This window comes from Lottia gigantea (genome assembly GCF_000327385.1).
Source record: "Lottia gigantea unplaced genomic scaffold LOTGIsca_12, whole genome shotgun sequence".
Classification (NCBI taxonomy): Eukaryota; Metazoa; Mollusca; class Gastropoda; family Lottiidae; genus Lottia; species Lottia gigantea.
Window position 1 is genome coordinate 1,282,993 of NW_008707225.1, and position 72,089 is coordinate 1,355,081.

The window sequence follows — 72,089 nt, forward strand, 5'->3', positions numbered from 1 at the left end:
TTATGGTTTTTGAAAGAAAAATTCCACATCAAGTCGAACGGCAGTTCCAAGCTCACATATCTTAAGAATGATCTGAATAGAAGCCATTTTTATATTTCAGATCTCGAATGTTAAAAAGATGTCTCCTACAGAATTTACAGTAACATTAACTACAAACCACATAGCACCATTTGTATGGATTAATTCACGTGGTATATCTGGTCGTTTTTCTGATAATGGTTTTATAATGAAAGATCCTCAGCTACAGTTGATTTTTACATCCTGGCAACCAGTGGACTTAAAAACTTTTACTAATTCATTATCTGTACAATCATTAATGGATATTTACCATTAAAATATCATTTAGATTTGTATTTAATTTTAAAAATTACCATTAAAAAATCAGTTGGCAATATTATATAACACAACGACCATTAAATTACTACATATCATTATAATTGGGGTGCTGTTGGCCTTCGTGGCTCTTAAAGGGGTAAAATATTCACCAAAATCCTTAACGAAATTTTCATTTTTGAAAACGCACAGACGACTAGAGGATACAGATAAAAGTTCCAAAAAGAAATAATATTATAGATGTTGATATATATGACGTCAAACAATTAAAATACAGTTAATAATGCAATGACGTCACAAGTCAAGAAAGATTACTTTCTATAAGACGTGTTTACGAGTTTCTCTACAAAATTTGCAGAATTTTTGGGATTATTGATAGAATGTAAAGGTATTGTATGGATTACGTATGTCCGTTATATTTATTTGTGATAAATATCAACTTTCCGTATAAATTTTTACACCAGAGCAATGAAATGCATTTATTTTTTTAGAATTTCGAAAAAAATGCTACCTATGTCATGAATAGGGAAATGGATTATATGGGTTACCTTTCATCTGCGTTAATTGTCTCTCACAACCAACTTCTTGCATATCGTATTAATGTTTCTGATGATTAAATAACATTTGTGTTGGTCCAATTATTGACGGTATAAGGTGAGAAGACACTGTAACTCCAGTTCTGTCCATTGTAACTTACTGCTTTATCAGGGCCTCGTTGGTTTTACTTTGCCAGAAGCAAGCGACAACAGATCACCAGGCGTTAGTTTCGGAACAAAAAAAAAATATTGAAAGAATCAAGTGGTACATCATAGAATATTTTGTAGATATAGTTCATAATCCATTCATTCATTCATTCATTGCATTGTCCCCGTGGGCTGAATGTTAGACAGGGCCATGTCCTTATGTATTGGGCCTATTTCTGGCCCGTGTAAAATAAAGAGTTTATTATTATTATTTCTATAGATCCAGACATGCTAAGGCAAATGGCATACAATTGAAAATTAAATGTGGTCAACATGTTTAAGAAGGACATACCTTTTCTGTATTGAAGTTTCGCCCATTATAGGTAGCAAGTCTAGAGGTATTATAGTCAAGGACCTCTGCTTCCAAATAGACTGTTATATTTCCTTTTAACCTAACGGCGGACCACAAACTGTGCGTATTAACCCCTGATTTCATCTCATACCCAAGTCAACTAATCAATGGTTTAACTTCGAGGTTCAATATCTTAACAGTCTATACACTGAGTACAATTCGTTCCTGAATAAAACTCTTTACAATAGACCGTCGTCTCTTTTCTTGTTTAGCATGCTTGATTACTGTCCACGAACACAGTTCTCAGAATCGTGTTTTGGCAATAATTTTGTACAATTTGAAAATTTCATCTCCAAAATACTAATCACCGAAAAAAATGTCAACCATTGACAGAAATATTATTTTACTGGTTACTTACTTGTAAAACTTGAATTAAATTAGCCGGATGGACACGTTGCATCTTAAATTTTTAGACTTGGCTACCATTGACATAATTATAAGTCTTAAACTTTCATCATTTCAGAATTACTCGATCATTGACAATTTTATGATTTTGTGCACAGTTTTCAACAGATGTTTACACCTTTTAAGTTACATTGGCCTACGTTTAGAGCAAAAAATGTTAGAAATCAGATATTTCCCTGAATTTGAGTAATGTTCAGTTCGATAAGTTTTATTTTATTTCTGAATAAAAAAGCAACGTCATAATTTTAGGTTTAATTCCGAAAGATATACGGGAGGACAGCCTGGATCACTAATGCCTGTCGTAAAGAATAACATTTATTGCCAGTGACAGCAGACTTTTCTTCTTATTTTTCATTGACAAATACAACTCACTTGTTTAATCGTAACAAAACATCTAAATATAGAAATAGAAGTGAAATGAGTAGTTTATGATAAATTTGAAAGGATTATGCAATTTTCGCACATTTCTTGTACTCTTTTCATATTCAAGTCCCAAATCAACCCCCGAAAATGGCGAACAGTGGCTTTTAATAGACCTAATAATCTTCTGATATAGAATTTCAGGATCTACCATTAGAAATGTTTAGCCTAAATGTTTTTAACTTTCCAAACTGTTTCGTGATTCTAACCAACTATTTAATGGGAAAATATGTGGATAATGAAATTTATATCAATTTGGACTCTCTACGTACAGGCCTTGATAATGTACTTGCAAATAATCGTAATCAATTTGAAACAAAAAGATTTAGCATAATTTCAATAATGTTTAATTCAAAAATTTCATTCTTACTATTATTATGACGTCAAACAATTAAAATACCTAGAATAATAGCATGACGTCACAAGTCTAAGAAATTTACATTCTATAAGACGTGTTCACGAGTTTCTCTATATTTTTGGGGATTTTTCTAGAATCATTCGAAGGTAAATTGTTATTTTCATGTCTAGTGACAAAATAAGTAATAGTGGACATAACCTGTGTGGAATTGTGTTTTTCCTGTTTCTGCTGTGCTACCTCTGATGCTGAATTTCTGCTGTCGTCCATTGCGCCTTCAATTGAATCTGTTTTAAACTAATTTTAGCACAAATTGGCAGAACATATAAATGCATAGACTTGGGTTTCCAAAAGAGGAAACAATGCGATCGTCTTGGCATAAGAGTAGGCGCTTGATTGTGAATGGATTATCACCACCTTATTATTAGAAATGAAGAAATTCGAAGAGTTGGTAAAACGTTGTATAATTGCGGTTTACTTGTTTTAGAACAGTAGAGATGAAAATGATATCAACAACACTGTCCAATTTAATTTTGTCAAGATCTTTTGCTTTCCCTACATAGAATCTCTACGTACACTCTGTATCTGTCCAAATTTCTAGTTTGACAAGATCTTGGTTTACTTTGGTTTCTAGCTAGAGGACAACTGATTTCGGTAATATGTAATCCACTAAACAGGAACTATAATAAGTCTATAATGAACGCATTCATCAATATGAGATCCAGACCTATTTTTAATCATCTTGAATTTGGTTCTTTTTGACCACAAATAGACCAAAAATACAATATGCTATCTTGCAATGTTTAGTCCCAATCTGTTCGCTAGTTGAACACAATTATTTCGTAAATTATTAAGTTCAACGTGGTTATGTCTCCTACTTAAAGAAAATAAAACATATATTTTTTTTATTTTCCAGGATGTTTCCAATACAATATGTGAAAGGACCCAGTCCACTTGATGTCTACTTAAACCAAATAGCAAGACAAATGGTGGACCATGCCTTTTCTAGTGCAGAGACCCATCGTTCCATGTTGACAATGGAAACAGACATTGAGACAGAAAATGCTGCTTTGAATTTGAAAGTACTCAATAAAGGTAACTTAGTATACAAACTTTTAGATCGTTCTGACTAATAGCGATAAGAAAGTTACTGGGTTTTCTAAGCGTCGGTCGGGAAATTATAACGAAGCAAGACTGAAAACACACTGGAAAGATTGTTAAAGTCAGTAAATTCACTATCCACTGCAATTTTTTTCTTTTCCCTTTAAGCATTTGTACCAAAATATACTGGCGTTGTTTAAATTGTTTTGTCCATTTCAGACGAGGAAGACTCAATACAGAGTACAGCCACCAAGTCTAGTGTTTTAGCAGTTTATACAGCTAATATAAATCAGGCTGATGGTAACATTGACAGTGGTAAAACCAAAAAAGGTATGTAGAATATGTATTCATGTCAAAATGACTATTGCATAGAGATCAAATAGCTTGGAATGAAGACTTGAATATTTATTTTTTTGTTAATATATAATAATTGACTTAAAGCCTACATCAAAAACTTAAAGTTACCCCAAAATCTGGAAATTATCCAAAATGAAATGTAAAATAATTTTTAAAAAATACATTTATAGAACAACTGATAAATTGAGCCATTAAACTATTGTAGGTAAAAAAGTTGAACTAAAACCAGATTGTGGTAAATTAACTGATGGTATAACTGATGCTATTACTGATGATGAAGCCAGTGATATGTATGATGATCTGATAAAACAACTTGGATTGGAACAAGAGAAATCTAAAGACGTTCCAGATCATCTGAACCCATTTAAATTAGGATACTTAAATGGTACGATATTTTTTTCATTCGTGACATACAGGGCATCTGTTTCGAGTAATTTTGATGTCTTGTAGATGATACCAGTTATATTGAGTGATTATGTGATGATGACTTTCGTATTAGCTTTCATTGACACATGACAGACCTAATATGTTCTCTTGGTGATCACAAATCAATCAAAACATTTGTCAAATCAGAATTAAAGGCATTAACAAATCTTAATGGAAAGTGGATATTTCTTGATTGAATGTTTCGCATGGATGTGTTACTGCTCTTATAGTTTTATGTACAGCATATGTACAAATTATTCTTCAAGTACTACAATACATTTGTTAAAATCATTCCTGGTAAGATCAGCCATCTACATGATATTTAATAAGCTATATTTCTATTGTAGCCACACCACCACCACCTGTACCAGTATCTCGATTCAGGAGGATATTAAGATCTATTAGAAAGGCTATAACAAGGCCATTCAGTATGTGTCGAAGAAGCAGCAGATACACAGAAGACGATGATGAAGACTAAGTTAGAATCTAGAAATATCATTCAACCTCATCAAAGATCTTATTCCAAGTGCAATAACTGTGATGAAATTTTTTACTTATAAAATACATAACTTGCTTTATTGGCTTGTATATTATACAATTGTTAAGTTTGATTTTGATATAAATTTATTTGTATTTTAATTGTGTTTTTCTTTCTATATTTATTTTATGCCCTGTGTCTTGACGACCACAGTCATTATCCCTGTCTAGTTTCAATCTATGAAAATTGATCCTCCACAGATGACATGTATGAAACCAATGTAATTTGACGAGAGCTAGGGTATAGGCTACACAATCGTTTGCAAATACCAAAACAATACCATCTACTTTACCATAGACTCAATAAAGGGAGATCAATCGCAAAAACCAATAAAGAAAGCTTGCTAGGCAAGGTAATATACGCCCACTGTCAACTTCGATTTTGAATAAAAATATTTGGCAGTACAGTAACAATCACCAGTATGAAATATTCAACATTCAGTCATACACTTCTTTTGAACCCTTTAGGGCCATACTGAATAATATTGAGTATGAATATTTTTGATAGAGTCCATCCTTGGGTGATAACAACAACCAAGTTTCGTCAAAATTCGTTAGAAATTTTTGCCTTCTAGAGTGTTTACGAGTTAAAAATTGAACACGTTCTCAAGAACAGGGGCAGTAACTCTTATTAAATATTTTTCGGTTCTTCTGATTTTCAATAGGTTTCATCCTTGGTGATAACGAACACTCAAACCAAGTTTCATCAAAATTCATCAATAATTGTGCCTTTCAGAGTGTTTACGAGCTAAAAATGGAATGCATTTTCAAGAAGAAGGGAAATACCCCATACTAATTATTTTTCGATCTTTTCTGATTTTAAATAGCGTTCATCCTTGGGTGATTACAAACACTCACACCAAGTTTCATCAACATCCGTCATGAATTGCACCTTCTAGAGTGTTTACGAGCGTTTCAAGAACAAGGGCAATAACTCATACTAAATATTTTTCGATTTTTCTGATTTTCAATAGGATTCATCCTTGGGTGATTACAAACAACCATACCAAGTTTCGTCGAAATCAGTCAAGAATTGTGCCTTGTAGAATGTTTACGAGCAATTGTGGACCGACTGACAGACATGGGTGACGGCAATATACGCCCCCCATTTCATGTGGGCGTATAAAAATCATATTGTTTTGCAAAAAGAATATTTTAAACAGTAATATAGATCTATTTTGATAAGAATACTGTACAAAATAAAACAATTCCCTTCCCCATCAATTATAACATAATAAATTAAATAGTATTAATATCTCCCATAATATTGACCTTTCTCTCTTTATATTTCTTAGATATCTCTCCCTCTAACTGAAATATATATATAAAAAAAATACACGACAAATACACATATGAATATACTTTAACATTGATTCTCAACATCAGTGATGTCATTTCTCCCTGGAAGAGTTCTTTCGAATCTATTCCTCCCTAAATTAACCATTAACCTCTCTCAGTTATCTTCAACAAATAACATTTCTTTGTGAGTACATCATTAACCATGCTGAACCATGAATAAATACTAAACAATATTCAGATTACGTTACCTTTGGTTCCCTAGTTGTTCAATTCAGGGCAGTTACACTGTAATTTCAATTGAATAATGAATAGGAAAGTCAACACTTTTTATAAACAAATTATTTACCTGTTTTTGTAATTGTTTGGTCCTTTTTATTAAAGTGTCTAATTTAGGTTCCACCTCTTGCTGTTCTTCCAAAGCTTCATTCCTTCTAATTACTGCTTGTTTTTCTAAATAGGTCATTTTGTCAGCCAGTAATAAAATCTGTTTTAAATTATCATGAACACGATTTACATATCTGAAATAATAAAATGTACAATATAGACAGACAGTTTACATAATCTATAACTATAATATGGACAGTTTTTCAGACAGTTTACATAATCTGTAACTATAATATGGACAGTTTTTCAGACAGTTTACATAATCTGTAACTATAATATGGACAGACAGTGTATCATGTATATTATCCTTTAACAAAAATTCAGTCAGTTTATATTACTAACATTCACATTATCTTAACTATAATATGGACAGGTTATATACATGTTACCTGAAGTATTAATTTAGAAAGTTATTTCTTACCTTGGTGAATTACGTATTAATAATAATTGTTGTATTCTCATATTAGTTAATTGTGTTAAAATATTATTAACATTAGACAATAAAGTTGAAACTTGTGAGGCGTCTAACTGTATGGATTCTGGTGATGATTGAAATTGATTATCAGATAATACAGAAGAATCACCCTGTAATTCTTCTAGTCTTTGACATAAAAATGCTTCCAACTGAAAGACAAGAAGAGGAATTTAAAGATATTATGCAGAAAAATGCCTATATCAAAACTTTTCAGCTCAGATGAAATCTTCATTTTAACGTACAAGTACATCAGCTTTGATTTTAAATAAAAATATTTTGCAGTATAATCACTAGTATGAAATATTCAACCTTCAGACATACACTTCTTTTGAACTTTTTGAGACGATACTGAATAATATTACCAAGTTTCATCAAAATCTGTCAAGAATTGGGCCTTCTAAACGCGTTTTGAAGAACAAGGGCAACAATATTTTTCGATTTTTCTGATTTTCGTAAGGGTGATTACATACACTCACACCAAGTTTCGTCAAAATCCATCAAGAATTGTGCCTTGTAGAATATTTGCGTGCTACAAATTGAACGCATTTTCAAGAACAAGGGCAATAACTCATACTAAATATTTTCAATTTTTTTGATTTTCGATAGGGTTTATCCATGGGTGATTACAAACACTCATACCAAGTTTCATCAAAATCCATCAAGAATTGCGCCTTCTTTTTACGAGTGTTTTAAGAACAAGGGCAATAACTCATACTAAATATTTTTCCATTTTTCTGATTTTCAATACGGTTCATCCTTGGGTGATTACAAACAACCATACCAAGTTTTGTCGAAATCAATCAAGAATTGTACCTTGTAAAGTGTTTACGAGCAAATGTGGACAGACGGACATGTGGATGACAATATATGCCCCCCATTCCATGTGGACGTATAAAAATTCCCTTCTACATGGACCAATAGTGAAAATAGTGGAAAAAAACTACTTAAACTAAATACATTATTTCTCAATAAATCTTCTCATAGTTTAAAAATTTACCTCAAATAAATCATCTAAAAAGAGATTTCTAGTAGCAGGATTCTCTAATATACTTAAAGCATTTTCACCACTTGCTACTCCATCTGTAATACAATCACTTCATTGATATTATCAAGTTATATAAAATCTCACACATACATGTATAAGGATAAGAGCTAAAGTTTGATGAACAAAAACTTGAAAAGGCATTTATATTATAAACTGCAAAAAATGTAACTTATATCACCTTATAACTGAATTTCAATGTAAATTAGTGAAAGCAAAATTTCAATTGTTTTTACTAAACAGTGTATAGTAGTGTAGTTTAATTAAGATATATATGGTTGAGCAATATAACAAGTCTCATTTTTCTAACATATTACTTGATACAATGTAAACGATAGCTAGAACATATATCTACCTGATGAAGAATCATTAGATGTTATATCTGTAGTAGTATCTATATCCCAATTAATATCACCTCCTTCATCTTGATTATTACTAGTTTCATCACCACCACTCTCAACAGTTATATCTATATCACCAAAATCTATCTGATCACTAAAATCTATATCTACTGTAGATACTTCCACATCACCTCCCCAATCAATCTAACAACAGATATTGATAGGCATGTGTTAAACAAAGTAAATATTTGCCAGACAAGAGCAAACACTTTCCTAATAAATTATATCAAGGGCTGGGAAGATTTGTTACATCAAACCAAGACCTTGTGGATATAATATAACACACAAATTTCATAACAATCTGACAAAAACTATGACTTCTATGTAGTTCACTAGTTAATTGTGGACAGACGGTGAGGTGCTGTTACCTTTTCTTTTATTGTGTGGTGTTATATAGCATATATTATTAGTAGCAAGAGGTCATCAACTAACACTAATTTTGTTTTCTAAATTGAAGAGTGCTGACCTTGAGATTCATTTTCAGAAGCAAACGGCTCGACATAAATATAATATGAATAAACATGACAATATTTTGCACATTGTAATTCCAAAATGAAAAGCTTGATTTACATTGTAAACATTTTTAATTACATATTAATAGTAAGCCTACTTACATCTTCTGTATTATCAGCTGTATCATTTTCATCTGAGGTATCAATCAGTATAGATGTTTCATCTATATGTACAGGTTTTTTACCCATCTTCCATTCATATGTAGTGGTATTACCTTTCTTTATTACATGTTTTAAAGCTTGGAGAGAGTCTTTACTTAAATCATCCCTAGTAAATACAATAAAAATATTTACAATGCTTGTAAACTATGTAATGAGTCTAAAATGGATTATTTTGTGATTTTACAAGAATCACGAATGCAGAAAACATTAAATTAAACATATCACAAGTATTTATTTTATTAGAAAATACTGTATGTACCTGCTCATAATATGACTAATAAAATCATCATAATATGATATAGTAGAATCTAACTTCTGACATTCTTTAGCTATGATATTTAATTCACTTGGTAAATCACGAACAAGAGCAGCTAACTCTGTTTTTATCTTCTTTCCCTAAAACAGAATCAGCAAGACCATTCAACTTTGGATTTTCATTAAATTTTGTATCTTATCTCATTATTCAATTCCTACCAGCAGTAAAGGGGTATGACTAAACCAGGAAACACAGCCAAGAGGATTGACCCATGACCAGCTGGACATTCAGGAAAAAATCTGATTCCTCATAAATACAGAAAAGTGGAAGACCATTACCTCAATTCCCATCTTCTTACAGGAGGCTTCATAGTTCTTCTTCTGATTAACTGAATTGTTAAAGTAATCTCTTTCTTTACGCTTACTCTCCTGAATAGTAAAAAAATAATCAATCCAATCCAAAAAGCTCTGTGACAAATCAGCGCAAAATTTTTATTAAATGTGAAAAATTCAATAGACTTTTCTGGATTAGAGCTTGATGGAATTGTTTTTCTTGCTTTCAAGAATTTGAAAATCCCCTCATTTGGCAAAGCAATCTGCACTTTACACACAAATATACAGTATATAAAATAGAAAACATACAGCTTGACTCAATCTAAGATCTATATGGTAATTACCTCTTGTATTTGATGACATTTACCTATCTGTTTCTTTAAAGCAGGAATTTCATAATTGACATTTCTAGACAGTATCTGTGCACATTCAGCTAAAATGAAACAAAAAAGTCATATGAAGCCAGCAACAGCTGGAAAGAGCTGCCATCAATTCCTTATATTTACCATATCAAGTATAATTTCATATTATTGATATTTTTGTTTTACTTCTATTCAGTTCATACATACCTAAATATATACCATCTTTCTCATACATCTTTATAATACTTGCCCAGTCCTATAACATAAATTAACGTCATTAATCAACAATATCAAGAACTGTGTTACCTGCTCTTGATTCATCATCGTTGATTGTGAATAAACATCTCTGATAACTATAATGATCTAATTTACAAGATGAAAACACATTTTTGCTCTTTGGTCTATTCATATAGTAGATGCTTGACTTTTTTTTACAGAAATAAAAGGTGTTTGACACTGTTTATTACAATAAAGAAATTGAAAACAACAAGTGCATTATCAGAATATTGATGTAAATATAATACAAACTTTGATAAAAAAAAGTAACTGATGATATCCAGATAAAATATTAGTAACTGTATGAGAACATTCAACTTAAAAAGTCAACTGTTGAATGATATACCATAATATATTCCTTAATGATAATAACTTGATCTGACAAAGACCATAAATACCATTTTCACAAATGAAAAAACCAAGACTCACCTGCATTTTCTTAGATGAATATTGACCCAAAAAATTGGTTTTACCAGAGTCAGTTGACTTCAACTTCTCAACAATTTTTAAACAATGAAAGTAATTCATATCTACATTAGGTAAATAAAACAAATTTTAAAAGTTGAAAAGATGAAAAATTATGAAAGAAAGGCCAATTATTTGTCAGTTATTTTAAATCCTCAATTTTGATAATTTTTTTGGGGTTTGAATCAATAGTGTTTTTAAGATGACATTCCAGCTATCTGCATTGGTAGTTATCTGGTTAATCTGGGAAAGAAGATGTTTAGTGAGAGGAGACACTCATTACTTCAAATTTATTTTTGTTAATGTAGAAATTATTACTAATCTACTAACTCTGGTCAGTTATTAAATCTGATATTTCAGCATCATCATCTGGTATATCTTTTACTGTTTTATTAAGTTTCTCTTTAATCTTCATAGCTTCACCTTGCCATTTATTATTACAATGTCTTCTATTGATCAACCAATCTGTAATTTTAACAAAACAAAATTCCATTTCAAAGGTTGATTTTGGCCATATGTAAGTAGTCTACACAAAGTAGCAGTCGCATCATCCCATTAAATATACCTCAAAATCGAAATCTTACTGCTGAAAAACTTTAAATTTTACTTTTACCATTCATGAAATAAATTTAAGTCATAGAAATTCAGAATGATTGTTAGTTTGTAGACGAATAGACTAGTTGACATGTAGACAAGTTGACTAAACATTAGTGGTAAGCAGGATAGGTGTAGACAATTAAACAGAAACATTTATGAAAAAGTAAATGAAATGAATGGAGTTTTACGCCAGAGTTTTCCATGTCAGCCCTTCCGACATGCATCACTGACAAGAGGAACCTGGGTTGAAAAATCCGAAGGTATTATCAAAAGCATTTATAAAACATGTATTACCTAAAAGTTTGTTATAATGAATATCAATTGGTAAATCTTCTACTCTTTGATCAGCCATGGTCTTACTTCTGACGTCTTCAAACGTCTCCAAAATTAAAGTGATATGGTGCTGAAGTAGAGTAGACGTTCGTTTCTACCTGGGGAAAAAAAGACCTGGTAATAAATTGTTCAGAATTGATAACGGTAAGTCAACAAGCAGGTCTTTTATTGGGTAGCTACAAATTATTTGTAATCTAAAAAAAATATTCTTAATTGATACAAAAGGTCAAAAAATCATTGACAACTTTATTGCCATATGTTTGTTTACCTTTTCCTGTTAACTTCCGCACGTGGCCGGAAGTTGTTAGTCGCTTATATCCAAATGGCGGGTCGCTTATAGCCTTGTACACTTGTGAGCATTTTTGTTTCATTTTCTCGAAACAGCAGCCTATCTATTGCAGTAGTTCTACAGTTTTGATACGCTTTGTCGAGATAGGGTATAGGCTAGCCTACTATTGTGTTACGTTGACAGTAAAACCCGTAATGCCCTCATTTCCTGCAGCTAAACATCAAATTGCCCCTGCAGATATATCTTTTGCAACCCCCCCCCCCCCACTCCCCTCCAACAAAAAACAATTCTAGCCTTTAAACAGTGTCTATTTATTGTACAGTTTTGATAACCTGTATACTTTTGTTGAAACAGTGTTTATGACTACATGTTTGTTACGAGTGGTTTGTATAGGGCCTCTTAACCAACTTTTTTTTACGAGCGGTTAGGAATATCTTTGTTACTGTACTGTATTGTATTGATTTGGTTTCTTATTCAGAAATTCTTTATCACGGTACAGTTTGTTATCTCCCATTTGACCACATCGATAAATATGATGTGAACTAACTAACCAAGATTAAGATTAGATAAGTTTTAATTCATTTCAAATTTATAAACTTCACTATAGTATTGATATTGTCGCTGTGTAAGCTATGGCTTAATAATATATAATGGATTTATATGTGACATGAATTTAACAAATATCATCATCATCCATGGCCTCTTTTCAAACAGGTAATCTCTTCTTACATTTTTCAGCTCTAAATGTATCAGAATTTGCAAAGTCTCACGATTCTTGTAATCATATATATGCTGGATAAAAACAACAACTGAAATAACACGAGGAGACCATCGAGCGCTTTTGATGGCATTTTCTTTAGACTTCTTATAACCTGTTCAATTTACTTTCTTTTGGACAGCATGAGTAAGTAAATTGACCGCTTGCGTAGGTGCTTCTGCAACATGCCAAAATATCACAACGATTATCGTTATCACCATATCGTTTATAGAACATTGCAATTTACAGATTATATGGCGGATTCCTCAAGTGTTTCTAAAAACGAAGATTTATCTATCATAAATCAGTATAAATTATTAGCTTTCTGTCCACTTTCTTATCATTTATCTTCTGTTATCACTAAAATAGTTATATTATCACTGCATTGTCGGGTGGTATACCACACTACATAGTAATGTGACCATGACAATAAAATTGATTATATTGGACAGAATAGACTAAAATACTAAGATTTCGTCTTGTTTGATTCCACGTTATTCCCCGATAATCTCTAAAAGCATCAACTGGTCTTAATGTTGTCAGCACATTTCAGACTATTCAGCTGGCGAATATTTAGAGCGTTAAATTCTGATCAGAAGATCGCTCTAATTCACGAAAACATGTCATCTTTTCTAGAGACACTCGCCCATGCTGAACCAATCAATTTAAATGCATCAAGAGATTTAGGTGAATCATCTGCGTCTATTTATAAACCAAGACGGAATAGGAGACCACATCCAATAAAAAATACCACACCACCACCATTAAGTTCCAATGTTGAAGTACCTCACTCTATTGGACATTATGGTTATGGTAAATATGATCCAGACGAGGAAATGGAATTGGTAAGGGAATATATTTAAACCCCTTGTTCAAAAATCGAATGCCGGGGGAATCAAACTTACTGTATAAAAAAAGCAGACAATTGCTTATTGAACGGAATATCCGTGTTGCTGTACAGCACTGTGATTCAATCACAATAAAACCACCCCTCCCCCCACCCCCCCCCCCCCCCTTCATAGTTATATAACTCCGAAATTAATAATTAAAAATGATTCAAAATAAGTATGGAAGACTTCTATTTACCATTTTTCGATTTCCAATATAATGATGTATGAGAAATGTAAAATGTAATAGTAATAGTAATTTTTCTATAGCAAACCATAGCGTATAAACAGTAAAGTGACTTATATCTTGCTCCAGGAAGAAGAGGAATTGGAAATGAAAGATGCTGTACCAGACTACATGAGTCTCGCCTTATTTTCCTCTATATTTTGTTTCTGGCCATTGGGAATCTTAGCAATCCTCAGAAATAATAAGGTATAAAAAAGTAACTTTTTTAACGTGCCAGATATTGAGACGGTTCAATCGGAAAAATCTATATTGATATCAATGTTTTGAGGGGCTCTCACACCATAACGATCATAAGTTGCGCATGGTTGCGAGTAAGTAGTGCGGTCTTTAGTTTCGAACGCAAGTTATGAGCTGCGTTCGGTACTCATGACTCATTTCATTATTTGTAACCATACGCAACTAATATTACAATTTTAGAAGCTAAATTAATCCAACTTTATGTCCAAAGGTCTGAATGATGTAGAAGTCTCAGTAAGCTATGTCGTTGCAGATCATTACAATTCTTGAACTATACAAATTGACGTTGTTTTTTTATGAAACAAATTGAATACTTTCAGGCTAGAAGACTAAAGTCGGCTGGTGATATATATAACGCCAAGAAATTAGCTAGATCTGCTAAATTATTTGTTATATGGGCTATTGTAGTTGGTATATTTGTATATGGTGTAGCTATTGGCGTCGGAGTTGGGGTTATTGTCGATGTCAGGCATAGATATTTTGGGTGAACTTATTCAAAGTGCATATTGTATTCATCCAATAATCAACTGACATTAGTGTTATATTGTGTAAAATAACTAACTTTTTGCCAATGTAGTGAATTTGTATGTGAATTAATAACCGACTGCTAACCGATATATTTTAGTTTCAGTCAGGTCGTAGCTACACTGGACACCCGACCAATTTCATTACTTCAACTAAACACCATACACCATTGCCCATCCGGATATATTACTTGCCCCTAAAACAATCAAGCCTGGCTACGGGTCTGGTTTCAGTTTTAGCCTAACGAAGAACACGAACAAAAATGATTCTCTGACGTTATTGTATGTCGTTTGCTTATTGATCATATTCATCTAGATGCTTCTAGTACTAGTCGTTCAAGAGATGTTCTAGGTATAGCTGTTCGTCAAATGTTAAATCGGAATCGCTCCCTGTCTCTTGATCAAATGCGGATCTAGAAATTTCTTGCGGTTATTTCTGGACGAACTGAACATGTCATCTATAATCTGAGAACAAATTGTGTTTCATTGATTTTTATGTAGATTGCGAGTGTAGTAAACCACAGAAAGTTTGCATTTAAACAGATTTAGTCAGGATACTTGTCTTTTGAAATTTTTAATGCGATAATACGATATCTGGAACTCCTCGTTAATGTGGACCAGTAGCCAGTAATAGAATAAATGGACGGAGACTCAATAACTCATTAAGACACCTTTTATTAGGCAATGCGAAGCCGAACTCGATATGTTTTTGATCAAAAATAAAATCAAGTACTACGCTTTAAAAAATTGTTAAACTTCGTTGACACTTAACATACGAAGTACATGTATAGTACTAACTACTGCTACAACTTCAAGATACATTTTTGTGAGATAGTGGAATAATTATATAATTTTAAAGTATTCAAAAGTTTTTGCGTTAAACTGTACTTGAGCTATGAGCTCACCTAAGCTTTAATATGTTGCAAAAAATAAATGCTGGACAACGATGTAACAAATTAAAAAAAACAAATTATAACCTTTGATGATATAAATATGTTACATGGGCGTATTGAACTTTTTCTTAAACTGAAAATCTTTGATTTAATTACTTTTTCGGACAAAGAAAGTTTTTTTAATCAATGATGTACTCATTCGATGACCATATTTCGTCGTAAGATCAATTGATTCAATTGATTATTGATAATAGTTAATCTGAATTAATGTTTTAAAAAATGTTAAAAGGATGATTCCACCATTTTTATCAAATGTTAAAGGAAAATACATAATATCGTATATTCAGATGACCTTTTAAATGTGAATGCCCAGTGTTTGCACCTTTATCGATAATGCACAATGTTACAGTGAATTTCTTTTCTCAAAAAGTTTTAAAGTCGACATCATGACATTATTGGCAAATATGATAAATGGGTGTCGTTCGGCATTTCAGACAGGTTGAGTTAAAAGGAGTTAACTCAAAACAGATATTCCAGCAACAATTCTATAGTTCTATGTTTTTATTTAACGTATTAACCATCTTTCGAAATAAATGCATTTTTATTACGAATTATTAGCAATTTGAGATGTGAAATATTTTCATTTTAAGTGGGTCATTCCTTATTACAATATTTTAGCTTTGTGTTTTATTCTTTAAGAACATTTGGACAACGTTGCCCTTTCAGTGTAGACGCGGTGGCTCGCTAACCTGAAGGTCCAGGGTTCAATCCCGGCATAGGTCGAGATAATACCTTCGGATTTTTCAACGCAGTTTCCCCCTGTCAGTGATGCAGGTAAGAGGAGCTGACATGGAAAAAGCGTCAAGTCGTTCGGATGGGACAATAAACCGAGACCCCGTGTACTACAGGCTGTACGCGTTAAAGATCCCTCGACAGTTGGAAAGCGAAAAAGAGCAGACTAATGCCGCTGTCCTGGCGAAATTTCCCTCATTGCACCCTGCATGGCGTTGCCCTTATTCATTAGCCCACATGGTGCAGAAGAGTAGGACGTTTCATTTCATTTCATTTGTTGCCCTTTCAGGACCACTAACCACAGTTTCATATCATTAGCCAGTTACATCCGATGTGAATTTTAATTTATGACTAGAATTCGTGTATTGGTTTTCATTCACTAGTCTAGATCACAATCACATAACATAACACAACATAAATTACATACAAATTGAAAAAAATGGTATTATTCTTTTAAAATCACCATCTTGAGCTTCTATTGAACCAAAATCAGTAGTAAGTGCGCGAGAGTTTTTCACATTCTTGTAAGTTTATAGTGGTCATTATGTGGCTGGCTTTTTATTTCCTCCTCTTTAGATCCGCAGCTGGATATGCAGAGAATATGTTTTATGTATCACCATGTAATGCTAAAGTGATGGAATTGGGTTATGCTTACGAGACCTTTATAAATGATACCCTAAACACTTGTGCTCAAAGATGTTCTCGCGATAACAACTGCAAATCTTTTGATTTTACTTTTCAAACTTGTACATTAAATAATGACAAAGATCCAGGAGACTGTTCTAAGATGACAATGGCTGACATACCAACTCTTCATTACGATAAGGTAAGTTTCGAAACAGGTAAAATATTGGTTACTCGTTATCTTGTTTTCTGTTTAAATATTTTACATTTTTCTTGCTTGCTAGGTATCTTGTTTACTGTTTTAATATATTTCAGTTTGCTTACTTGGTTTCATGTTTCACGTCTTTCATTTCGCTTGCTTACTTGAGATCTATTTTACTTTATATGTTTATATCTTACCGCTCGCTTTTTTTACTTGAGATCTATTTTACTATGTTTTTATCTTACAGTTCGCTTTCTTACTTGAGATCTAGTTTACTGTGTTAATATCTTGTGATATAGTTTACTGTTATAGTATCTTACAGTTCGTTTACTTACTTGAGATCTAGTTTACTGTTTTAATAGCTTACAGTTCTCTTGGTTACTTGAGATCTAGTTTACTGTTATAATATCTTACAGTTCTCTTGCTTACTTGAGATCTAGTATACTGTTATAATATCTTACAGTTCGTTTGCTTACTTGAGATCTAGTTTACGGTATAAATATCTTACAGTTCTCTTGGTTACTTGAGATCTAGTTAACTGTTATAATATCTTACAGTTTGTTTGCTTACTTGAGATTTAGTTTACGGTATAAATATCTTACAGTTCTCTTGGTTACTTGAGATCTAGTATACTGTTATAATATCTTACAGTTCGTTTGCTTACTTGAGATTTAGTTTACGGTATAAATATCTTACAGTTCTCTTGGTTACTTGAGATCTAGTTTACTGATATAATATCTTACAGTTCGTTTGCTTACTTGAGATCTAGTTTGCTGTTTTAATATCTTGAGATCTAGTTTGCTTTTTTAATATCTTACAGTTCGTTTGCTTACTTGAGATCTAGTTTACTGTTTTAATATCTTACAGTTCTCTTGGTTACTTGAGATCTAGTATACTGTTATAGTATCATACAGTTCTCTTGGTTACTTGAGATCTAGTTTTATGTTTTAATAGCTTACAGTTCGTTTGCTTACTTGAGATCTAGTTTACTGTTTTAATATCTTGGGATATTGTTTACTGTTATAATATCTTATAGTTCGTTTGCTTACCTGAGATTTAGTTTACTGTTTTAATATCTTACAGTTCTCTTGGTTACTTGAGATCTAGTTTACTGTTTTAATATCTTACAGTTCTCTTGGTTACTTGAGATCTAGTTTACTGTTATAATATCTTACAGTTCGCTTGCTTACTTGAGATTTAGTTTACGGTATAAATATCTTACAGTTCTCGTGTTTACTTGAGATCTAGTTTACTGTTTCAATATCTTACAGTTCGTTTGCTTACTAGGTATCTTGTTTACTGTTTTAGTAACCGACAGTTCTTCCTTGTTTACAAAGTATATTGTTTACTGTTTTAATAACCTAATTCACTTGCTTACTGAGTATCTTGTTTACTGTTTTAGTTACCAGCAGTTCTCTTGCTTACTAGATATATCTTGTTTACTGTTTTAGTAACTGGCAGTTCTTGCTTGCTTACTAGGTATCTTGTTTACAATTTAAGTAACCTGCAGTTCTCTTGCTTACTGAGTATATTTTGATTACTGTTTTAGTAACCGACATTTCTTCCTTGTCTACTAGTTATCTTGTTTACAATTTAAGTAACCTGCAGTTCTCTTGCTTACTGAGTATATTTTGATTACTGTTTTAGTAACCGACAGTTCTTCCTTGTCTACTAGGTATCTTGTTAAGTGTTTTAGTAACCTGCGGTTCTCTTGCTTACTAGGTATATTTTGATTACTGTTTTAGTAACCGACAGTTCTTCCTTGTCTACTAGGTATCTTGTTAGGTGTTTTAGTAACCTGCGGTTCTCTTGCTTACTAGGTATATTTTGATTACTGTTTTAGTAACCGACAGTTCTTCCTTGTCTACTAGGTATCTTGTTAAGTGTTTTAGTAACCTGCGGTTCTCTTGCTTACTAGGTATATTTTGATTACTGTTTTAGTAACCGACAGTTCTTCCTTGTCTACTAGGTATCTTGTTAAGTGTTTTAGTAACCTGCGGTTCTCTTGCTTACTAGGTATATTTTGATTACTGTTTTAGTAACCGACAGTTCTTGCTGGCGCGCTTTAGATATTATATATATTTCCGAACATCTAAAAGTTTTATTGCTCACTTGAGAACTCTAACAAAGAAATTGACTTTTCGGATATGTTGTTCTACTTTTTTCGTTTTACTTATTTTTTTTTTTCAATTCAATATACGGATTCTAACATTCCTAACGATTTTATTGGTAGATTATCATACTACCAGATATTACACTGAACTTTGTGAACTAAACACCACTCCTTATTTACTTAACCTTTTTGTGAATAGAATCGAATTTAACTATACAAATGTAATTCCTTTCTTACAGCATTCAAATGTAATTCAGTGTCAGAATGGTGGAGTTATTATTTCAAATGTATGTGCATGCCCAGATGGCTATGCTGGAGAACATTGTCAACGACTTATAAGAGGTAACAACGTTTCTGCGAAACATGTCTGGTTTATCAGGGTTGTCATTTCCACTTTAACCGCATGATAGATTTCCGTAACACTTTTCAAAATGAAAATTAAATACAATGTATATACTAATTCTTACACGGGCATAATGATAACAGGATTTACTGTAGAACATTATTTTTTAGACAATTATAATATTATAATAGTGAATGTATTTAATCAGACTATATTCTCAGACATAATAAAGATTGTAAGAAAAACCTAAGATAAAATCACGACAAAGTAAGCATTCCTATGTCGAAGGGGGGTAATGCAATCAATCAAGTATCTTGAAACGGGTAAAACAAAGGAAAAGGTTGAAAAATAGGTAGAAGAGTAAAGAAACATCCCTTATATCACATTTAAAGAAGTGGGTCAATATTTGTCTTTGTTTCAGATTGTATGGAAGGCTACCAAACTGGTGTACCAAACGGTGTTCAGTTTCTTCAACCTCTTGCAGCACCTACGAGTTTTCAAGCGTTTTGTAGAAACGAAGAAACTGTTATCATGTCTAGGTCGGATTCAAGTCTAAGTTTTTTTCGTGATTGGGTTGGTTATAAGGGTTTCTTCGGCACTCCGTCTGGTGATTATTGGCTTGGGCTAGAAAATATACACCATCTTACCGTGGATAGAGAAAGTACATTGAAATTATCGTGGAGATTAGCAAATGACACTAGATATACCCAATACTACAAAAACTTTACTGTGCATGATGAATCATGGTTTTACGTGATGACATTCACAAGTACCTATGGCGGTTCCTCCAAAATTATGGGCGACAGTTTTTCAGGCTCCAATGGCAAAATGTTTTCGACATTCGATAAGGAAAATGATGAAAATCCAGATCATTGTGCTTATACGATGGGTGCTGGTTGGTGGTTTGGTGCAATTTGTGACGATTCTTGTTTGACATGTCGTATTCTCCAACCTGTTGACCAATTGAGAGTTCACACTGACGAGATTGTATGGCATGCTAACATGGAGTCACTTGTTCCTGAAATAATTAAAATGTCATTAATACGATAATAATCTGTCGACCGCTCAATATACAATCATATAACAGTGCCATCCATCAGCTACGAAAGGATCTCACGATCAAAATAATGAATGTAAAATGTATCAAAATATCCCGTTTAAATCTTAAAACGTTGTTTTGTTGACATGACTCCATTTACTCAAATTATCATTTTCATACAGGGCTGGTTTCAGTCAAAAACATTTTGGTGTAAAATTTATATAAGAGAAGTGAATATTTATTGGTTTTTTTTTATATCTATATCACTTAAATGCAAATAAAATTAGAATAAAATATATACTAAACTTTTTGGTCATTATTAACTATCTTCGTCTACTGTATATGTATATGTAGACTGAGATCAAGTATTCCCGTAACACCGGAAAGTCGTCCTCACTACGCTGCTAAAATATGAATCTTCATAAGCGTAGTATGAGCGTGTTCGAAACGCAAGATGTCACATTCAAATTGCTTTCATACCACGCTTCTGGTTACACTATTTTTCGTCGCCTTTTTGCTGTATGGGCTATAACGGGATCTCGAATTTGAATCATTCCTTTTGATGAATTCAAAACTTTCCCTCCATGGTTTGTGAAGCCGAGTATGTAAGTCAATGAGATCAGTACGGCAATGAGTTTCGTGAAATCTCAAAATTGGATTGTAGGCATCTTAATTCAATGAAACCGTTTTAAGATTTCAGATAATATTGATTAGAAGAAAAGAAAGAAAGCTATATACAGAGGAAGTGTGGCCTCGCTAAGAATATTTAATTACAATAGTTATAGTCAACTAAGTTCCTGCCTTCCGCTTAGTCTGTTGTTATTTTAACTTTATCAAGGCAGGGAATGACTCGGGGTTCATGCGCAACTTTACTGCCTCATACTTTTTTTTCTTTTTTCTCATATATTTTTATCAGAACGAAATATTTTTGAGCGGCTGGAAAATATACTCGGTCACCGAAAAACGTGAAGAAATGTAGCCTTTTTTGCAGCGTCTTTGCCACCGTGTAGAATGGTATTCACGAACAGATTGCCAAACACAGGATCTGGGGTGTATCGAGAAAATGCCCTAACTAGGGGGGCAAAAATGAGAGGTGCATTTCAGATGGCCTGATATGGATTTTGAGCATTAAAAGCGGTTAGTTTTCACTTGCCCTCAGTCTGAGGAGAGGAACATGGCCCCTAAATACGACGCTGGCCGTGTAAATGTGACTCGGCGATCATTAACGGATGTTTGGCATTTCTTACACACTTATATAACACACTCTGTCTTATGTATAGCAGCATAGTAAGGGTGCCCTTCTGTGGCTTATACCAATATGATCAGAAGGTCAATAGGTCATAATGGAAGGAATTAATATTTTCAAATGTTGAGTCAGACTATTCCTTTAAACTATAAAATCTTTTACTGGAATTAAGGAAATCGGCTCCAACCGGACTTTCTTTCTAAAGTTTTGAAATTTCCACTAACTAACTTTCAGAAATACTGCTGTCTGAAACATACTATTAAATTACTATCATTACGTTAAACAGGATATTAGATTATATTCACCAATCAAAGTTTAAGAACAGTTCAATCCGGACAGAAGGCAGGATAGTCTAATTGCATTCTATTTAAAGTGTAGTTTACAGCTGATTAAATGTATATCATTCTACAGATGATAATACTTTATTTTAATAGTGAGACTTGATTTGAATGTTCCCGGTCTGGATATAGGTTCGTATTTATACAAATTATATAGTATGATTACGAATATCGGCTGCTATTTAACCCAATAGCTATATACTTGTCTATTGACATCTGAAAAATTTGCTTTGCTGATGATCCCCTTATGCCCCTAGCCGAGTTAAAATCTGACTTTCCTTTTCCTTGAAGGTTGGGAGGGGGTAGGGGGGGGGGGGGGGTGAGCTCATAAAAACAGGCATTGTGACGGAACGCGTCAAATGGCATAGTATGACTTCATGTTGATACAATATCCGAGCGGATTACGCAATATGCACAATTTCATGTAATGAAGTAGACTTGTAATAGCACTGTAAGGGTTATGTTTGTAATATTCAGAATAATAAGAAAAGGTAATATTGATATTCATGAGAAGATATATGACGTCTTAGTTTATACAGTCCTTCTTATTTAAGAGTATTCATAATGTAATTCTTTTGTTGTCCAAGTCACTGATAAAAAATCAAATAGTTCTATATATTAAATAAAACGTTGATTCCATCTATATCGAAATACCGATATCGGGTTGAACTGATTTACAGATATCATATAAAGAGATGGTAAAGAGGTTTTGATTTGATGTTCACTCAAATTCCCATATTTGACGCTTATGGTACCAATGGAAATAGAACATCATGTATTTTTTGTAACACTGAATTTACCAAAAAGTTCTAGAGCCAATTAGGACCAACAAAATTGGTATCTCGGACTTGGTTAACGTAGGAAGATACTTGAAAGATTATATGAAAGACTAGACATGTATAAAACTTCGAGAAGTACAAAGATTGTGTGTTTTATAACATGTTATTAACTATACCGTGTGGACGTGTGGATATCATCACACATTACATGTTAAATTGTATTCAGTCTGATAGCAGAATGGAATAAATGTGTTAAGAATATTGGTATTTATAACTTGATGGAATAATGTGTCTTAAGGATGTAGACAATATGGACGCCTAGATAAAATGAACTAGATATCTAGATCTATAAGTAAGAGCTTTATAATCAAACAGTTGATTAACTTGAAAAAGGATTTCTATTATTTTGGAAATTCTTTTTTTGGCGATAATTTATTGTTTTTGATCGTGCATTCGAAAGGCTTCAAGTTGTATTTATGAGTTCACTTACGACAATTAAGACACAAATCTCACGAATTCAAGTAATTTTCTAATACTTATAAGTCATAGAGTTAATTAAATTTGTGTTGGAAACTATATATATTTTCAAGTCAAATCGAAAAAGGTAGCTTTCCAGACAAGGTAACGTACATACGTGACATCGATCAGAAATTATAATATTTTCTTGTCAATAACAACCCAGTTTTTTTGCCATATCGATAGGCTTTATGATTATGTTAGTAATTTTGTCTGCTTCAGTGCTAAAAGCTCGAAACTACTAATTGAAATTATTTAATTCAAATCTTCATCGATGTATACTCAATTTTAATAAAATAATACAAACCAATTTTGTCAATAGTTTTTTAAGTCAATGTCAATGACATAAAACGGTCAATCGTAATACAAAATTCGAAAATTTGGAAAATTATGATATATATTAAGTGACTGTGATTACTACGTTTCATCCAAGTCTAAAATTATGTGAACCGGCAGACGAACGACCACATGTTTATGTGTATGTATGCAATTATAAGATTTTTGAACCTTCATGATATGTTTTCATCTAATCTGTAATTCCTCTTATAGATGTTGGGAATGACGACGCTCTATCGGTAAAGTTGTGCTTTTTAAGAATAGTTATATAATAAAAAAAATTATAGCGTGGGTGTATGTTTTGTACCTAAGTATATATTTGGCATAGATAATCTTACACAATCTAATATACGATTGAACATAAATATCTTCACGTGACTGTCGTATCAAAAGCATTTCATAAACTCGTAACATTGGCATATTAAGATATGATACATTTTATTTATTTCAGATGTAACTATGAATGTGACGGAGGTAAATAATTTGACAGTATTGTTTGATGATATTAATCAAGAGTTTAGATTACAACAATTACCAGTAGTCATATATTTAATATTAATATTATTAGTAGGTATACCTGGTAATAGTGCTGTTTGTTATATATTCAAATCTCAATTAACTGAGCGAAATACCAAATTTTTCCTCGTATATCTGGCTTGTTTGGATTTGATATCGTGTTGTGTGTGCGTTCCATTCGAATTGACGGACGTGTTACTGGCTTATACGTTTGATTCCGTCGCAGCCTGTAAATTCTTCAGATTCTTGACGACATGGTTGCAGGGACTATCTGGTTTGACGTTAATATGTGTAGCGTATGTCAGATATCGGAAAATATTCAAACCATTTAAAGATCTTGAGAGGCGTATCAGGCCTCTGTGTATTGCAAGTGCTATTGCAGCGTTGGTAATGGCAGCACCAGCGTTAGTGATATTTGGCAGTAGAACAGTAAAAACACATATTCCAGATGTAACAGGTAAAGAATGTTCTACCAATGATAATCTGTTACACAGTCCCGTTAGGATTGTTTATTACACCTTCTTATTATTTACCTTTCTATTCAGTTTGATTTGTTTTCTAGTATTCTATATTTTAATTGGAGTTTATCTTAACAGAAGGAGTAAAGTCCCACTCGGCGATGGAATGCGTAAATACTGTGGAAATTTACGATTAATCACATCAAGTCAAGACAGGAAAGGAAATGGAATTGGAAATCAGCCAATATCTCCTATTGCTAGTAATTGTATGTGTATGTCAATGCGATCTCGGACATCTCAGAACAAGGAGACCCAACACTTGGGTCAACTAAAAGTAAAAACTGGACGAATGACTGTGATATTTTTGGCTGTGACTGTATCATTTGTTCTTTCATTTCTACCTTTTCTCATCGTCAATATATTAAGAGCGTCCGAAATATATTTCGTATCAAGCGAAAACGTGCATGAAACACTGATCTATAATTTATGTGTGAGATCATCGTATGTGAACAGCGCCATCAACCCAGTCATATATAGTCTATTGAACAGGGGATTCAGGAAGGACTTGGCTGTTAAAATATTCCGTATGAATTTAAAGTAATTTTGTACACTTAAACCATGATGGCAACGTTTTACATTACTCTTACGTCTGGTCGGATGTGCCAGTCGTTACTCTCAGCCATCATGTAGGCTTCTAGTAACTTTGTGCTCAGTCCAACCAACTTAGACAGAAAACCATGAGGAACTTTCTAAGTTATTGTTATCTGATGATTATAAATTGGCGCTTGCCAAACGAACTGTTCTGCTATCGTGACGACTTACATTGTAGTCATTCATGAGCATTATTTTATGTCAAACGTTTCAGGACATTGTTGTTACCCGATTGTACTAGTATTAGTAAATTTATTCTTATTTTATACAATTGTGGGTTGATTTCAGCTTTTAATAGTAATCAATGTTCAATTTTGTAATTATACATGTAACAAGTAATCGTGGTTTTGGCGATGTCACATATCTTGAATTAAAAGTTATATTTAAACGGTTTATAAGCTTGATGTTTCTACAAGTATCGTAATAGGATTCCAAGAATCATCCTATTTTTATTTCACTGTGAATGAATCATTGATTGAGGATGAACCGGAATAGACCGAACCAGGGTCTTTAATGTGGTGTAGTGGTTTCTTCCCGTCCTAAAATAAAGTATATTATGAAATATTCTAATTCAATTTATAAACTTACTTTTGGGAATGGTCAATAAATCCGTTTTAGTAATATTTTATGCTATGAGTATTAACCCATTGATCTTTTGAAACGTTGTAAGTCTATTTTGTATGTCGATGTTAAGGAAAAAGTAGAATCCTGAGAAAACTGATAACGAAAGACCCATCTAATTGGCATCTGCTAGAAAACTTAGCAACCAACACTCTGATTGGCTAATGTAAATAGTTCGCAATTTACTTTTGCATCCACCGAACTAGCTGTTTGTGACCTGGTATGACTCTCAGTTGTGTAATTATAGACTTTGTGAGCAACAGCAAATGGAATGGGGTTGTATTTAGACTTATTCTGTCTCCCTTTACGTCGATCTGAAATTAATCAGTTCATTTCAAAACATTACCTCTCGAACTTATTCTTTCACTTTGTTACAGAATCTTATTGAAACTTTTCTGTGGGTCTGTTTGTTTTTTTATCTATGAACTTTATAGGCGGAGAACAGTAGTTTTTTCTTGTGATTTTGGTGAAACTTTCGTAAGCATATTTATATGATCTTTGTCAGTTTATTTCTTTCAGAATTATGTAAAACCGATACCACAGATCATCCCATTCAAGATGTTTTCGAGAAGCTGTCGGAAGATTTCAGGCGAAACTGTTTCATTTTTTAATAACCATTCAACAAGATCATGGTTTCTTACACTCTCTATACATCTCATAAAAACGCTGGGTTCTTACGACTGATGTCTGGGACTAATATTGGTCTGTTAAGATTCTTGACTTATAAATTTCTAGGAAATACTCAAGTTGGACTAATTGATTGAGTTCTAAACATTACCTCCGGTATCTCTACATCCCAACTGTTAATTGCTAACAGGATGTGCCGATTTATTTCTGAATAAAGAAAGGAAGGCTACTGGGGGTGAAATAGACAATTACACCAATATGCCAGTCCAATATCCGTTAATGAAATAAAAACCGGATGTAACTTGGCGAATTCTGTTTAAATAGACGAACAACCGTGTCAGCTTCCCCGAGACATCATATCTCGGCCCATTGGAGAAGAACTATTCAGAATCTGAAATATTTTTCTGATTCTATATTGATATTATCTGAAGGTTCTTATTGGTGATTGCAGTTCGCTGTACAGAGTACACTTACTCCTTTTATAGATCCTAGCTTATCCATTCTTTTCCATCTTGAATGATAGAGCTATTCATGCCATTTTTCAAAACGAAAATCCGTCGCCGGTACATCTGTAATTAAAGGAATGGTACGCCTTAGTTTTGTGAATTTGAGATCACTGATGAAGCATATTAAAGGTTTTTGTTCTTGTTATAAAAACAAAACTAATTTATCCAATTGAAGTCGCCATTTTCCAGTGGCCCAATTCAGTTTTGCAACATAATATCTACCATTTTGTTTGATTCTGTGCCAGTCTGTGGAAACCTTGAATTTATCATAATGTTTACTATGATGCTTTCAGTGCCGCACAGACATCGCACAGAATCTCTTATGGTACCGTTCTAGTACGAATGAAACCTATTTACATATACATGCAATTAAGACCCAGAATAACCCCTAAAAATGGCCAACCTGACCCTTTAATAAGATTGAAGCAGATACTACCTTCTAGAAGTCATAGAACTAAATAGTAGCAAAAAGAGAGAAAAAGAGGCTAATTGGTTCGTCATTAAAAAATTAGGAATATGTAAATTTTGACAAGCACAGTGAAATAACAGAAGAAAATAAAAAAGAAATATGGATACAGAAAAATGAGGAAACCAAACTAAGGATCAACAAATTATATACACAGCAAACATCGCACACAATGGGTTCAGCAAACACATACAACTGAAAATCACAACATATGCACAGCAAACACACATGGCTGAAGAAACCTACAACTTCAACTAATATTAAAAGATACCGCTTTGTTGCTAATGAACGGTTTGGTCTGGCGGGGCAAATCAACTTTTCTGACAGAAATAGTTTTTTTCGCCGCAATAACACAATCAAGACGCAGACAACATTTAAAGCTTTTATTTATAGATTTCTTTCCCACATCACAGAAGTCTGCAACTTTCATGGCAATTTTATTAAATTGTTCTTTTTCTCTCTGTTTGCGTTGCTGTAATATTTGTCTATAGATTAGATTACGTTCATGTAACTCCTCGTCGTCATAGTACCGTATTTGCGATGCCGGAGTTCCCAGATTCTGAGTTCTTAAAGATATTCCAAGACGCCGATACTCTAAATTTTGAGTGTCAGGTCGTGGTTGGTTTCGAAATGTCCAAGCCGAACTTGGTCGCAAATCAATTTTAGATTTTGTTCGATCTGTTAAAAATGTCGGATCTAACTGTCGATCACAATCGTCTGCGTCTAAGAATTCCCCCATACGTTTGATGTATGATGAGGATGTAGTTGGTCGTGACGTCATTCTACTAGATGCAGTTTTGGGTCTGGTAATAAATTGCCCATATATTTCTGGTTCACCACGCGTTACGGATATCTCTTTCTGTCTTTCTTTATAACGTTTTAGTCTCCGTTTCATTTCTGTTTGTGCTTTTCTCATATCTACTGAAATACATCGTTTAGCTTTATCAAAATTGCCCATTTCTAACTCAAATCTGCGTCTTTCTACCTGTAGTGCACGTAGCTGTATTTTCTTTTGACTGTTTTCAAGCAGTTCCATTTTGAAGATTCAAATTCTGAAATGAAGTATCGAAAATTTAAAGAAGTGTGTTAAACGTTTTAGATCATCAAAGGATGTATCTTTATTCTCTATGCCCCATCCCTCGGGCCTGTGAAAGGTCTTATATTGAAGTTAAATCAAGCAATCTACTAAAAGATTTCCTAATATAAATGTATCATGTTCTATCAATAAATTAATCGATTTCTAAGTTAGATTTCAGGGAATACTTATTTCAGGACTGGTGCCATGGCTATATACAGTATATTATATAACATGCAGTGTATGTTTGTGTGTGTGTCTTTTCAACTAAAATCATACTAATGACTAACTAATTTTCACATAATTAATAGACTCATCTATTGCTCTGTGACCTAGGCCAGTGCTTTCATTGAGACTCGTCTCAATACACCCTAAGACTAAATGCTCAAACTTCATCTCAAGCCACCTGAAATCCGTGGGTATCTGGCAGACCCTAGACCTCCGAGGGGCTTCGGTATTTATGGTAAGCCCCTCAAATATGTTCCGAAATTAAATTCCTTCGTGTTTTTTCCCCAGAGTTGAAAATAGAAAACCGAAATACCTAGTTTTTAGACTGCTAAATCCAGAACATAAAGCACACGATATATAGAGTGTCTTATTTCATAAAATATCCAAAAAGCACATACTGTGTAACAAAAAAAATCAACTATAATTAATTATCAATACCAAACCACCTCATCAAGAACTTTTGTACAGATTGGTCCGTCAAACAGGTTCTAGTTTTCCAAATACCTGGAATATAACATTTAAAAAATAAATATATAAAAAGAATAGAGACATTTTTGTGCACAGATATCGACAATTGGAATAAGAAAAGTATAGTGAAGAGATCATAGGACCCGATTAAAGAATTAGTTAATCCTTTAATCTAATCCAACCTAGTAACATTAGTCCCGTCAAGTACGATTTATCCATCTCTTATCAGATTATTAGATTATTTCTGGCTAATTGTTACCAATATTAGGATTAATTTTTGTTATATCCCATTAGAAGCAGATTTAGATAAAAACTTAGTCTTCCCTTCAACCACGAAACTCTCTGCTTCTGTTCTGACCCCTCCTTCCAGATTTAATTTCTTATAGGCTTCACAAACAAATTCAATCGTGGCACATTTCAGTAAAATCAAGAACATTAACTAAAGATGGCTTGCCAGGCAAGGTAAAATACGCCCACTGCCAGCTGTAAGAAATGTTAACAAAATATTTATTTTCTGATTATCTTAAAAACATTTATAAGTCAAGGCAAAACCTAAAAAACAGTTCATCAAATTATCGTCCAATTCAAAATGAACAAAGTCTCATCGACGTTACACACAAGGTCAATAATTATAAGCAAAATTTGACATGTTTTAGTTAGTCAAGGGCAATAACTCTGAAATCGTTTATCCGATTGTTACCAATTTCAAACTTGACTGAGATCTCATCAATATATACATGCATACCAAGTATAATCAAGATCAGATAAAGACAAGCCAATTTTGACGCATTCTTACTAAGTCCAGGCTAATAACTCTGAAACCGTTTATGATTATTACCAAATTCGAGCTTGACTGAGATCTCATCAATATATACATACATACCATGTTATATCAAGATCGGATAAAAACTGTAGTCTATATCGTGCCTACAAGCCAAATTTGACGTGTTTTTTACTAAGTCAAGGGCAATAACTCTGAAAATTCATCAGATCATTACCAATTTTGAACTTGACTGAGATGTCAACAATACATACATGGAAATCAAGTTTCATCAAGATCAGATAAAAATTGTAGCCTCTATCCTGCATACAAGCCAAATTTAACGCGTTTTGACTATGTCAAGGACAATAACTCTGAAACTGTTCATCCAATTATTACTAATTCGAACTTGACTGAGATCTCATCAATATATACACGAATACCAAGTTTCATTAAGATCAGATAAAAACTATAGCCTCTATCGTGCATTCAAGAAATGTGAACGGACGGACCGGATGGACGGACAGGGGCGACGTCCACATTTCCATGTGGGCGTATAAAACAACTATTGATAGACAATGCCTACTAATCCACTAGAAATCTTACAGAAAGGCACTAATTCTCCGCAAGGACCCTTAATTGGATATTGGTAAATGGAATAACGTCCATACTATTTGTTAGTGAGCGTATAAATACAGACTCCAGTTTCGATCAGATTAGAGTGAAACTTGGTATATTTACGTACATTAATACAAATTTCCTTACCTCTGATTCCTTTCGTTCAACAGAACTATAATAAGAAGTAAAGAAAATGCTGAAATAAAAAGTAGAATTTAGTAAGATATATCGATAATCAATAAGCTATAGTGGTGTTGATGAGAATAAATTAGAATAAAATACAACTAATGACAACTTAATCAACTTGCAGAACAATAGATGTCTTAGAATGATTAAATAGATTCTAGCTTGTCTATTATAATATCTGCCTTGTGATACCCTCAACTTTATCATCGTTCATTATCAGAAACAATAAGGTTTTATACATAGTACGGTGCGATTGTTATCATAGGTCTTTCACTTGTAGAATTTGTCGATAACTATAGGACCATATCTTTAAACGAGGTAGAACTAGTAACGAACATCGCACTTGGTCGGTCGTGATAAAAATATAAAATGAAATAATACACCGAACTTATAGGCATTCTTACCACAGAGAACGAAGAAAAAAACCAGAGAATGTGTCAAGCGAAGATATTACTCTCCGTCCCATGTGATGTTTGAATTCATTTCTTGAAAATTCAAAATTAAACTTTGGATTGTGTGTCATTGGGATAAGTATATCTTTAAAAATCTAATAATAATTTTACTTGAAATGATCAACAACTGATTATCCTACCAGAAATTTTGTTTGAAAATTAACCACGTTTCAGTTTGAAAATTCCTCTCCTGGACAATTCTTTCATCCATTGGAATTTGTTGATAATATAATAGGACACGATAAGTTTGCATGAACCTTATTTTACTAGCTTTTCCATGCTTCTATTTGCATTTTTCTTTTTATGAGTTCTGGAAAGACTCGATCAGATTATGAGGATGACATCACTAACACAAATTCCTTAAAACCCTCTTATTATGCTTTGAGTTTCTGTCATCCGTGGAGCTTCTTCTATCAAGATGTAAAATGTAAAATTCATGCTTACCGTAGAATAAGTTTAAATTTTTCTTTAACGAGGTTTTCCTTTTACGTATTTGATGTATCTCTATATATTCATATCATTGTCGCATAATACTGTGGGATATTAATAAGACATAGTGTGATTTTCTCCGTTAGAGAACTATTTTTATATTAATTCAGAGTGCTTTGAATAGAGGGTTTTTAACAATCAAATACAGCCCACTTAGCTATACAGTGTAAATACTAAATATTCTTTTTGCAATAGAATAGTTGACAAAGATCACGGTCACTTAGCAATGCCAATTTCTACATTGTCAGTTCACAATAATTATACGTTCATAAGTTCATTAAAATCAACACAAAAATCTGACCTTATTTTCTTTGAAGGGTAATGATATTAACTATAGTTTGATCATCTTCACATTTTCAAGCTATTACGAACTGCGTCTTATACCTTGACTGCAATAGCTACCTTTCTTGCATCACGAACCTTTGTAAATTGCGACTCGCTGCATTACGTGATACAAGAAAGGCGGATGCTGCAGTCAAGGTTTAATAAGATGTAGTTCGTAATGGTTTGACATTGTGAAGATGGAGTTTGTTATACAATTTCGATATTGCTCTCTGTGTCCTTAATATGGACCATCTCGCCTTTGCATAGAATATTACGGAGCCCCTAAAGCGCAATTGTAAATATATTTATTTATTATTTCGTTTAAACGAAATAATTATTTCGTTTAAACGAAATAATTAATTCGTTTAAACGAAATAACATCATTTATTTCATCATTGAATCATTTCGTTAAAACGAAATGTTATTTCGTTTAGACGAATTAAATTATTATTTCGTTTAAACGAAATAATTATTTCGTTTAAACGAAATAATTAATTCGTTTAAACGAAATAATTAATTCGTTTAAACGAAATAATAAATAAATATGTTTACAATTGCGCCTTAAAGGCTCCGTAGAATATCAACCATCTGCACACATCTTCTTGTTTTGAGGAAACCTGATGCATATTCGTCCGATCTCGGACATTGGGAAGGGGATAATAACTTGAAGAAAATGCATTTGTCAAATTGTAAAAGTTCAAATGTATAGGCCTATTTGTAATTTTGAGATTGATTTGTAAATGTTCATTACAAGTTCAATTGTCAATTTGTCAACTTTAAAAATGTAGAATTGTATAAGCTCGATGATGAAATGACAATGTGTGAAATTTTGATTGTACAATTAATGTAGATGTTACATCTATTGGATAAAAGCCATAAAGGGGAGCAACTCGTATCTCCAACCTTGGTCAATTCAGGAGGCAACCAGTTAGCTAATCTCTTTCTACTTGAATAGGCTTTCTAGAGTCATCAAATGTATTTCATACCCTGGGATATAAGTAATAACCCATGCCATACAATCACGTCTTGTAGGATATTACGAGAAAAAGGACATGGTCCACCATATAAGCCGGTCGGTCGATTGTTCTTGAGTCATGGAAACAAATAGAATTGATCAGCTAAACTAATCTGTCTGAAATGTATGCCTCTAATCCAGCCTGTGACCATTGTTAACTATTCCCCCTCCAGATCAAGGGTAAAAATTCAGGCTCAATTGCATCAAGCATTAGAGTTTGAGCTACTGTGAAATATACACATCTTCCAATTCTAATAGAAAATTCAGAATGTGTGTGTCACCTAAAAAGGTTAAAGATTTATGAATAAATTATAAAATATGTACTAATTTCTGACAAATGTATAAAATATTGGCATGGTGCATGATAAAATTTGATGATATCAAATACATTTTTTTCCAATATTCATCGCAATAATTGAAGCTGTCCATCCCATGATGATGCTATAATGACACTGGGTAAAACAGGATGATATGCTACATCTGTGTAGTCTAAGTTTGTTGATATAGTTTTAAATAGTTTTCCTGTGGTATAATTATAACAATAAAGTTTTCTGTCAAAACTACCAGATATGACTATATCTCCATCATTACTGATATCAAACCCAATACTTCTACCTTGTAACTGCAAAATAAAATTATACAAGGTTAGAGAATCAATATCTATGTAGAGATATAAACAAATTCAAAGAATAAAATTGATCTATGATAATTACATGATAATGGCTCAATTTAAATACGAGTAATATGTAGTACTGTACAACTTATATACATGACTAAAATTTAGTATGGCTGTTATTTAACATGGCTAATTTTTAACATAAATATATTAAGTATGAGTATGATAATTTAGGTAAGTTAAAGGGATACTGACAGTGACTAATAACCATTACATATCCATCATGTGATAATATTCAGAGTCATAAGGCTTAAAACATATTAATTCATAATTCACTTTACCTTGTGGCCTTCAAATCGCTTTCTTTTGTTCATTTTAAAAGGTCTAGTTGTTGAAAATATTGCTATATAACCACCTTGAGATTGGGCTAAAAACTGGGTTGTATCAGTAGAATGTAACTTTAATCTATTGCACGTATACTTCTCCTATAAGTACAAAAAAAAATTAAAATGAAACACAGTATAACACAGATCATTTTTAAGACACTTTTCTTTCTATTCTGTGCACATTCCCCTTATACAGTATCAATTGGTAATCTAATTCAAAGGACATGGACATTAGCTTACACAAAGTATCCAATATATTTGTTTAAAATCTATGCTTGAGTAATACTTTTTTTCTTGCATAAATATCAGAATTCAATGATTGTAGATTTTAACCCCTTATAAAAAGACATTCAGGTTGAAAAGCAAATGCATGTCATACTGACCTCATATATTTGATTAGAGAGAACAGCTCCTGTAGTATAATCCCAGGCCATTATATTTCTATCAGATGAATTCTGGTCTACAACATCACTACAAGTAAATATTGTTCTACCATTCTGGTCAAACATTACATCCTGAATCTATAGAAAAATCAAACTTTATACATGGTCCATGTAGACATTATAAAACAAATTACTTGTTATTCTTAAATTACTTAATACTTGAATGATTATACAACAAAAAAGGCACAAACCTGTCCAATCTTCTCCTTGTAATGAAATTTAGATGTGGATTTATTTGGTGTCCGAAGATCCCATAGTACCAATTTATTGGTTGAGCCTGTTATAATTATATTGGTATCTAATGGGTGATATTTGCAACATGATACATAACCTTCATGTACAAGTCTATTGATGATTTTACCTAAAAAGTTATTCAAACCCAAAGTTTATTAATGACGTATATATATAAACCAATAAATCAATCCTAAAAGATATTATCAATATACAGCAGATAAAATTCTAAAACACTTTGAACAAACTTGTAATTTAAGATAGCTTGCCAGGCAAAGTAATATACGCCAACTGGCAGCTTTGATTTTGAATAAAAATATTTAGCAGTACAGTAACAATCACCATTATGAAATATTCAATCTTCAGACATACACTTCTTTTGAACTTGTTAGGGCGATACTGAATAATATTGAGTTTGAGTTATTGCCCTTATTCTTGAAAACGTGTTCAATTTTTAGCTTGTGAACACTCTAGAAGGCAAATATTCAATCTTCAGTGTGGGACTGAATAAGAAAACCAAAATCAAAATCCAGCAATAATCATGCCTTTTAGTGTTTTAGAGCTAAATTTGAAAGCGTTTTCAAGAACAAGGGCAATAACTCATACTAAATATTTTTCGATTCTTTTGATTTTCAATAGGGTTCATCCTTGGGTGGTTACAAACATTCACACCAAGTTTCATCAAAATCTGTAAAGAATTGTGCTTTCTAGAGTGTTTACGAGGTAAAAATTGAACGCGTTTTCAAGAACAAGGGCAATAACTCATACTAAATATTTTTCAATTTTTCTGATTTTCAATAGGGTTTATTCTTTGGTGATAACAAACACTCATGCCAAGTTTCGTCAAAATCCGTCAAGAATTGTCCCTTCTAGAGTGTTTACAAGTTAAAAATTGAACGCGTTTTCAAGAACAAGGGCAGTAACTCCTACTAAATATTTTTCGATTCTTCTGATTTTCAATAGGGTTCATCGTTAGGTGATTACGAACACTCATTTCGTCAAAATCTGTCAAGAATTGTGCCTTCTAGAGTGTTAACGAGCTAAAACTTGAACAAGGGCAATAACTCATACTAAATATTTTTTGATTTTTCTGATTTTCAATAGGGTTTATCCTTGGTTGATAACAAACAGTCATGCCAAGTTTCGTCAAAATCCATCAAGAATTGTCCCTTCTAGAGTGTTTACGAGCAGAAAATTGAAGCGTTTTCAAAAACAAGGGCAATAACTCATACTAAATATTTTTCGATTCTGCAGATTTTCAATAGGGTTTATCCTTGGGTGATTATGAACATTCATACCAAGTTTTGTTAAAATCCATCAAGAATTGTATCTTGTAGAGTGTTTACGAGCAATTGTGGACGGACCGACGGACGGACGGACATGGGTGACGGCAAAAAAGTTATCCATTATTGATATTTAGATAGATAATATGCTACCAATGATGTAGATTACTGCTCTCAATGTTTCTTACCTGTTCTAACACAAACTAAAGCAGAAGACCTATCATAACAACAAGATAATATTTTCTCTCCAGTTGGATCCCATACACAATCTTTTACGGCTTTATCATGACAGTTTATTATTCGAACACATGATTCTAAACTAGACCATGCATTCCAGATCTTAATAGTTCTATCCATTGATACACTTAAAACAAGATGACTATAGTTTGGTTTGTTCCATTGCACTCTATTTATAACCTGATTGTGCCCCACCCATTGTCTATCTACATCTTTAGGATATCTATTATAAGCAGGACGGTTGAGAAGGGGTCCTATCTTCCCATGAATAAAGAATATATTACGCTTATCACATTCAACAATAGGTTTTAATACTTTTGATTTTTTTTGACTTACAATGAACAATCCTGAATCTGAACAAGAGTCAAATTCTGCCACTCTCTTTCGATTTTGAAAGTTGTTCCCCATTGTGGAATAAAATGGACTACTTTCATGGATAGTAGGTGGAATCGTCGATGATTCTCTAACTAATGTATCTTTGTGTTCTGTGGCTATTTCATTTTCAGTCTTTCTTTCACAATCACTTTGAACCAGTTCAGAAGAATCATGTTCTTCATTTGAGTTTTGGGTGTCTCTTTCAGACCAAAATGCTCCTTCTGGTACATCAACCTGTAATCCATTAACAACCACTTTTCTAGATTCTGGTTTTGGCACAGCACAATCAGGGCTTTCTTCATCTATCAGAGAAAAATAATCACTTCTACCACTCCCTTGTTTGTAAGATATAGTCGCATTGAAGTCCTCTTTGGTTTCATTATCTGAATCTGAATATGATTGTAGTAAATCCATCAAGAAGTTTCAAGCATACTGCTGAAAAGATATGAACAAAATTGAGCTACTGATTTCAAATAAAAATAATTTAACAGGATTTAATGTCTATCTTTATTTCATTAATAAAAGAAAAATAGGAACACATGAAAATTCACTTGAAATTTGTGTTCCAACAGAATTATATTAAAGGAAATATTCATAGACAATGAACAACCATGCTTTGATTTCAACTACTAACTAAGGTATATACCTAGACCATTCAAGACTACACAAGGTCTGTCAATGAACATTAAATAGTGATTCACGAAGTTGACATTTCAAAGACACCATGATTTTCAATGTAAAAACGCTTAAAAAAATCATGTAATTACTTTGCCAGACGGTCTTGAGTTGTCAACATTATGTATACATCGGTTTCGGTTGTATTGAGTCTGATTAATCAAGTCTATTTTCTTTTCAATTAATATTTCTAAGATTCAGCATGATGTTTTTATCAGATTATTTACAAAGTCCACCATGTTGCGAAATTACGGATGTGACGTGTGATTATTTTTAGTCCGAAACCAAATGACCGTTTAGTATGTGTAACCTATTTTCGTGGATATAAGGATTCAACACCGAATTTCGTCAAAGTTAAAAAAACGAAATTTTTTTTTTATGTCTTAGATGTTTCCTCAGAAATTCCACAAAATAATTAAAATTGGTTTGTTTCGATTTTCTTTATGAATTCTTCACTTTGACCCATATTTCATGAGCAACCAACTCGGCAACGGCGGCAGAATGCGTCACTTATTTTCGTGTACAATGTTTGAACCATAAATAAGTCTAGAAAACACGTTGTATGGATACCGGGTGGTATAATTAACTTCTCTTAGTATTTATCTTTAATATCAATTCATGATAACTAGTGACAATTCCTTCAAAGAACCACGATTTTAAAAAAAAGTGCTAAAAGTCACTGAAACTACATAAGAATATGGTCCACTTTGTGTTCCATAGGAATTTTCTGCTTACAGAATCAGTATATTAATATTCGAGGGGGTGGGGATGGGCGGTGCGAGGTTCTGCCCAGACTCGTGGCTAGTCCCTGGTCCTACGGGAGTCCAAATTTTGTCAAGGAGGGGCTCTACTATATATATTTCAAACGATCTGCAGACAAGACATTTTCTGATTGAATATCGGAGGCTAATTGCATGTAAAAATAAATATTTTCCACTTGAAACGATCTAAAATGCAAATGAAACGAATATCTGACATTTATCATTTCAATAGAATTGAATTAATTTTGTGCACGCCCGAAATTCGAAAGAAAACCTTGTTTTTTGACATTTACGTAGTGTGACGTTATCCCCTCTATAGCCGCTATTTTGTTTCTCCATGACTGGTTGATTGGTAGATGACAAGGCTTTTTCAAGATTTAGGCTTCTTACGTCAGTTTTGAGGAGTTATCGCCCTTTAACCTCTATACCGTAAGTGCTTCTATCAACATCAATTGCTCGTAAACGCTCTAAAACTAGATTTTTTGATGGAGTCAAATGAAATTGGGTATGTGTGTACATATTCATAAAACGAAGATCAAGTTCGAATTTGAGCTATTTTCGACTGTTAGAAGCAGAGTTATTGCCCTTGCCCCAAAATCTTGCATATGCTATTATTACTCTCTTAGTTTTGAAATTCAGTGTTGAATCCTTATATCCACGAAAATAGGTTACACCACTGTACATCCAGAGCCTATATAAACGAGCCTGGTCACTGGTTCATAATATATAGGCTCTGATATATCTATGCATTAGATATCTATGATGCATTAGCGATATATGGGAGGTAACTCTTAGAAATGCTACAGACCATAGTGATTGTTATGATGAAATCAAATGAACACGATGCTTACATTTGGTGCATACGGGCCAGATTTATTTTTGGACATAAAACATTTATCTCTCTATTCACAACTTTGTTACTAATACTATTCAGAGACTTGTACTAGCGTATTTTTTTCCCTTATCTATTGTTTTTTTTTATCTTTGGCGTATTTTTGAAAGGACCAGAGGTCACTCCTTTACTCAACCAGGCGTTACCATTGCTATAGTATATCATATTATAGATCAATACCTGTATATATTTCAACAAATATTATCTTAATTAGCGTTTCAACGCAATTACATGTTAACATATTTTTTTCTTCGGAAATATCTCCCGGAAACAATAACATTGTGACATCAGACTTATTCATAGTGTTAATCAATCTGCGTTATATACCTGATGGTAATTTTAATCATGCAGGTCACACATCCTGTAAAAAAAATATCGGCCGGGGAAATTCTGCAAATTTGTATATATTAGGCAAGCGTAGATTGAATTGACGTGTGTAGCCTAAGTATTGTGATTTTGTAAGCTCTGAAGTTGAATTCAGAATTATGTTTGATCAAACTGTTGTACACCTGTTTTCCTCTTTCTCTGCTTTAAACATTAGATCTCTCTTTTAATTCAGATGGGCACTTGTGAGACCGTATTGTGAGATTCATCCATAAATAGCAATTTAATTCAATGTATCTACAAAGGTGTGTTACTAGGCCTACTGTTCAAGTGTATTATACTGAATGAAATGTAAAGAAAGATAAAGATTAAAGGGAACATTTTAGAAAATGATACAATATTGTGTAGTATCTTTCGCGGTACCCCCCCACCCCCCTCCCCCCATTTAGCTACACATCTGACAACTGACACCATAAGCACACTATCGTTGTTTTTTTTTATTTATATATAGATACATGTATATATTTGTATGAAATACAAGGTTTTATAAAAGTGTGTTGAACGAATTGTGTGTTATATTCGTTGTGTCAAATATTTATAAATCTCCGAGGAACAATTTGGTTATTAAAACTGAAATGAAATGAAACAAGAATGAATCATATTACAGTCAGTCAAATATTATTATTCAACAGGTCATTATCTTTAACATTAGGTAGAATTGATGTATATAGTACAATAAAAGGTACACGACAATATTATCACTATATCTCAGCAAGGTAAATAAAACTGCTAAACGATGTTATATACACTGGTGATTTATTATCAATAACATGTGCTATTGTATTATTATCATTATTGATTTCACCTCATGTTTCATTAAAACTAATTACTAGATGTCAGGAAGGTAACAAATACGTTTCTAATCTGTTGGCTGACTTATGTTATGGACATTATAGTTACTACTGTTCGAAATCAAAATATACTCAGGAACATTAATAGGGATTAGGTGAAAAAAATCTGCTTATTGAAAAGATGAGAGCAAAATTTTCTTTAAATCGTGTAACAAAGGATAGTGATTCAATGATAAACCTTCATTGAAGTGAGATCATCTCATATATCAAACTCTTTTGAGTATTAATCTGTCTATAGCCAACTAACTGGTCAATATAATATGTGTATAGTGTGTGAAGAGGAGGTTTTGGTAAGTACTGAAATACCAATATTCCACTAGATGATTCTTCAAGTCTCAAATGACAAGGCATATGAGTTTTACCTTATTTAAGATTTACTGTGACTCTACAGTCTTAAAAATGAATTCATGACTATTGTTATTTTCAGAAATTAAGACTTTAATCCCGAACCACCGTATCGTTCTTAGGAGCACGTGGGAAAAAATATTGTCTGAAGTCTATAGAAGCAACAGTAGACACAAATGACCATTTTATCGCATTAATATCAAAACCAATAATCCGAATTTACCATCTAAATTTTTGTCATCGTATTAGGATCGGACTTTATGTATTACAATATTATCAATTGCATAGTGTCTTTGATGTCACCAGAAATATCCACATGAGAGACTACTCAAGAGGTGTCAAACGACTATCGTGTACAACTGTATATAGCAGATTGTCTGGAATACAAAAATTTTCGGTGGTCAGATTGTGGATATAATTTGCCGTCATCGGCTGGTAAAAAAAATCAGTTTGGAAATATATAGAAATATATCATTAAATTTCAATAATCAAGTCATATAACTCGTGTCTGAATAGCGTTCACTAGAAGATATGAAAGGACTGGCATAGATAGAGTATAATACGTCAATAGTTTTTCTCAATATGTGAACGTATAAATCCTTCCTTTGGATTTCAACGACCTGTCACGTAGTCCAACTTACAACACATTTTAATTCTGAGACGTGAAATAGGAAGCAATTCCATTTATAGAACTCCATATTAATTTGCTATTTGACAAGACAAACATACCCATTTTATTTTTGTTTTATTAGATAATAATGGTTTTGTAACTGTACCAAGTGGTAAATGAAATTGTCTTCAAATGAAACGTTGAACTATTGAGAGGATATCATGATTTCCTGAATGAGATTAAAAATTTCCGTTTATAACTCGCCTAATTATTGTAAATATACTGGATGATGTCAATGAAAACACCTCATGATGTCAACAATCTGTCGGAAATGCAGGTCAAAGCGTTCGGTGCTAAACTTCACGACACTGACATATTTGAAGGACCTGAAACTTTTGTAGGGAAGCGAAACATGAAAATGGAAAATAGTTTTACGGAAAATTTCACTAATAGAAAACACGTAAGACCAAATTTTTCTTCATCCATATCGTGTCCTGAAATACTCACGGATGAATCTCACTCAAGCTATACTCATAAAAGACGATATAATTCTGAAAGTACACCTTTTCTTGGTAACAGTTCAGATGAACGACTTTCTGTATCTTTACAAGAAGACAAATTTAGGATTGGAGAAGACGAGAACGGAAAAGGTAAAAGTCTCTTTTTGAGAAATTGGTTGCAATCTCTAGATGAAGATGGTTATCAAGGAAACACCTCCAAAGGAAACCTGAAATCTGGTTGTTCGAAAGGGGATAGCAGTGTCACTGTGCATTGTGCATCAGCTAGTCATATGAATAATAAAGTACTATTAGAGGTCGACGTAGATTTATTTAAATCCTCTAATGAACCAGTAGAAATGTGTTTACCTATAACTACATCTAAAGGAACAGAGACTGCTGTGATTACCATGAAACTTGTAGAGACTACTGAATCCGATCATAGTTCTCAAACGAGGAGAAATAGTTTAAGGTTGCCATCTGAATCTGGAATCGGTACCTTAACAGGTTCTCTGACATCATCCAGGCGGTCTAGTTCCGGTTCCAATTGTGACAGACGTCTATTAGATTTTAGAAGTGAACCTCCTAGTCCCGAGAACAGTAAAGGAAGACACCATTTGAACTTTGTTAGGCAAATGGATTTACATGCTGATCAGAATAGTTTCAAATTTATTGGTAATCTAGTGATTCCTTCAGTGACTGTTAGTGATTTCTCTGAATTGGAACATGGTGATGAAGATTTAGGTGGAACATTAGCTTATGACGATAAGAATAAATGGTTGTCTGTATCCTCGGGGTTAGATCCCGATTCAGATGAATCCAGCTTATCCTGTTTTGATCTCTCTAGCACAGATGATGAAATGAAAGAAATTAAACCACAAAGAAAAGCAGTGAGTAGATTTTTATTATCACATGATGTGATTCTGTGTTTTCAACTCTTCTTTATTTTCCGGGTCAAATAACTTTGGATGATTTGAGCATATGCACAAAAAAGTTGATGAATATAATCCATGATTTAAATAGATTTGTAGCCTATGCTATGTGACGAGCAGAAACCATTCATAATTTCAGAAAGAGTTATTTCCCTTTATCAATTTATAGTTCTGTTTATGTTGCGTAATGTTATGTCTTCGTCACATATTAGGTTTTTTCCTTATATTGTATTTCATATTTTAAATGTCAATTAAAACATAATTAATAACTGTTGTATGTAGCAAAATGTAGAGTGACTGATGTCTCTTGGGGACCTCTTCAGTAGCAGACAGTTGCAACAGACCTTTCTTATAAAATTATGTTTGATATTTGTAAACTATTATTTTATTTGTTTGTTCAAAATAAATCCGTAACATTTTAATTAAAACACACCTTTATACATGCGTTTCAATAATTGAAACAGGTTTTAAATATATCTTTTTTTTAATCAATATCAATCCCATTACAGGATTTTAAATTCCTTTTAGCTATTTACCCAATATACAGTTATATAGTTCATACAAATTAAATGTAAATTCTGGTAATCATGGCACAGACTGGTGCAATTCGGAGCTCCTCACAATTTTTCTTGCCTGATTCATATCAGGGTGTTCATCATGATAAGTTTTATTGAACCTTGTCTGGTTGTCATTGATTTGTAATATAGATAATGTAGAAAATTAAATCAACTAGAAACTGAGCTTAAAGGGATTGTAAGGAAGTTTTTAGAACTTGATTTGTGTACACATAGCGTTGAACCTTTGCACTTTTCTGTCAGATGTCTTTGCTTCTTCACTCTAATTAAGTACCTATTTTTTTATACGCCCACACGTAAGATGGACGTATATTGTAATCACCCCGTCGGTCCGTCCGTTCACATTTGGCTCGTGCTCACTCTACAGGCTACAGTTCTTTATGGATTCTTTTGATTTTTATTTTGTATGTCAATGTTGTTATGAAGATGATCCCTATTGATTTTCGTGATGATCGGATAATTTTTCACCGAAATATCGTGTCTGACTTGACGTTTTTCTGTATTAGCTATATTGTGCAACTCGTGCTCACTCTACAGGCTACAATTTTTTACAGATTCTTTTGATTTTTATTTTGTGTGTCAATGTCATTATGAAGATGATCCCTATTGATTTTCGTGATGATCGGATAATTTTTCACCGAAATATCGTGTCTGACTTGACGTTTTTCTCTATTAGCTATATTGTGCAACTCGTGCTCACTCTACAGGCTACAATTTTTTACAGATTCTTTTGATTTTTATTTTGTGTGTCAATGTCATTATGAAGATGATCCCTATTGATTTTCGTGATGATCGGATAATTTTTCACCGAAATATCGTGTCTGACTTGACGTTTTACTCTATTAGCTATATTGTGCAACTCGTGCTCACTCTACAGGCTACAATTCTTTACAGATTCTTTTGATTTTTATTTTGTATGTTTATGTCGTTATGAAGATGATCCCTATTGATTTTCATGATGATCTATCGATTTTCATGATGATCGGATATATTTCACCGAAATATCGTGTCTGACTTGACGTTTTACTCTATTAGCTATATTGTGCAACCCTGTGCTCAATCCACAGGCGACAAGTTTTTACAGATTCTTTTGATTTTTATACGCCCACTCGAAAGATGGGCTTATATATTGTAATCACCCTGTCGGTCCGTCGGTCCGTCCGTTTACATTTGGCTCGTGCTCACTCTACAGGCTACAATTCTATACGGATTATTTTGATTTTTATTTTGCGTGTCGATATCATTATGAAGATGATCCCTATCGATTTTCGTGATGATCGGATAATTTTTCACGGAAATATCGTGTCTGACTTGACGTTTTACTCTATTGGCTATATTGTGCAATTCGTGCTCACTCTACAAGCTACACTTTTTTACAGATGATTTTGATTTTGTGTGTCAGTGTCATTATGAAGATGATCCCTATCGATTTTTGTGATGATCGGATAATTTTTCACCAAAATATCCTGTCTGACATGAAATTTTACTCTATTAGCTATATTGTGCAACTTGTGCTCACTCTACAAGCTACAATTCTTTACATTCTTAGATTTGTTGATTGTTTCGTTTTGTATTACATTTATCAGTTAACAAATGTACACAGCCTAAATAGTAGGTCTTGAGTTATTTCCCTTGAATAAAAAACGTGTCGTATTATTTTACCTAGTTCTCAATCAAAAAACCAAACAGTCCACTAAAGACAACATTATTCCTTCTAGAATAATTGCAGTTGTCAACATGATGGCTGGAGTGGCTAACAAACCGTTATTTTGTTAGTAAAAAAGTGGAAGAAACTGTTCGTAACTGTATTGACATTTTTTGTTCTGGATTGTTCTGCAACCGAGGAAAAAGATGGCGGCTGAGACGAGTCATTTCCGATTGAGTAAATTATAAGAAGTGGAAACGGCAAGTTGAAGTCTATTTGATGGCTATTGATGTGCTGGTGGTCATATTCTGGACATATTCGATCAATTTCAGTGGGATGCAGAAGAAGATAAGAAAAACACTGTGAAACTTTTCAAAAATTGGAAGAATATTATAATCCGAGATGCACTGAAGTTGTAGAATCATTTCGATCTGGAATCATAAATACTCAGAATCAGACAATTTTGACACTTTCTTAACTGAGCTTAGAACAAGGTTCGATTCTTGTAATTTGCTGAAAGAGACAGAAATATCAGAGATAAAATTGTGTTTTCAGTGACTGGTAAATTACAAGAATTGCTTTTAAGAGAAGAAAATCTGGATTTGACCAAAGCTGTAAAAATCTGCAGAGCCTATGAACAATCCAATAAACATGTGAAAGAATTAAGAGAAACATTAGGCACAAGTACGTCTACTCAAAGAGTGAATCGAGTGTACAAAGAAGATAGGAAATTTAATAATTTTCCATCCAAGAAAGCAACGCCAAGAACAAGTTCTGGAAATACTTCATCTTCGACGAATCAGAAGCCTGGACAACAGAGACGTGGTCAGGAACATTATAATGAGTGTGATTTCTGTGGTTACCATCATAAACCAGATAAATCAAAATGTCCAGCATGGGGTAAAACTTGCAATAGCTGTAAGGGTAGAAATCATTTTAAGAATAAATGTAAGAAGATTAATGCAGTCATTAGTAACAGTCAAATCAGTGACGACGAAGAATTTGATGATAGTTGGCTTGCTGTAGTGAAGAAAAGTCGCAATGGAAATTTTGTTACTGCCTGTATGAACATTAATGATTTGGAGGTCAGATTCCATTTAGATACAGCCTCTGATGTCAACACGATTAATGAAAAGTATGTTCACAAGAAGCAAATCAGGAAAACCACAACTCGTTTGTTAATGTGGAATAGAACTAACCTAAATCCAATAGGTAAAGCTGAATTGACCGTCATCAATCCACGTACAAGTGAAGCCCACAAAGTACTATTTATCGTTGTACCTGATAATCTAATGAGTCTTCTTGGCCTGAAGGCTACGCAAGAAATGGGTCTAATAACATTTAACGATGAGAAGTTCATATCAAGTGTTAAAGTTGAACCTCTTGGTAATCTTGGTGAAGTTAGCCTTGTAGTAGACCCAAATGTTTGAGAAAAGGCGTTACCATGCCGAAAAGTTCCGCATTCTCTGGAAGAGGAAGTGAAAAAAGCTATAGATATCCTAGTCGAAAGAAACATTTTAGTTCCTGTTACTGAACCAACAAAATGGGTGAGTCAAATGGCAGTTGTTCGTAAACCTATTGGAGCTCTCTGCATATGTATCGATCCGCAACCATTGAATTCTGCTCTGATAAGAGAATATTACAAGTCATCAACATTAGATGATGTTTTTCCAAAGCTACACAACGCACAGATATTCTCGAAAGTCGATGTTCGTTAGGCTTATTATCATTGTGCCTAGAGGAAGAGTCAAGTTTATTAACAACTATGATCACTCCATTTGGACGTTATAGATGGTCTCGTCTACCATTTGGTTTGAAAGTATCCAGTGAAATATTTCAACGCAAACTAATAGAAGTTTTGGGTGATTTACATGGTGTTTTCACGATAGCAGATGACATCATTGTCGTTGGATGTAGTTCTACTGACATAGAAGCCAAAAGAGACTATGAACGTAAACTTGCTAGTTTATACCAGAGATGTGAGCAGCAGAATATAAGACTCAATGATGCGAAGAAAGAAATAGCCCTGACAGAAATTTCTTTCAATGGTCATAGAATAACAAGAGATGGTGTGAAGGTTGACAATGCTAAAGTTAGAGCCATACTCGACATGAAACCACCTACAGATGTTTCTGGTGTTAAACGATATTGTGGTATGATCCAATACATGGCGAAGTTTTTACCTGATTTGGCAAGCACACTTGAACCAATTCGAGCTTTAACAAAAAAAGGCACTGAATGGTATTGGTCCAAAAAATGTGAAGATGCATTTCGCAAAACAGGCAAAATGTTAACTAGAGCACCCGTACCAGCTTATTTTGACATAAAGAAGGAAGTCGTCATTCAAGTCGATAGCAGTAAAGATGGAATTGGAGCTGTTCTCCTACAAGAAGGAAAGCCTGTAGAATTCGCATCTAGATCACTGACCGTTTCAGAACGCAATTGGGCACAAATTGAGAAGGAGGCGCTGTCAATCTTGTATGGGTTAGAACGTTTTGATCAATACACATATGGAAGACCCGTAAAAGTCCAAAATGATCACAAACCTTTAGCTGCTATATTAAAGAAACCATTAAGTAGTGCTCCTAAGAGATTACAAGACATTATGATGAAACTTTATAGATATGACATAGAGTTTGAATTCGTGAAAGGTGTAAATCTAGTCATAGCTGATACGTTAAGTCGAGCTGTTGTTGATGATTCTCCAATGGTGGATGAAGAAGGTCCAAGAATCATGAGTATCAACATATTTGCTGAAATACCTGATGAGAGATTACAGGAAATTAAAGAAGCCACAACGAAAGATGAAACACTGCAAGAATTACTTTTGGTGATAAGTAATGGATGGCCTGAACATAGAGATTCTCTTCCTGGTGATCTCAAACCTTATTTCGATATGAGAGATGTTTTAAGCTATGAAGATGGAATTATTCTTAAAGGAGAAGCTGTTGTGATTCCTAAAGAGTGTCGTGCTGATATAAAGAATAGACTTCATAGTGCTCATTTAGGTTATGATAGTATGATAAGACGTGCTCGTGGAACTGTATTTTGGTCTGGAATGGCCAAAGATATCAAACAGATGGTTGATTACTGTGAAGCTTGTCAGGAAATGAAACCAAGAAATCAGAAAGAGACTTTAAAACAACCTGATACTGTCAATCAACCATGGGCTAAAATTGGTACTGATTTGTTCGAAATCAAAGGTAGAAATTACCTAGTTTCTATTGACTACTACTCAAATTTTATAGAAGTTGAACTATTGACTTCAACAACTAGTAGTCAAGTGATTCAAAAATTTAAGAAACAATTTGCTAGAAAGTGATAGTTTCTGATGGAGGTCCTCAATTTATTTCCCAAGACTTTAACATTTTATGTAAAAAATGGGGTATCTCACACATCAAATCATCTCCTGGTCATCAAGCCGCAAATGGAAAAGCAGAATCTGCTGTTAAACTGATCAAACATATGATGATTAAAACTTTGAAGGATGGTGGAGATCAATATGAAGCATTATTAGAGTTGAGAAATACACCTCGTCAAGAAACAAGATCTTTATTACCAGTACTTACAAAGAAGATGAAACATAAGCCATCGTTTGAACAAACCAATTTTCCAATTCCAAAGCCAATAACTCAACCATTTATCGAACTAGGCTACCATCAACACAAAGAACTAACAACATCAGCATTCAAAGTTTTGTGAAAATCAAATTGAAACTTTCGTTTCTATACAGCTATACTTCTTTTGCTATGTTGATCTCTTAACTGGTGGAAATGTTTATTTTTTAAAGCAATTCAACATGTTCTTCCAAGATTTCATAAATTACAATATAGGCAATTCTATCATTCTAGATGAATTAAAGAAAACACCTGTAAAAGTTTGATTATAGTCTTCAAATGTTAAAAGAACTAAATTTTGCTTTAATGATTTTTATGGTTAAATGGACAGATGTGTCAGTAAATCATACTTTACTCTCAGAATAGTTTCGATAAATAATCAATTTCAGACACCCAAAATTTTAGAGAGATGATAAGCTTGTGAACGAAATAAATAAAAAGTTAAACTTCTTGTTTGAGTTCTATTTGAAGTAATCATGCGATATTCATACAGTTTTAGTAGTAGTTCTAAAAGGTTATTTACATATATTCAAGACCCATATCAACCCCCCAAAATGCTGCACATGTACCTTTAATTTTCAATAGAATGTAAGAATGATTTTATTTGATAAAACGAAATTGTATCATTTTTTTTTCTTATTGTATATGACATATGATGATTCTGTTGACCACCATCTATCTGTAGCGCTATTCAGAATGCACAATTCAGTAAAAAACAATTTGGTCCATATATTATCTTCACCAATTAAAGCAATTCCTTTTATCCTTGGCAAACCGATTGCCAGAGTTGCATAGATAAATTTTTTGTTAAAAGAGACATATTGGTGTTTTGATACAATTTGACATTTTTTGTAAATTATACTTACCTTGATTAATCACTTGACAAAAATATTAGCCTGAAGCTATATCAATATACTTTATACAAAAAAATATTCATCATGTCAAAACTAGCTTTTGGACATTTTCATACTTTATGTTATTGCAGGCAGTGTAAGTTAACAAAGTTTTATCAGTTTAATCAGAAGTTTTAAGTAATACTGTGTGAAGAATAGAGCAATCTTCAAACTGCCTGTTTAGATAATGATTTATCAAGCTTTTTACTGTGAATATGAAATTGGAAGAATGAATTTCAAATTGTGAATCGATCAGAAAATATTAAAGTGAATATATGACAAGCCTGAGACACAATAATAAAATGGGTACCAGTATGTAAACTAAAAGGGAGTTATATAGAAAGAATGCTAAAACAACATCTAACAATTAATGAGGAGTAATTGAGCAAGTCACTCTTACCATAGTGTTAAATTGAATGCACAATTTAATTTACAGTTGAAAGAGTAAACAGGTGAAATAGTGTCTAGAGGAAAATGAGTTGAAGGAAGAAAGAAAGTTATAATTTTATCAAGTTAGGCTGGTTTACAGGTCAAACTGTCATTGACACTAAAGATTTAACTCTCCCTTATTCATAGAACAGCCTCTTATGGCAGGATATATATTTAGCACGATGTCGTCTAGGTTTGTCTTTAAACTTGTAATCTAGACCAGTGTCTTGTTCTTCTATTTATGGAGTAAATTTGACCTATCTTATGACTGTCCAGTAGAGTGAGGTGGATTATTTGGGATTTATTTCATACAGTAAGAAGAAACTGATGTGATGTGATGAGAATGGAATGTTATAGAGAATTCAAAATATATGTCAGTGTAATTGGAGATGATAATTTTAAGGATCAATTATTTTCTATATAGATGAAGCAGTGTAGGCTACTAGGATATTAAATATTTTATTATACATACCAGCCTGATGATTTGAAGGTCAAGTTTCAATTTCTGTGTTGTTGTGTACTCAACTTTCAGCATTTCACAATGTATGTCATAGTATAGAGAACTCATACCATGGATAATGATCTAAAAGATTAAAGGGATTATAAATAGGTTTTCTAAATTTTGTATGTGTATCAGGGACAACAATAGCATCAATTTGCATTATTCCACTAATACTAAGTGTTTTATGACGTCACCCCAGCAAAGGTGTTATATGATACAAGCAAATTTTGCGGGGGTGACACTATAAAACACTAAGATAAAGATAGAAAAGATCTGTATAAAATATAGATAACAGAAGAGCTGTATAAGATAAAGATAACAGAAAATATGTCAACAGAAAACCTGTAAAAACTAAAGATAACACAACATTTGCTAAACATAAAGATAAAAGAATACCTCTAAAAGATAAAGAAATCTATAAAAGATAAAGATAGCAAATAATCTGTATGAGATAAAGATAACAGAAAATATGTCGAACTGAAAATCTGTAAAAGCTGAAGATAAAGAAATCTGTAGTAGATAAAGATAACTTGAGACTGTTTGAGGCTTCAATCTTCAATAGGATTTAAAGGGTGTACAACACATTCAATAACAATTTTAATATGCTACTTATACAAATGTAATATAATGCTTTGTGAATCACTCAAACCTCAAATCTTATCACATATTCTTTACAAAAGATAACTTCCATTCTATACAATTTGTAAATTATTAGTCCAAAACCAGGACCTGCTGACTCTTGAGAATGTGGTTTAAAAAGATCTTTTGGAGGGTGGGAATTGGAGATGAAGAAAAATTTTTTAAAAAATACTCAAACTCCGTTTAAAGTTAAAATAACATATTTAATTGTTTGAATGCACAAGTTTCATTTTTATCACACATCTACACCTATTATGTTGTTGTATATGATAAAAAATGAGGAGTGCATGCTTGCAGAAAGATATAAAACACTATTAATGAAAAAATTTCTGCATTTGTTATAAAGCTTTGATCAGAGACGAGAAAAGAGTGTATAGGACTAAGCATGCTCAGTAAACTTCTATAGGTGATGTAGTTATTATTGACAATAGATTGATGTGCATTCAGGCATTCACAGAATATCATGAATAAAGGTTGTTAAAATTAGGACATTGAAGCTTCATAACAGGTTATAAGTTTTCAATAATGTTTAAACAGACCTTCAAAATTGTTGACAAGGAAGTATTAGTCTTAATATGTAAAAATACACCTCAGTATTTCTAAAGATGAAATGGAATTAAAATTCAATGTAAGGTAGTTGTTGAATGTGGCGTCATTTCAAAATCAAAATTGAGCTGAGGTAAGGTTGTAAATTGAAGTATGTGCAATGATTTATGAAATCTCCAAAATTCTAAGACATGTATTACATGTTTATTGTAAAACATTCTCTTAAATTTAAATTTTTCACTTAGTCAAAATGAGTATATATTATATTCATCAGTGGACTTACTTATAAGTATATAATATTAACATTATTAAGTATTTTCAATAATTACTTAGTTTTTATACGCCCACGTGAAATGTGGGGCGTATATTGCCGTCACCCGTGTCCGTCGGTCCGTCGGTCCACAATTGCTTGTTAACACTCTACACGTCACAATTCTTTAAGGATTTTGACGAAACTTGCTGAAATTGTTTATTATCACCCAAGGATGAACCCTTATTGAAAATCAATAAAATCGAAAAATATTTAATATGAATTATTGCCCTTGTTCTTTAAAACGCGTTCGATTTTTAGCTCGTTAACACTCTAGAAGGGATAATGCTTGATGGATTTTAACGAAACTTGGCATGAGTGTTCGTAATCACCCAAGGATTCAAAATCAGAAGAATCGAAATATATTAAGTATGAGTTATTGCCCTTGTTCTTGAAAACGCGTTCAATTTTTAGCTCATAAACACTCTAGAAGGCACAATTCTTGACAGATTTTGACGAAACTTTATGTTAGTGTTCGTAATCACCCAAGGATGAACCCTATTGAAAATCAGAAAAATTGAAAAATATTTAGTATGAGTTACTGCCCTTGTTCTTGAAAACGCGTTAATTTTTTAGCTTGTAAACACTCTAGAAGGGACAATATTTGACGGATTTTGACGAAACTTGGTGTGAGTGTTTGTTATCATCCAAGGATAAACCCTTTTGAAAATCAGAAAAATCAAAAAAATATTTAGTATGAATTATTGCCCTTGTTTTTGAAAATAGTTCAATTTGTAGCTAGTAGAAACTGTAGAAGGCATGATTCTCGCGCTGAAGATTGAATATTTGTCTTCTAGAGTTTTCACGAGCTAAAGATTGAACACGTTTTCAAGAACAAAGGCAGTAACTCATACTCAATATTATTCAGTATCGCCCTAAAGAGTTCAAATGAAGTGTATAACTGAAGGTTGAATATTTCATACTGGTGATTGTTACTGTACTGCTAAATATTTTCATTCAAAATCAAAGCTGCCAGTGGGTGTATATATTATATGCCTGGCAAGCTATCTTATGAATTCAATGTTATGTACAGGAATTCTGCTGTTTAAGTAAATCTGATGAGGAATATAATATATAAGCACTCTTGGGCCAAGATTGAGACTTAAAACTGATATTTTCATTCTAATCAGTAGTGAAGACTATTTTCTGATAGATTTTTAAATTCAAAATCCAGTTGAGAAATTGATCAGAAGGATCGATGATAACCAATCTGAAGAAATCTGATAAAATTTATAAAAACTTTCCAATTTATCATGTAAATTTTTAAAGATGGCTTTCTGCATTTTTTTAGAGTAAAAATTTAAGCACAGTAGTGGATTATTAGTGGTTATAATGAATTCTCTATGTATTCTTATTCTAAAGAAATGTTAACATAGAAAGACTTGGAGAATACAATAAACTCAAGTCCACTTGGTGTCGCTAAATTTAGACCCCATGTTTGATAACGTGACAAATTGACGTGAAGCTATATTTGATTTCACTGGCTGCATTTTTATGTTTGAATATGATGGAGATTTTTCGAAACTGATTTGAATTATTCAGTATATTTTTGCAGAATGAAATTTGAGAATTCTTTCCTGTAGTTTGAGATAATAAATTGAATTGCAAAATAATGAAATGGCTGTTGCATATATTTAAGTGTTTTATCCAATCATAAAAGTCAATGACCGCTTAATCCAAAAAGACAAATTAAGCGTTCTTTTGAGGCTGTCTGGCTGACTAGAAAAATTGTCAGAATTCCTTTCGTTAATATCTAATTAACTTATTAATTTGGAACTCCTGAGACAAACGGTATTTTTCTGAATCTAAAAATACCTCTATCTTCAATTGATATAAGTAATCCAAAATTGAATATAGATATATGAATGAAAAATACAAGGGAACCCATCTTTAAATAGATTTACACATCAATATAAATTTGATGCTATGATAAATGTGAAAGATTTTAATCTCTAAAAATCAATTTCAAACATTAATCAAATTCTTAACTCGCTGCTTTTAAGAAAAACCAAATATATGTACTGTATGTCTGGTATTGTAATTTGTTAAAGAGAAAGGAGAAACCCATGAAATGAAAATTATATTTTTCACTAACATTTTTTTGAAAGCATGACAGATTCTGATTAAAGAATTGTAAATTAAACTTAATGTAAAATACTTAAATCATGAAATATGACAATTTTCATGAAGATTTTGATCAAAATGGATATAGTCATCTAAATCTAATGCCTCATAGCATTTTTTCAGATTAAAAATCTGATATTTAATTCATTAAAAAGTACCAGAGAAGTTCGGATTATGGTCACTATAAAGATGTGATAATGTTCTGATAGTAGTAACATTACCTGTGAAAATATTTATGATATCCTCGAAGTCACCATAATCTTTACTGCCAAATTTTTATTTGAATTGCAGATACACTGTGTGTCAAATTTTTAATCCTTAGAAGAGATCCAATAAAGCACTAATAACTTGTAAAGTGACAATTTGGAAAATTTATGAATCAAATGCTTATATATCTTTAAATAACAGATTGTTAAGGTCCCTTTAAATAAAAACCATGATGATCTTTCTGAAACAAAATGAATTTGCCTTTAAATCATGTAAAGATTTGGGTTATTGATCTCTGAAGATTCAGTTTTCAATGTCTGGGGTTTTAAGGTAATTATAGGACAAATTTTTACTCTATGTATCTTCCTTTTTGTTACAGTATTCAGTGAATTGTGGCAGAATGTCTATGTATTAGTTCTAATGAGAGTAATGAATGGATTATCCTAAGAGGATTAAAAACTATGAAGACTAAGCTATAGTTACGACTTCAGAGACTAAATATTTGGGTGATCTATTGTATAAACTATTGATTTCCACAGTGTGATAATTTCTAGCCTTCTCTTTCAGTCAAATCGCTTTATTCCTTTATAGACAGAATCAATTTGTCTTGGATATGAACCAAATTTAGTGAATTAGTGTGTGTAAATTGCAAACTTCAAGTTCTTTTTCGTTCCATTGATTAAAATTTGACCTTCTAACATGGATGGACATTGCAACTGTGATGTGAGAGAAAATGTTTGTGATGACTGTCAAAATAATGAGAAAGATGCAGTGCCTCCACTCAAATCACCAACAATATGTAGAAAATCATCATTTGAAGAACTCTTAATGAGGAGTCACACTTCCAATAGTAATAGTGATGGAGATCTACTGAATAATTTATCTGATTATGAGTTACTACCGTGTGATTGTGATGATTGTCTTTTAGAAGAAGATCCGAAGCCTGTCAATTGTCCTCCAAGACCATTTTTAAGGGTAAATATATACACTTGAATAATTTTATTATGAAGTCACACTATTTTGCCTATTTTTAATAATGGATCCTTTAAAACCCCCACACCTGTGGAGATGCAGAATGTCCCCATTTAACAGGTCTCTACACCAGCTGACATCTGTCCAAATAGCTATCAGAGGCTGGAATAGAGACAGAGGTTTTGGTTTAGGCCTACTGTTGAAGTAGAGACTGTTAATTGTGACTTCAATGTAACTACTAATCAGTTAATATGATGACATGGAAGAATGTTAATAGCCAGGCATTTAATTGACAGAAGTGGAGTGGAATTGAAGAGAAATTTAAGTCCTAATTCTAAAAAATTAAGCATTGAGCTAAAATCAAGCCAGTTCTTTTGTAAAAAACGTATGATTACAGAATTATCCTTTTGTAAGTCAACCTGAGTTGATTAATATAAGTATATATATATATATATATAAAGAAGCTTGTTAAATAAAGCATATGTAATTTATAATTTTACCAAAGTTTTTAAAAACATACACGAAACTTGATCAATTTCATTTACTGACCCTACAATAAACTTTACTTTTGTTTAAAACTAGTAGTGCCAATATTAATTACACCAAGCATGTCCAGAAATGTTTAGAATACAATTTTCCAAATCAATCAGTTTCATGAAGCTTTTACATACAGTATTACAAGCTTTTCTGTCAATCACAAAATTAATTCGTTCAAATCCATTGTAAGGAATTTCGAACTGTAAAGAAAAACAATTCCACATTGTCTATATAGCTAAAAATTGATTATATTGATTGCAGTAAATGGACATAAAAACAATTTATTTATAAAATAGAGATGTAAATTTTATTAAATGCCAAACTTCATGTTAAGTTCGCAAATTGATTGTATTGATAAAATAAATGAAGAATTTGACCTCTCAATCACTTCCCTAAGGAACTCAAAATGATATGATTGATATTACAGGCGGATGATTTCATCTGAGAAGATATTGATTAACCATTTAGACTGCTTGGTATCATTGACCAACCTTTAAAGAACATTTTTGAAGAGGCTAATGATATATTTCTGTAAATAGGCTTCATGGATATCATTTTAAAAATGACATTTCTTTTGACCTACAATGTAGGCTTCTGAAAGAGCCTGTTTTTAAATGAAGTGAATTTAGTTTTACCTCATACTTTTCTGTTAGGGTTTATGAGGGTGGGTAACCAAATTCAGAGTTAAATGAGGAAAATATTACCAGGATGGCTCATAAGCCTACTCTTTTATTTCTAACTGTGCACAGCCTGTAGCATACAAGGCTTCAGTTTATTGTTCCATCTCAGGCCTTTTCCATATCGGCCACTCAACAGGACACCTTCAGGTTAGCAGTCAAGCGTCTAACACAATGAGTCACTGCAGCTGCTTATAGATTCTGATTATTCTTAGCATTTGGAGTGAATAATAATACTCATAAGTATTTAATTTTTGCAATCACAAATATTTTTGTTAGCCTTTCATTACAATAGTTATAATATATGATTTGCTTTTTTAAATAAATGACTATGTGTTTATGCATTATGCACACTGTATAGGTGTTTTGTTTTGTTTATCAGTTGTGGAGTATCTTGGGCGGGTCTCTCTTAAATACTCACTTGACCCCATTTCAATACTTTGTACTTGTTTAACATTAACAAGAAATCATAAACAAGTATGGCTCTGAATGGTTTTTGAGTACTATTAAGAATATTGACTATAATTACTTGAAGATTGGCTTGGTCAGTTTTAATAGCAGGGTCAGCTTAAATTTCTTGGTCAGCTTAAATTTCTTGGTCAACTTAAATTGCTTAGTCACCTTAAATTGCTTGGTCAGCTTAAATTGCCTGGTCAGCTTAAATTGCTTAGTCAACTTAAATTGCTTGGTCAGCTTCAATTTCTTGGTCAGCTTAAATTGCTTAGTCAGCTTAAATTGCTTGGTCAGCTTAAATCGCTAATCAGCTTTTTAAATTGCTAATCAGCTTAAATTGCTTGGTCAGCTTAAATTTCTTGGTCAGCTTAAATTTCTTGGTCAGCTTAAATTGCTTGGTCAGGTTAAATTGCTTGGTCAGCTTAAAATGCTTGGTCAGCTTTAATTGCTTGGTCAGCTTAAATTGCTTGGTCAGCTTAAATTGCTTGGTCAGCTTAAATTTCTTGGTCAGCTTAAATTTCTTGGTCAGCTTAAATTGCTTAGTCACCTTAAATTGCTTGGTCAGCTTAAATTGCTTGGTCAGCTTAAATTGCTTGGTCAGCTTAAATTACTTAGTCAGCTTAAATAGCTAATCAGCTAAAATTGCTTGGTCAGCTTAAATTGCTTGGTCAGCTTAAATTGCTTAAATTGCTTGGTCAGCTTAAATTTCTTAGTCAGCTTAAATTGCTTGGTCAGCTTAAATTGCTTGGTCAGCTTAAATTGCTTAGTCAGCTTAAATTGCTTGGTCAGCTTAAATTTCTTAGTCAGCTTAAATTGCTTAGTCAGCTTAAATTGCTTAGTCAGCTTAAATTGCTTAGTCAGCTTAAATTGCTTAGTCAGTTTAAATTGCTTAGTCAGCTTAAATTGCTTGGTCAGTTTAAGCTTCGGACACGCTGAAGATTTTTGTCGCAGACTTGAGTCTTGTCAAAAGTGTCACTGATAGGCACAGGATGATAATCACATGGTGATCATGTCATTGAAGTGAAAATAACTCGTATTGGATGATGACATATGAAGAAAACAATAACTGACCAGACATCACTGACAAATATCAAACTGGCTGGATGTTCAAAATCCTGCCTTTGACTCGATAATTTTGACATTGAGGCGCAGGCAACCAGGGGGTTTTACTAAAGACTTGTGTTGATGACAAAAATCTTCTTTGATGGTTTTTCTACAATACAGTTGATGAAATATTTGCTTTCCATTTGATAGAGATTGGTTGATCCTTTTATCATTTCTAATGTTAAATTATTGAGGTACAGTACCTTGAATAACAGGCGTTTCTGATATGAGACATTTACTGTTCAAACACTAATGACTCAGGCTCTAATTATTTATTTAGTATGTTATTGTCTTTCCAGATATCATTATTTCCTTTGAAAAATGCCTGATTGAAACATCCAGATTCTTGGGTTGTCATGACGACCTGATCTCTAGGAAATTAGAAATTTTATCTAGCTCATTAAAATTCATGTTATAGTATATATTGGTATGACAATTAATTATGGTTACCATGGAAATAAATTATTGGAAATGGGAGTGTATTACTATACAATATTTTAATTTTACTCAGATTTCTAAAAAGGAAATGGTGAAATTTTTTTTCAGAACAAAACAAGCATTCAATTTCACAAGATATTAAAGAACGCTTAAAGGGGCAGTATGCAAAATTTTCATTTTAAACACATACTTTAAAATATACTGTAAAAGATACTTTAAAAAAATGATTTTTTCTTTAATGTGTCTACTTGATAAACCTGAATTTGTTTTAAAATTTTTGATAACAAAAGATGAAGTTTGCTAAATGTTAAGATAGCAGTTTAAACTTCATAATAAGACATAATTCTCTATACTTTTTAGATGATTAAGAAATTTGTACTCTGTACATTGGTTTTCAATAATTCAAGCACCTATCTTTTCCATCTACTGAAAAAAAAAGGGACTGCCCCTTTAAGTTAAAGTTATATATTTGTGTACATTAGATACCATTTGTTTCTCAATTATGAAATCTAAAAACCTTCATTTTACTTATGTTTATAAAATCTTAGCAGATAATGCGTAAAAAACTCAATAAATAATAGACATGACCTCAGATTATGCTGCTGGCACAAGTTTAAAATATAAAGTGGATATAGGAAAGCTATTAAAAGGGTTTTACATTTCTAGTTCTAAGACTTGTTTGTAATGTTAGAGACTTGATGTCTGTCTTCAGGATCTATATTGAGATGTGCTGCAGCATTTTTTACATTTGCTGTGATTGAAAATGAGTTTGACCTTGCTGTTGGAAAATTACTAGTAAACCAAATGTGTATTGTATACACAATAAATATGTAGATGTAGGTTCTGTACATGTGAGTGCAGTAAAATGTTTATGTTGTCTATCCCTTGAAATAGACATATAATGTTAATCAGCATTTAAATAACCTCAATTTGTGTAGGTGTTGCAATAAAAGGTTACAGGTTCATATATCAAATTTTATAAAGCCTATTCTGTATATGTGATATGCTGTATTGGTTTTCAACTTTTTTCCTGTTCTGCTACAAAAACAGAAAAATAACGAAGGGACAAAGGTAAAGGGGAAGAAATTGATATTAAAGTGTGTTAAATGAAATGGGCTGCTGTTAAGATTTTGTGGTTGTACACATTGAAAACAGTAGTTAAAACGATGATGATGACAGTAATGAAATCTATTCATTAAGATTTGGGAAACATAACTGTAACTTCACTGTGATCAATTTGTGTTTTAAAATTTTGGATTGGCAGACTCTTCAAATTAAAATCTTTTCACTTCCTGTTTTTGAACCAGAAAAACTCACTGCTAATTATGAAGGAAACAGGTCAATTGTGGTTATATATTTTGTGATATGGAAACTTTTTTGACAAAATGTGATTAAGAGTGACCTTGTTTCAAACTTGAAAAATTCTGTCAAATTCTGATGGACATATTGAATACTGTTATTAAAGTTGAAATCTCTCTAATCTCAAAATTCCTCTAAATATAAATTCTTCAAGAGGATTTGTAATCCAAATCATTAACGAGTTTCCAATTCTTACTATGGCTAGAAAATGGATCTAAGAACTAATTAGAAACATCTATTAACAAGTGAAATAATTAAAAACATCTTGTAAGCAGTAAAATAATGTTCAATGATTGAAGTGTTCAATAATTGATATGATTTTGACCTTTCAATAATTATTGTTGTAGTGGGATTATATATAAGTTATTGACTGTGTCACTGATAAGATATGGTCTATATAAGAAGAGTCCATTGTTAAATACTTAGACACGCCACAAATATCACATGGTATTTTTTTATTGCACTGAATGTTTTGGAAAACTGAAGTTTAGGACCTGTTGCATATTGAAGTTATTATTGCATACCCGCATTTAATAGAGTTTGTGCATCTGTAATTTCGTATGGAATATGAGTGAACAACTTAAGTTAATGATAAAAATTGAAATTTGACTTCTATAGTCATTAGTGAATGTGAACCTAAGTTTAATACAATTCTGTATGGAAAATAATGAAAATACAAACTGATAGTATTGTTGTTGTTTGTATAAACTGACTTTAATAGGACTCATTTGATTACAACAAGTTGAAAACAATTGGTCCAATTTCCTGTTTAAACAATGAAATAAGTGAATATTTTAACATTTACTTTGACATTTACAATGTCTCTTGTGTTTCCGTTGTGAAAAATTATCAATTTATCAAAAGATAGTTGGAATTATCTGAGGGGGTTAAAAGGTTGTATTGCTTCACTAAGATATGCACTTTGTTAACTAGCTACACACGTCAACAGGAGTATAAGATTTCTTTGATATGGGCAGCTTGAGTGAAGAAGTTTATTCACCTGTGAACTAATTAAGCTATTTGGAATATAATAAGATTAATTAGATGTAAATATTTTAATTACTGTTATTGTTTGGTATGAATGTGATGTAATTAAGGTATTAGTGAGATTTTAAACTACAGGTAACAGTAGGAAAAAGTTTACGAGTGAATCAACAGGTTAAGTTTCTATATGATATCATACAGATAAAAATCATCTGCATTAAGAAGTAATATTGTCTATCGTGTAATCTTGAAGTGAAAATGTTGGGTGATTTTCTAACCGTACAGCGCAGGAATAGTGAGGATGATTTAAGTGATTGGGATGGACCAATTGATGTTGATTTATCAGAAATTCAACCAAGAACCACTAATAATGTAAGTTGATGCACAATCTATTTCACATTTATATGTTAAAAATATCAAAACTGAAATAGTTGTGGTTTTGAAGATACAGAGATCACTGGCTTGAAGAGATTGTTAAGAAGTTTTTTAAACTTTTAATGTATATTGGGGACAGTAATAGCATTGATTTGCACCATTCAAATTTATATTCCGATGCCTGTGGGTCTTGCAATTCCACAAAAACTAAGCGTATTATTGAAAAGCCCTTAGATAATATTGGCAGCTTTTGCAATTGTAACATCAAAAAACACTCACTTTTAGTGGAATTGCAAGACCTGCAGATATATTAAAATTAGAGTAGAGTAAATTCATCCCATTAATGACCCCATTCCTATAAATTTCTTAGAAAGACCTCTAATGTATCAGTAAGTCCCAACTCTTTTATTTAAAGATGAATTATACAAAATTCTCCATCATTTTGGAGTCATGGTTTCATTGGTGCAATTTTTGAATAATGAATTGGATGATATTAACCTTTCAGTAATGAATAATCCAGGGTTTATATTTAATCTGTTAATTAAATTATTAAAACACCCTTCCCAACCAACAAAAGAACTTTTCATTCATTTAATTCTTTAATCTTTGTTTGCTGTGTTTCCGTAGTGTCTAGATTTTTAAAAAATTATATGTGATTCTAATTATGCAAACACTCGTTAACATCTGAAACAGACTTTTAATCAAAGACTTAAACTCCAGCAAAAAGTTAAACAGACAATTCACCAAAGAGTTGAACAGACAGACACTCAAGCATTGTCTTGAACAGACACTGTTCCTCAGTTTAGAAATTAAATTGGTATCTGGTCATATTGAGGATGTTGAAGATTGTACACTCAGTTCATTTTACACTTAACTATTATCAGACTATAATAGTAATAGTAGTATGTATTAATTACTAATTATCTATTCCATGCTACATCAGCTGTTACCTGTATTTTCATGTTTATTGAAATGCTAAAATAATACAGTATAATTAGAGTTGTAGATATTATAGAATATTATATTGGATGATTTGATAAGGACAGATGTTACTTTTAAAAATCACTGAGTAGAAAATGCATGGGTTTTTTTTTCAAGCCATCCACCTACACTATCATTTAGTAATGCATAAAAAACAGGTTCCTGTAGGATTTTAATCAACCTGTTTTTGTAGAAGAGATCTTGTTAGTGTGTATATGCCTGTAGAACCTGCTGAATATGGGTAGATGTATTTCTGAATAAAGCGTTTGCTCAAAAGATAGAGTCTTGTTAGCGCTTTCAATAATACATATTACTTTTCATTAATTGATGTAAGTTTTTGTAAAATTGCAGAAAGTATGAAAAATGTTACAACTAGCCTCGGTCTCCCTTAGAAATAAAACTTAGAATAATAGTTAATAATAAATAATATATTTGCAAAGTATTAACTTACATACAATACAAATACATTATCTAAACAATGAAATAATAGTAATTCTTTTTTATAAAAAAAACTTTGAGAACTGATAATAATCTTTCATTGAAGAGGTTTGTAAAGAAGTTTTCTAGTTTTATTTTTTCTATTTGCATCATTCCAATTTTCTGTCAGATGTCTATGATTAGTGTATTTATAGAAATGCCTAACCATATAATATATATGACATCACCATCATCAAAGATGTTAATAATACTTATATCTAGGGCCTTTGCTGTAACTATGTAAAAAAAAACCTCTTAATTGTATCATTGCCTACTATGTGTCTTTTTAAATTTTTTGTGAACATTACTTAGAAATAAGTGAAAAAAGAATTTTCAATGCCTTCTTTTGATTTCTTGGCTCAAACCTTATGCTATTTTAATGTTTATTGAACTATTGTTGTGTATATATAAATTGAACAATTGAAGTGTTTGTTATTATAATTGTTAAGAAAAACACCTGAGGGTTGTGTTGAAATTAAACTAGGTGACCTAGTATTGTTAGTAGTATTACTACCGGTATATCATAGGACAAGATGGGCTTGTGTATGAATGATTCAAATGACTATAGTATGCAATGATAATGACGTAGATGACATAAATTTAAATGAGTAAATTATATCTATCGTGACTATGAATGAATAGACTACTAATCATCTGTTGACTTCAACTTCAATATAAATATATTAACATGTGTGTCTTCAAACAGATCTGTGCTCACATTATGGGATATTTAGAAAACTGTCAAAATAAGGAAAAGGATTTGAAATATGTTTCGGTAAGAGTACATATAATTAATTACAAGACAGTCAGTGACTATAGTCAACATAGTTCCATGAACAAAAAACTCCTTTCAAATTCTACAGGAAAATTAGTCTGTGAAATTTCCTATGAAAAGTGTTTGAAACTTTTTTCTTTTTACCAAAACAACACATGTGTTTTATGTCCATGGCATTGTAAAACCAACATACTACTTTGCAATTTCTGATTTTTACAATGTTCGAGAGACCTGGCAAGAAGATGAAAATATATTTATATGATGATACTGTTATGTCATGTATAGTATTAAAAATCATTATATGTAATAAGTAGGAGTTAATCATTATCTGTATCTGGTCAATGACTTTTGATAATAACCAAGTATGGAGATTGGCATCAGGTGTACATAGAATAGTATTTCTTTTAAATCAATATATTGAAGTATATCTATTTAACTCTTAAGTAGGATGTAAAACTCCGTTCATTCATTCCATTCTGTTAGCTCAGCTATACTATGTAAAAATACATTTATAAAAGCAACCCACCTGCCTTGATTTTTGAAGGGTACTTTCATATTTCCTTCAATGAATTCAATAATTTGATACAGAGCAGTGTTCTGTAAGACTGTGCATGCATAATTTTTATAAGTTTTTATTGTGATATGATATATATTTAAAAATTTTAAACCACAAGTTGGATTTGATAATTCAACCAGTTCAATAGGTTGACAGAAACTTATTTTCAATGATATAAATAAATCATTTCCATTATGGTTGTGAAAATTGAAATAGAATTTTTTAAATCCCTTAAAATTTGGGTAAAAGCAGTATTTAAATCTTTTTATTGTATTTGCATATTTTAAAATACTATTTCAATGTGAAATCAGGCATGATATTGTCATCAATTCTGTCAATTTTTAAATGAAACCTTTCTATTTTCAGCAAAGTTCATGGAAGAAAATTCGTAGTATTATAAGATGGTCTCCCTTTGTTCAGGTGTTTAAAAAGAATAGGTATCCATGGATACAATTAGCAGGTCATCAAGGTAATCTTATTATTATTTTAAAGTTACCAACTACCATGCAATTGCTTGGAAATCAGAAATCAAGATGTTTTTGTCTTCTGTTCAACAAGAGAAAAACTGGGGTCTGTTCCAGAAAGCAGAAATTTCCAAAATTTCTCTAATTTATAATAGTGAACACTGCTTCAACTCTGTACCACTGCCTTCTGTTGAATAGTAACTTGTTACCTTTCAACCATCCATATCTCTAACTTATAATATATTTTTAATATTACAGGTAATTTTCAAGCAGGTGATGCAGGTTCAGTATTAAAGAAATTAGACAAGAGAGAACAGAACTGTTTTAAAAAAGTAATGGAGGATATATTACGTCCCTATGTTCCTGAATATAGAGGTGATGTTGAGCATATGGGAGAGAGTATCCTTTTTATCAATATAACATCAACTAGACATCTAAGAGAAACTTCAGCTAATATAATTGAATAAGAAAAATTTATTTGCATTTATCTTGTGCATGCTCAGATCACATAGCTTTTTCCTCACAGTAATTGATGCAGTTAAAATGTTTTCATTGACTCCTTAACCATCTGTACAGTGTATCTACAATTACAAGATTTATTATGTGAATTCAACTCGCCGTGTGTGATGGATATTAAGATGGGAGTTAGAACGTATCTAGAAGAAGAATTGAGTAAAGCCAGAAAAAATCCTAGTTTAAGAAAGGTAATTGAGAAATTGCATTTCTACTACTTAATGATAATTCCCAGATGAATGGAAAGAAAGAAGAATTTAATTGTTTGCCAGAGAAATGGAAGAATGGAATTGTAAAATCCTGTCTACCTAGAAACATTAGATATCTAAGTATTTTTGATGATATTTGGAAGCTAAAAATTTATTTTATTGCTTATGATAATTTGACTGACAGGTCAATATTTTGTGATATAAGATCTGATAGGGTCAACTCAACTAATATTTGTCTGACATAATCTGAACTATATCTATATTAAATGTCCAGGTTTGGCAAAATATCAAATTTTCATTGACACAGCTATATCATAACAGGTTTTGACTGAACAAGTGACATTTTTAAATGGCTTTTATTTTGATGTTATATATTGCTATCTAAATATTGGCTTAGTTTGACATTAATATCTTGATGAAATATAATATTTACATAGGATATTTCACGCATTCGAGCATTGATAACACAATCTTTAAGCCACAATATGACCCATTGACCCTTTTTGACGTCAAGCTTTTAGATATGTGTAACAGAGGATGTATTTATAGTAGTATATTTCAATATTAAACATGAGTCTCTTCATATTGACATCTGTAAATAACCGTGTAAGAAGAATGAGAAATTAATTACGTTTGAAAATGTCCTAAAGGGATTGACCTGTATATCCTTACCCCACCTTGCTCTGATTATTTACTCTAATAATCATGATGTTAGTCAGTCATATTTCATTATAATTATTACAACACACTGCTAGAATTACATTTACTTAATCTTAAAATCTGTTTATATTTATTTACGGTAACTGATTTTAAAAACGAAGTTAAAAAGAATAATAAGAAATAGCAACTTACAATGTTGTTGACACACTTAAAATAATATTTAAGGAACTGTGCTTCAAGAGGCAAGGTAATTTAAAAGTATAATATCTAAATCCCTGACTAAGGTCTATTATGATAACATTGGTAGAAAGATAAGATGATAAAAGACCAAAAGTCAATAATGAGGCTTAAGATAATGAAACTTGAGTCAAAATAAACCATTTATGCCTTGTTTTGTGTGTCCAAAAACCCAACATAATTTTCAAAAGCAAAATGACTGTTAAAATGATGGTGATACCAATTATGATACAATTTTATGACATCTTGGTTACACAAACACTTATCTGTCAAGTTAAATCAATTATGTGGCCTGTGGAAACCCTGTTTTATCAGTTGATACCATACGAATTGTAGGATATGTATCAGAAAATGATAGAAGTTGATCCCAATGCCCCTACTGAAGAAGAACACCAGCAAAAAGCTGTTACAAAGCCTAGGTATATGCAATGGAGAGATGAAATGAGTTCCTCAGTTAACTTAGCATTTAGAATTGAAGGTGTTAAGGTAAGATTACAAAAAGAATTTAATCTTACCTAAGACACTTATTAAGAGGATTGTTATGTGAGATTACATTATTCTATGTTTGATGAGAGTTTCATCCCATTGGCTAGATTGTATTGTCTCATAATCATAATGTACTGGATACAGCCAGAAAACTTATATTTTTCTCTCTGCAAGAAGTTTCTACTTGGGTAATTACGAATCTGATCACCTTGAATTTGTCATCTTTGTTTGTACTAGAATGAAAGGCTTGACATTGAAATATATAATTAGATTTTCATGATTGTCAAAACCATTCTTATTTTATCTGTAATGTGTAGTTTAGTATAATGTGTTGTAGTTTTATATGTGTTTTACTGTAATATGTGTTATACACAAACAGGATTGGCTTATGTCACACAATGTTTACCTACAAACTTTGTGCGGAATGACTTGAAAACAAAATCTCTAATATCTAGTTTTTGAAAAAAAAAGAATTCAAAGAAATATAGATGTAGAGCCTATTTAGATATTTTTGCATTGCTCAAAATGAAGTTTTAGAAAGTCCACTTAGCACTGTTCTATAAAACAAGTAGAAATTAAAAAAATAATAATTATAATAAAAATGATAATTAGACAAGTTTTACTCCGACATCATTGCTGAATTAATTCACCACCTCAAATTAAAAGTTATGATTTGATACAGCCTGAAACAGACATATATATATAATGTATTTTTTTATATGTATTATAGAAAAGTGATGGGGCTTCCAGTAAAGATTTTAAAAAGACAAAAACCAGAAATAAAGTGAAAGATACATTAATAAGTTTTATTGGTGATAATACAGATATGCTTGTAAGTTGTCTTGAAAGTAGACTGATCTTTTTGACATACTCAAAAGGAAATATTTTCCCCTGACATCTTTCACTCAGTACTAATGTCTTTGTACACAAGTAACCATCTTATGCATTTGTCAACTTATTCTACAGAGTTGAATTCATCATCAGCACAGCTAGATTTGAAATGCAGACTTGATCAAAATTTTGATGAACAATCTAGAAAAAACACCAAAGCAAGTTTATCAGTATTTTTGTTTTTATTTCAGACCAAATATATACAAAGGTTGAGAGCAATAAGAATAACACAAGAATCTTCCGAATTTTTTAAAAGACATGAGGTAAGAATATGTGGATTTCATGTTTGTTTGCACTACCAGCTTTTCGTCTTACTTTTCATTACCAAGCTTATTTTTGAGTGACATTGGAACATATCTTTTGTTAAGTTTTGCTGTTATATTTTACTGGGTTTCAGAGACATTTCTTTTATATTACAGGTGATTGGAAGCTCGTTATTATTTGTTCATGATGAATCTGGTAACGCAAGTGTGTGGGTAATAGACTTTGGTAAAACAGAATCCATACCTTCTAATATAACTATCGATCATAGATCAGAATGGATTGAAGGCAATCACGAGGATGGTTATCTAACAGGACTGGATAACCTAGTGTCAATATTAGAAGAGATCGAAAATGAATTGTGATTTAATTGTGATGTTTGAATGTTGATTGACATCTGTTTGAACAGGTTGTGATGTGATAAGTTCATTCTATGTTGAAGGTCAATTTGAATGAAGTGGTGAATAAATTGTTGACCAGTGAAAGATAAACACTACTCAATAAACAAGGTTTCATTCATTGAAGTACATGTGTCCATGACAGTTTTTTATTGGATAAAGTGCTATTTTTCATCTATTCCTCCATGTCTAAGAAAAACTTAATATTATTTCTATGTATTTCATTTTTACCCATTTTTGTGAATTAATGAACTATGTAACGTTCAAATTCAATTTTTAGCAAATACACTAAAATAGTGCAGACTAGAATTCAGCTATAATAATACAAAATAAGTTGAGTTGTTTCAACAGTCTACCTCAAGAATACTTTCATGCAAAGTTAGACTCCACTGAATCTGGCATATTGACATTCATGTTGTAAATTCAAAGTTAATAGATTTGTCCTTTACATAATATTGATTATCATTATTAGTAAGCTCATTGCTGAAAATGTGCTAATGGCTATATTATAATTATAATGTTCAATTATCTATTATTATCATTAGAGCTAATATTTCATTCACATTACCATTTTATCACATATATTGAGCTATATCATTATGAAGGAAGGTTGTTGATCATAAACTTATATATACTACAATGAGCATCAACTGTGATGTAAGTCATTGTTACCAGATTGCAAGAGGTTGTTGAAAGGGATATCTGATTTTTGTTTTAATCTGATTCTGATTTACACTAAATCGAAATTTGAAATAACAGAATCATCAATTATCCCTAATATACATGCATGTTAAGGCTAAAAGACCTCTATTATGCCTTGAAGTTTCTAAATGACATTGTATCTATCTTGAAGGCCTAACCTTGATGCTCATTCATGTCATATTCCAAAATAATTCATCTGACCAGGCTTTTTGCTGGACACAGATTAAATTTTTTACAATTCAACCATGTATCAGGGTAGTTATCTTAAGGAATGTCAGGTTTTTTATGTGTTCTGAATCTCATTGCCTTAAATCTCCACATTTCATCAAAAGATGGCTTCCATTTTAGTTTATACAATTTTCATAAAAATGAAAACAGCCTTGTGTAGTGCTTAATAGGATCTTATTTTCTTTACAACAACTACTTGTTAAATATATATTAGCCTAATGGCTTTGTTTCTGTACATTAGAACAATTTCTACTTCTAACTGTGTTTCATTCAACATATAATATATTTCTGAATGTTCAATAAATTTCTACTATGATTTCCAAGTGTCTTGATTTTATAGTTTTGTGGTCACATGCCGATAACCCTATCACAATAAAGACTGTCCCTGATTTTTTGCCAATAGAAGAAAATAATGAGTGTGAACTGTTGTTGGAAATATCATGGAAAATAGTTAACTGTAGTCTTACCAGTGTGTTCAGAAACATTGTTACCTCCCATTAATTGAAATAGTAAATGTGCATACTGTTCATCTTTCTATATATATTATGGAGCTGAACGAAAGAATAGCAAAGTCTCAAAGAAAGACTGCAATTCCATGGACAGGACAAAATCGGACCGCATTAATTTCATTTTATCATTTGTCAGCATTGTATTACTTCATTTACTTAAGCCATTTCAATATCAAAACTTGAAACACTAGGAAACGATAATTATAGGCCTAGATTGTTTTTTTTTTAATTTTGGGTTATGAATGTTGACATTATCTCTTTAAAGACAGCCTGCGTGGCAAGGTAACATACGCCCACTGGCAGCTGTCAGAAATGATAAAACAGTCTTTAGTGACTAAAGTAAGAATTTCTCATATTGAAGAAATTTTATTAGTTCAATTATATAAACTAGTGTCCAAAAGAAACGATACCAACTTATTTTCAAAATTGTTTTTTACTAAGTGAATTGTCTAATATGAAAACATGCCAATTCGTATTGCACATCCCAAACATAGCATAGTCGATAAAAATACCGGGAACACGTGATCACTTCCGGGAAAAAACGTAAATTTCGTGAAAGTGACATTTCCCTCTCTAGCATGTTCTGCACGTGCATAAAAACTGTATAAAACGGCTAATCAGACACGTTGATATCACAGCAACAAAAAGAACACAAGATATGCCACGTTTGACAGCCATCGAGAGAAAGAGAGAGAGCCGTTGGAATGGTCCAACAAGGAGCGACACACGTCGACGTCGCCAAAAGGTTGGGCTGCGCACGCATCACTATCACCAGGTTGATGCAGCGGTTACGTCAGACAGGTCAGACGTCAGACAGGCCCAGGAGTGGAAGACCACGAGTAACCACGCCCCGTGAAGATCGTTACATCCGGGTATTACACCTGAGGAACCGCACCTTAACAGCGACGTCCACGGCGGCTACAGCACTGGGACACATGATCAGTCGACAGACCGTCTACAGGAGATCACGGCAGTATGGTATCCGGCCACGTCATCCCTACCGCGGACCGCTCCTGACGCCTCGACACCGGAACAACAGACTGATCTGGGCCAGGCGAGTTCGACGTTGGTAACAGCGGGACTGGGCACGTGTTATGTTCTCTGATGAGAGCAGATTCCTCATCTTCAAAAACGATGGACGGCAGCTTGTATACCGACGATTTGGTGAACGTTTGGCGCCTAACTGTATCCAACAGGTCCGGCCGTTTGGAGGTGGAGGGTTAATGGTTTGGGGTGGCATATGCGGTGACGTCAAAACGAGGCTTGTCGTGGAAACCTGAATGCACAGCGTTATATTGATGACATCCTACGGCCTGTTGTGGTGCCCTTTATTCAGCAACAGCCTCGTGGACTCCTTTTCCAACATGACAATGCAAGGCCACACACAGCAAGATTGAGACAGAACTTCCTTGCCAACACCAACGTACAGGTTTTGCCATGGCCCGCATGTTCACCGGACATGAATCCCATCGAGCACTTATGGGACCACATCGATCGGCAAATCCGACGTCGCCGTGTGCCTCCAGTCAACGTCCAGGACTTGGAACGATGTCTCCTCGAGGAATGGCAACGCATCACTCCCAACGTCATCAGACGTTTGACGGCATCAGTCCGTAGGCGTGTTCTGGCATGTATTGATGCTCACGGTGGACATACCCGCTACTGACTTGACTTTGTGACGTGGTGTGACATTTCCCGATGTTTCTGTGATCAGTGCTCTAACGAAATGTTCTTTTTTCGACCCCACCCATCTTTAAAGGCTTGTCATATTGGTTGAACAGATTTTATTGAAATGAAATTTTTGTACAGATGTTGTGAAAGGATTTCTCAAAAGCATAACACCACTCCTAAACTTCTGCATTGTTTAGTTTTTCTTTTATGTCGTTGCAAACAGGTGGTATCGTTTCTTTTGGACACTAGTTTATATTTATTTATGCTGAGTAATTCCACAATTTTTTTTTAAAATCAATATCAATAATCCAAATACAACAAATTATTAAATCACATAGCTCTAATCAAGGCAAAAAAACTCAAGGGAAATAACTCTAAAACCGTTCATCGAAAATCATCAAGTTAAAACTTGTACACAATCTCATCAATATAAATGATCACACCAAATTTCATTAAAATCAGTTGAAAGCTGTAGTCTCTGTTGTCAACATGTCAACTCGTTGACAAAATTTCGTTGGTTAACTTGTCTACAAAAGTTAACTCGTCCACAAAAGTTAACTCGTCTACAATATTTGCCGAGTCAACTCGTGAACAAAAAGTTCATATGATGAGGAATTAAG

At 32.5% G+C, this 72,089-nt stretch overlaps 11 protein-coding genes across 11 annotated transcripts in view; 8 read left to right on the forward strand and 3 right to left on the reverse strand.

The window, feature by feature from the left end:
- The window catches only part of LOTGIDRAFT_111202 (hypothetical protein), a gene marked incomplete at both ends in the record, with an annotated part of 23,461 nt that extends 23,127 nt beyond the window's left edge, over window positions 1-334 (forward strand). Inside the window, one exon of the mRNA XM_009048069.1 lies at window positions 84-334. Coding sequence (XP_009046317.1) covers window positions 84-334 — 251 coding nt within the window. The remainder of the gene's footprint in view (window positions 1-83) is intronic.
- A 2,704-nt stretch (window positions 335-3,038) lies between these two features.
- LOTGIDRAFT_156798 (hypothetical protein) lies at window positions 3,039-4,970 on the forward strand (the record flags this gene model as incomplete). The annotated part of the gene is made up of 5 exons (XM_009048070.1): window positions 3,039-3,055; window positions 3,525-3,703; window positions 3,929-4,039; window positions 4,272-4,451; window positions 4,840-4,970. 5 exons carry the CDS (start codon window positions 3,039-3,041, stop codon window positions 4,968-4,970), a joined length of 618 nt encoding a protein of 205 aa, XP_009046318.1.
- A 1,216-nt stretch (window positions 4,971-6,186) lies between these two features.
- On the reverse strand, window positions 6,187-12,206 carry LOTGIDRAFT_230360 (hypothetical protein). The gene is made up of 14 exons (XM_009048071.1): window positions 12,194-12,206; window positions 11,887-12,023; window positions 11,326-11,460; window positions 10,960-11,060; window positions 10,462-10,510; window positions 10,237-10,325; window positions 9,899-9,988; window positions 9,564-9,700; window positions 9,245-9,410; window positions 8,585-8,774; window positions 8,185-8,267; window positions 7,134-7,336; window positions 6,675-6,846; window positions 6,187-6,340 (listed from the first exon to the last, which is right to left on the reverse strand). Exons 2-14 carry the CDS (start codon window positions 11,942-11,944, stop codon window positions 6,269-6,271), a joined length of 1,545 nt encoding a protein of 514 aa, XP_009046319.1. The 5' UTR covers window positions 11,945-12,023; window positions 12,194-12,206; the 3' UTR covers window positions 6,187-6,268.
- Window positions 12,207-13,591: 1,385 nt separating this feature from the next.
- Window positions 13,592-14,830, forward strand: LOTGIDRAFT_156800 (hypothetical protein; the record flags this gene model as incomplete). Its single annotated transcript, XM_009048072.1, has 3 exons — window positions 13,592-13,816; window positions 14,175-14,291; window positions 14,663-14,830. The coding sequence occupies 3 exons, from the start codon at window positions 13,592-13,594 to the stop codon at window positions 14,828-14,830; spliced, it is 510 nt and encodes a 169-aa protein (XP_009046320.1).
- A 5,456-nt stretch (window positions 14,831-20,286) lies between these two features.
- LOTGIDRAFT_97091 (hypothetical protein) lies at window positions 20,287-20,736 on the forward strand (the record flags this gene model as incomplete). Its single annotated transcript, XM_009048073.1, has 1 exon — window positions 20,287-20,736. A coding segment is annotated over one exon (450 nt), but the record flags the coding sequence as incomplete, so codon positions are not given.
- A 1,310-nt stretch (window positions 20,737-22,046) lies between these two features.
- Window positions 22,047-25,662, forward strand: LOTGIDRAFT_156802 (hypothetical protein; the record flags this gene model as incomplete). The annotated part of the gene is made up of 2 exons (XM_009048074.1): window positions 22,047-22,146; window positions 24,539-25,662. 2 exons carry the CDS (start codon window positions 22,047-22,049, stop codon window positions 25,660-25,662), a joined length of 1,224 nt encoding a protein of 407 aa, XP_009046322.1.
- A 2,520-nt stretch (window positions 25,663-28,182) lies between these two features.
- Window positions 28,183-28,968, reverse strand: LOTGIDRAFT_156803 (hypothetical protein; the record flags this gene model as incomplete). The annotated part of the gene is made up of 1 exon (XM_009048075.1): window positions 28,183-28,968. One exon carries the CDS (start codon window positions 28,966-28,968, stop codon window positions 28,183-28,185), a length of 786 nt encoding a protein of 261 aa, XP_009046323.1.
- Window positions 28,969-33,956: 4,988 nt separating this feature from the next.
- LOTGIDRAFT_64760 (hypothetical protein) lies at window positions 33,957-36,935 on the reverse strand (the record flags this gene model as incomplete). The annotated part of the gene is made up of 5 exons (XM_009048076.1): window positions 33,957-34,169; window positions 34,505-34,648; window positions 34,933-35,070; window positions 35,184-35,353; window positions 36,695-36,935. Coding segments are annotated over 5 exons (906 nt in total), but the record flags the coding sequence as incomplete, so codon positions are not given.
- A 4,990-nt stretch (window positions 36,936-41,925) lies between these two features.
- Window positions 41,926-43,095, forward strand: LOTGIDRAFT_156805 (hypothetical protein; the record flags this gene model as incomplete). The annotated part of the gene is made up of 1 exon (XM_009048077.1): window positions 41,926-43,095. The coding sequence occupies one exon, from the start codon at window positions 41,926-41,928 to the stop codon at window positions 43,093-43,095; it is 1,170 nt and encodes a 389-aa protein (XP_009046325.1).
- Window positions 43,096-45,491: 2,396 nt separating this feature from the next.
- Window positions 45,492-48,987, forward strand: LOTGIDRAFT_156806 (hypothetical protein; the record flags this gene model as incomplete). Its single annotated transcript, XM_009048078.1, has 3 exons — window positions 45,492-45,522; window positions 45,841-46,110; window positions 48,644-48,987. The coding sequence occupies 3 exons, from the start codon at window positions 45,492-45,494 to the stop codon at window positions 48,985-48,987; spliced, it is 645 nt and encodes a 214-aa protein (XP_009046326.1).
- A 15,598-nt stretch (window positions 48,988-64,585) lies between these two features.
- LOTGIDRAFT_212354 (hypothetical protein) lies at window positions 64,586-69,609 on the forward strand (the record flags this gene model as incomplete). Its single annotated transcript, XM_009048079.1, has 7 exons — window positions 64,586-64,709; window positions 64,963-65,103; window positions 65,281-65,408; window positions 66,660-66,809; window positions 67,540-67,641; window positions 67,892-67,963; window positions 68,120-69,609. 7 exons carry the CDS (start codon window positions 64,586-64,588, stop codon window positions 68,324-68,326), a joined length of 924 nt encoding a protein of 307 aa, XP_009046327.1. The 3' UTR covers window positions 68,327-69,609.
- Window positions 69,610-72,089: the final 2,480 nt, after the last annotated feature.

Excerpts from the sequence above, each read along its gene's own strand:
- LOTGIDRAFT_230360 (XM_009048071.1), bottom strand. The coding sequence starts at position 11,944 with ATGGCTGATCAAAGAGTAGAAGATTTACCAATTGATATTCATTATAAC. Across the intron at positions 9,701-9,898 it reads GTAAGAAGATGGGAATTGAG|GGAAAGAAGATAAAAACAGA; the intron begins GTAATGGTCTTC and ends ATTCTGTTTTAG. Across the intron at positions 6,341-6,674 it reads CCAAACAATTACAAAAACAG|TTAGAGGGAGAGATATCTAA; the intron begins GTAAATAATTTG and ends TATATATTTCAG.